Here is a 69,582-nt window from a genome sequence, read left to right as displayed (position 1 = left end):
GATCGCTGTTTCAAACGCCCCTATTCTGCAGACATCATTGCGAGACGACCCGTTTCAGGGTGAAATTCACCTCTATGCAGAGAGCCAGTGCAGCCCTTAGCCACCAGAGCTCTTGTGCTGGCTCTTTACACAGAGTAAATTTCATTCTCAGTGCATGATGTGTAAGGGGGACTTTGACTTAGCTCTGAAGCACAAGCCGGGAGTCTGGACTGGATGTGCCAATGATGTGCTAAGGCTGTGTCTACACTAAACACCTGACAGTGGTATGGCTGCACCACGGCAGTTGCACTGCTGTAAGATTTCCCATCTAGCCGCTCTATGCTGATGGAAGAGAGCTCCCCCGTCGGCATAATATAAATCACCCCCCACGAGCAGCAGTAGCTGTGTCGGTGAGAGCCACTCTCCCGCCGACACAGTGCTGTTCACACGGGCGCTTCTGTGGGTAGAACTTATGTCGCTATGGGGTGAGTTTTTTCACACCCCGCCTGACAAAAGTTTTCCCAACAAAAGTGCCAGTTTAAACGTAGCCTTAGTGTGTTACATTCTTTTGTTCTTTGTGTCCCTGTTTCAGAGGAATAATAATTAGTAGGAATAATCAATGGTAATAATTAAAGTGATTTATAGTTCAACTTTGCTGAAATTTACTGGAGGGTTCTTTTTTTTTTTTAACTTCAGTTCTGGCTTGAGTTGCTATTTAGGTAAGAAATGAAGTGAGTTCAGACTTAGTTCTAAGCTGCAATTCTGCAGCGCGTGCACAAGACTTTGCGGGTTGGTGACCATATTCATGGGACTTCAGCATGAGGGTCAGTGCTCTGCTGAATCAGGACCTTATTTCAGAATCCAATTGGGAAATTCCTGCCTTTGTTTTACAGCTCTCCAGAGCACTGTCTGTCTTTCTCTATCCGCCTCCCTGCTCCTTTCCGCTTCCTGAGCACCGATCTTTTCTGTCCTTTCAACGGAGCAGGTGGTGCAAGAGCCTTCTCCCATGCAGCTGATGCCTTCTCAAATAGCTTCCTGCTATCTCTCCCCCTCATTCACCCTCCACACTAATTTCCAAGTATCCATCCATAAAGGTTCCTTCCCCTGGCTTCTCCTCCCTCCCCCCTTTACTGGTAACAATTACTTAATTCCATCGTGCAGGGGGAGGAAAGAGCAGGCATGAATGATGGGCTGCAAAATAAAGCTTCCCGGCAGTGGATTGTGTTCATTCATGATACAGTGGTAGTGCTCTGAAGAGAGGCTCGTGGGTTGGTCTGTGCACTCCCCTTTCACTCCAGAGATGTTCCCTCCTGCTGAGGGAAGTCTGCACAGCCACTGCCCATTTGTTAAGCGAAATTCATCCTTGTGCAGAGACCCTGTGCAAGGGCTAAGTGCCATTTGAGTCCCACTGAAGTCTATGGGGGACTTGAGTGATGCTATACATTATTCTGGCCCTCTGCATGGGGTGAATTTCCCCCCTGGTGAACGCTGCCTTGGGAAGGATGTCACCTATTAATTGTACAGCACCTAGCACAATGGGATCCAGATCAACGACTAGGGCCCCTACAGCTATGGTAGTAATAATAACGCTGATATCCCCAGGGAGGAGAGTGCACTCCCGGAGAAGATTCAGTAAATAAAACGGTAATGGGAGAGTTGGGTAGAAGGGATGGAAACAAGACAGACTGTCCGTGAAAATGGAGTGATCCTGCCGGGAAAGGAGAGGGCACTCTTTGCTCAGTCATCATGTATCTCACTAGTGAGTCTCCATGTGAGGTATAAGGAGTTCTCAGTAAACAGGGGCATGGCTCCCATTTGTCTAACTTGTCCCCAGTGTTGCAGCCATTCCGGCTTTACAAAGCAGGAGAAACTTCGGTGCCTGGGTCATGCTGCTTGTAAGACACCGGTGGGGGAGAGACACCAGTATCAGTGCCTTGGTAGGGTAACCTGAGAGGCACAATTCTGGGACTTTTCAGGTTGGAAAAGAGACGACTAAGAGGGGATATGATAGAGGTCTATAAAACCTTGATGGGTGTGGAGAAAGTGACTAGGAAAGTGTTATTTATTCTTTCACATAACACAAGAACCAGGGATCACCCAATGAAATCAATAGGCAGCAGGTTTAAAGCAAACCAAAGGAAGTACTTCTTCACACAATGCACAGTCAACCTGTGGAACTCATTGCCAGGGGATGTTGTGAAGGCCAAGACCATAAAAGGTTAAAAAAAGAACTAGATAAGTTCATGGAGAATAGGTCCATGAAAGGCTATTAGCCAGGATGGGCAAGGATGCAACCCTGTGCTCTGTGTCCCTACCCTGTATTTACCAGAAGATGGGAGTGGAAGACAGGGGATGGATCACTCAATGATTGCATGTTCCCTCTGCAGTACCTGGCACTGGCCCCTGTCTGAAGACCAGACACTGGGCTAGATGGACCATTGTTTGACCTACTATGGCCGTTCTCATGTTCACAAGAGGCTGAGACAGCAACAGGATTTATGTCCTCTGTGTCAGGTGATGCTGTTCAGAAGATCATTTCTGAGAAGAGTCGGTCAGGAATTTTTCGACAGTTTTTTCACCCCCAAAATGCTGATTTGTTGAAATTGAAACTGTTCACAAAATGGGATTGGTTTTTCTCAAATCTCCCACCTCGAACAATGCTGGGAAAAAATATATTTGAAATGCTCAAAACATCCTGTTTTGCCATTATTGCACCAGAAAGTCTGGGTTTGTTGAATCAAAAGAAATTTTGGTTTCGAAATTATAATAAATTTAGACTTAAAGAAAAGAAATCAAAATGAAATGTTTTGAAATGATGGATGCAAAACATTGTGACTGACACAAAGCAAAAACACTTTCAGATTTTTGGTACGTGACATTTTTTGGGATTTTTACATTCTCTCTTGATTCAGGACCGCACAGTTTTTTGATACCTTGAAAAATTTCACAAGCTAGGAAAACCATTTCCTGTCCACTTCTCCTTATGAACTTACAAAACGTGATCATTTAAGGCAGTGTTCCTAAAACTATGACAAGCTGAGCCCTCGTCAGGAAAATAAAACCAAACTTGCCCAGCTGCAAAAAAAGGCAACATTTCTTAATTTGTATATGTCTTCTGCGCTCCACGCTCCCAGCTAGGGAAATACTGATCTTCATAACCAATTGGGAGTTAAAATAGCATCACTGCCCTCTGAGTATAGTACCCATTGAAAGCAGGAGGGTAGTTCACACGTCGGAGCTATTGTTTCAGGCGCTCTGCAAACTCAGGCAGATGTTGCTAAATCAATGACACTTGTGTCACATTTGGAAGGTTTTTAAGAGCTAGAGACTTATTTTTTTTTTTTACTGAAATGAAAACTGACGCTGGAAGACAATAGAGAGATGTGTCTGTACCCCACCCTTGGCAAGAGCTTCAGGTTGCTCCACACACTGTGGGAAATACTGATTTAAAATGAGAGAGATCCAACAGACCTCGTCTTCTGAGGCGTGCGGGTGAAATGCTCAGTTAAGGGGGCAGGTCGGTAAAATTGCACAGAAAAAAAGAATTATGTTCAGAAATGCACGTGCAGCACCTAGCGCAAGTGGCAGCTCTTTGCTTGTGCACTTTTATCTTCCTAGTTACGTGCAACAGCTCATGTAACATGTTTCCCTCTGAGCTATTTACATGCAAATCTCCTCATGTTACTTTGCAACAGTAATATATATCTAGCGCCTTTCATTTTATGATCTCACTACTGTTGATAAAGGGGGGTTATTATCCTCTGTTTTATAGCTGGACAAACTGCCGCATGCAGCATCCTGCCCAAGGTCACTAACAGTCAGGAATGGAACCCAGGCCTCTTGAACCCACACCCCAATGCCGTCCCAGCGCTAACCACTATGCCATGCTGCCACTCGCTAATAGACATGGGTGCATAATGGAGCTATTCTATACAGCAGCTCTGTCGTCTGTCTGGCGCTCGCTCTTTATGTACTTTGACATGTCTCCAGAACAACCTCCTCTGAGCTTAGCTGAGATTGTTCGATTGCTGCCCTTCACTGGAGCATATGAGTGCTTTCTGGGTAAAACCAATAGCCACTGGGAAGGCCTGAATGGATTTCATGGAGCGTCTGGGGTAGGCTGTTTGGTTTTATTAATTTCTCCTGCTTTTATAAAACCCTAAACCCTCTGCACGCACGTGTAGTCACCCACAGCCCCAGTCATCAGAGTGGAGGATGTTCTGCCTGGGTCTGCCCTTATTGCATTCTCCACCGAGTGCATTCCACTGGCTCCTCTTGCAAAATCTAGCCATTTAAATGACAGAGGTGACACTGTTACTGCCTCAGGTGCTTTATTAGCCTCGTCCCCCACCCCTCCGGCTGGAATTTCCCGGGCAACCCCAGTCGCTAGACTCCCGGGAGATTACAGCCCTTGAGAGAGTGGAGCAAGGGGCAGCAAAGATTGCATCAGGGTGGAAGATCACAGCGAAGGGGTAACGTCCTTGTGGTTGCACCACTGGAGACTCGGCATTCCCAAAGCTAAAACTGGGATCAATAGCGCAGGCAGGGTCATAATACAGACGTAAGGGATCCAGGAGCTGAGGGGGAGTTCAGGGAAAGGGGAGCATAAATGATGGAGGAAGGTGATGGACAGAGAGTGGGTTTTGCAGTCTACGAAGCCTGCAGATTCGGGGCTGGCTGCTTTGGGGACTGAACTGTGTCAAGGCTAAACTTGGCTTTCATTAAAACAAAAGTTCTTAGCCCTTTTTCTTGCAAAATACTACCTAATGGCTAGGTGCTTAGAGACCAAGGGGATGGTACCTACTTCTTCCTGCAAAACCATGCTCTGACATGTCCCTAGCCTCTGTTGCCAGAAGCTGGGAATGGGTGACGGGACGGATCACTTGATGATTGCCCGTTCTATTCATTCCCTCTGAAGCACCCGGCATTGGCCACTGTCGGAAGACAGGACACTGGGTGAGATGGACCATTGGTCTGACCCAGTCTGGCTGTTTTTATGTAACCTGAAGAGACGAGATGGCGAAAGCCTGTCCGTGAGCTTGCCTTTAGATCCCAGGTTGTTTGCAAGAGCCGGAATGAACAAGCCTCATTGGGAGGCTGGTGTGTTACGCTCACAGAGGTGATGGCTCACACTGAGTCAAGGTGAAGGCTCCAGGCCTTCTCAGGATCTTCTCATGCCACCTTAATCAGCTCTGTTTTCACAACATCATCATACTGAGCTCTTTTCAGCCGCAGATCTCAAAGGCCCCTTCCCAAGGCAGAGTAATTACTGAGCTCCCCATGATATAGCTGGAGAAACTGAGGCACAGGCACTAGCCCAAGGTCACACGGCTGGTTAGTAGCAGAGGCAGCTCTGGAACCCTTAGGGCTATAGCCGAGGGGCTATGTTGTCTTCTTTTTTAGATGCTTGCAAACAGGATAAATGCCACCCCAAAAACAGATTTTGTAGGCTCAGAAGAACAAGGTGAAGGTGTGTGTAAGGGACCCAGGCTACTGGCTGATTTGTGAGTTCTAGAAAGCATAGGCAGGCATTACACTTACTCACCGCAGGGTGTTTCGGTGCTTTCTCTTATGACACCTTAGTTAAATACATGCTCCTGTTACTCAAAGACAGCTTCTGCATGCCTACCAACATTATTTTTCAAAGCACAGTGGTATGCTCTTTCTGAGATGGATGATTAGCACCATGCTAATTTGTCCTTACCCTGCAGGAGTTGTTACACAAGAGAGACATGCCCTGGAACATTGTAAATTGACCGTGTCATATGGAATTTAACAACAAATTCCTCAGGAGCCAGATTATTGTTTTATAAGGTCATTCCACTGAATTCCTCTAAGAACATCATCACAGTCAGAGGCACTGAGAGTTCCTGAGGCTATGCTGGTGTTGGATTTTGTAAGACAGAGTAAGAACCCCCAAAGCTTTAAATGTAGGAGATGAAATTGTAATGATGCCATCAAAAAAGTCCACAGAGAAATCCATTATTTCAGACTCACAGGCGCTAGAGATTGATAGATAAGGTACAGCTAGTTTCTTACAGCACAAACATCATTATAGCATCTGAGAATATAACAGGGTGTCTCCATCCTGGGGAACAGCGACTCTGAAAAAGTCTTGGGGGCTCCTGGTAGTTAATCAATTGAACATGATCTCTGAATGCCACATGGTGGCTGAAAGGGCTAATGCAATCCTGGGATGTATAGACAGGGAAATAGCGAGTGGGAGTAAGAGGTTATTTGACTTCTGTGTTTGGCACTGGTGCTGGGGTGCTATGTCCAGGTGTCTGGCGTCCGCAATTCAAGGAGGATGTTGATCAATTGGGGAGAAGTCAGAGAAGAGCCACGAGAATGATGAAAGGATTAGAAAACCTGCCTTCTAGTGATAGACCGAAAGAGCTCAGTCTAGTGAGTTTAACAAGGAGAAGGAATTCAGGGAAGTCCTATGGCCTGTGTTATACAGTCGGTCAGACTAGACGATCACAATGCTCCCTTCTGGCTGTATAATCTGTGATTCCTGGGTTTACCTGATCTGTTTTTTATCACCTATTTGATAGACAGAGAGATTAGATCTGCCTAGAGTCCCCTACTGCGCCCATACTCGGTTAGCTGGAAGCCTCCCTAGGGATTATTCTATCCAGCTCTCAGAATCAGACTAGATCTGTCTCTCACACCCCCTCTGCCAGTGCAGCGCTGTTCATTACAATCCGTTTCCAGCGATTCACTCAGTCTACAGTCGCTTTTAAAGCTCTATGCGAAGAGGCTTCTTCCCTCTCCATTATGGCTGAATCTAAGAACGTTTGAAGCCCATAGAAATCTCCCAATGTCGTCAACGGGCTTTGGCTCAGGACTATCCGAGACAGACTTCTCCAGCACAGTTCATTACACCCAGTGCTTCATTTGGAATGAAACAGGTGCCAGGACTTAGCCCTGGCAAGCTTCGGCACAAATTAAGCACTGGCTGGGCGGCCGGAGAGCGCTGGCTGCTGGCCGGGGAGGTGCCAGGGCTATGAACTGCCAAGCCTAGCGGTGCCGGGGCTGCCCCCGTACAAATGAAGCACTGATTATATCCCACAGTCAGGGCATTTTTCACAATACTCTGCCTAAACCTTCTGTCCTCGCACATCACAGCAGTGGGCAAACTTCCAAACCAATCTGGACTGACTGATCGAATTCCAGTGTTTCTGTCGCTATTCCCTTCACCGCACTACAACAAGAATTCGACAAGTTCATGGAGGATAGGGTCCATCAGTGGCTACTAGCCAAGATGGTCAGGGACACAACCCCATACTCTGAGTGTCCCTAAACCTCCAACTGCCAGAAGCTGGGACTGGACACCAGGGGATGGATCACTCGAAATTACCCTGTTCTCTTCATTCCTTCTGAAGCCTCTGGCACCAGGCACTTCAGGAGACAGGATGCTGGGCTGGGTGGACCATTGGTCTGACCTAGTGTGGCCGTTCTTATGTTCACTAAATAATTTCAATCCTTCTTTGGCGTTCGCACCCTCAAACACCTGCCAGCGGTTATAAAGTAGTCACGTAAATAGCTCTTATCTTTCTGATCACGCCGTCATAAATGCTTTACCTCTTGGAACTGCCTCCAGTTTGTCAGTCTCTCTTTTGTTCTCATTGGTGTTATGGCAGCGCCCAGAGATCCTGTAGCAGATTCACAGTATCCTGTAACAGCCTGGAAAAACCTCCTGGCATTACAATCGAATTAAGTTAAACCTCAGTGAATTAGGAGTGCATTGTATTGCAAATGCAAATGTTTATGTATTGAGATTGGATGGCATTTCTTGGACAGAATGACAAGATCAATGCAATCTCTGGAGGTATGAGGTAGTTCAAAGGTCATTTTGGAATAATACCAGTGAAGTGGATTTCCTTGAGGTGCGGGGAAAGGAATTCTTCCTCTCCAAAACGAACCCTTTGAAGATATGGCCTAGGGAAAGTGGCCCATTGTGTACTAATTACCTGCTTCTGGGAACTGTAGATCAGAGACCCCTGATCTGCCTAGAAAGGAAACTGAACATACTATGCACGTGCTTGTTCTGAGCTGAAACTCGGATGAATTTGTGTCCATAAGGATGCCTCTAGGGTGGGGTATTAAAACACTGCCCCGGTCAACGTCCAAAGACAGGACACTGGGCTGGATGGACCATTGGTCCGACCCAGTCTGGCCATTCTTATGTTCTTATGTTATGTGAGTGTTGGGATGAACTCTGGTAAGCTTATTAGCAGGCCTGTAGGTTCTTCCATTGCTTTTTAACATCTTCTCTCTGTAATGTTTGGTACCTTAAGAATAAAGCAGGCTTGCTTAGAAAGAGCTGCGCGGTATCTTGTATCTGCAGCAATTACTCTGCTATTGGAATAGAAAGCAAGCAGGTATCCTAGGGTAACCTCTTTGTGCTGGGAATCACACAGTGAAAGCAAAGGAACTTGCAGCTTGGGAATACCCGGATCAGAAGGGAGAGGGACGCAGGTCTCCACCCAAGAAAGGGAACAGCTGAGGAGCTGGAAGCAGAGTGGGTGAACTTGCTGTAGCATTGAGGGGACATACAGGTGCAGTCATCCTGAACTATGACGGATCCCCACTGAAGTCAGGGCCCCAGTGTGCCAGGCGCTGTACAGACATGGAGTAAAAGCCAGTCCCCAAACGCTGGCAATTAAATCGACGAGACACACAAAGGGTGGGAGGGGAAATGACTTGCCCCAAATCAGGCGGCAGGCCAGCTGCAGAGACGGGGATAGACCCCTCGCTCCTGAGTCCCCAGTGAGTGCTCTCACCACTAGGCAAGACTGTTTCTCCTTAGGGTCAGACAGTGTAGAACCCAGCACTAAATGCAACATTGCAGGTTCCATAGTCACCCCAGAGCTGCACAGAATGAGCACCAGCGCCCTGCTCCAAGACAGGCGATCTCCGTGCGCGTGCTGCCCAAAGACACATTAATCCAACTCTTCGAAGGTATTTAGGCTCCGAGCTTGCACTGAAATCAGGATATGGGCCCCTGGGCCTTTTTTTGCTGCCTTCCTGCACCGAATATTCCTGTCTAAGATGCTGCCATGCCCTCCTCCCAGCTCTCTTTCAGCATCCCGGCTCCCCACCCCTCTCCCACTCAGGGAACGCGTGGGGTCATGTTCCACCAGACGTATTAGCTGGGTTCATCCAAGTTGAGTTTTTCTGGATGTTTTCTGCCTGCGTTTCTAAGCTCTGTAGATATCACAGGGCGGTCATGGTGGTGAAGGAATCATAGAACTACAGGGTTAGGGGGGCCTGCAAGGGTCATCTATTCTAACCCCCAGCCAAGATGCAGGATTTGTTGTGTCTAAACCATCCAAGACAGACGGCCATTCAACCTCCTTTTGAAAATCTACAGCGAAGGAGTTTTCATGACCTCCCGAGGCTAGGAGGTAGATACACCAATGCACTTGACTATTAACTTCAGAGACCTACATTGGTACGTTCTAGACTTATGAAAATATCTGGTGGTTTCAGTCTAGCTCTTGCGTTCACATCTCAAACCCATAGCTTGGGATTGAGCCCCTCTGCCCCCGAGATGATCTGGGTTCAAGTCCTAGTTCCCTGAAAGGCTTCTGCTCAGACACCAGGAAAGCCATTTAATCTCTCTGTGTCCTAGCTTCCCCCTGCATAAGTGGAGATGATAATGCTTCCTTAGTGTAGAAGGATGTTGTGAAGATACCTTTGCCAACGACTTTGAAGTGCTCGTATGATATAGTGACAGGGGACCCTATAAGTAGCTACAGCTGGAGTGTGTTTATTGTGATTGGTCAAGAGCTGACGGAGTGTACAACACCACACAAGACATGAAGACCGTCCCCATTTACATGAGGTACATAGAAAAGACAGAGGCCAGGTAGCGCAGGGTGGAAATCGCAAAGGGTAGCTGTGAGTTCAGAATCAGGAGCATCGGCAGAGCGGGGTGCAAAGGCGGCAGGACTGGAATAGTAGGGGGTGCTGCTGGATTGAGGGGCAATGGCTTGAGATGGGGGACAGGGGGCTGGGTATGCATAAAGTGAGGCAACTTCAAATTAGTGGCTACTGTAAGAATATAAGAACGGTCATACTGGGTCAGAGCAATGGTTCATCTAGCCCAGTGTCCTGTCTTCCAGCAGTGCCCCGTGCCAGATGCTTCAGAGGGAATGAACAGAGCAGGCAACCATTGAATGTTCCTTCCCCTCTTGTCCAGTCCCAGTTTCTGGCAGGCAGAGATTCAGGCACACCCAGAGCACGAGGCTGCATCTCTGACCATCTTGGCTAATAGCCATGGATGGATTTATACTCCCTAAATTTATCTAGTTCTTTTTTGAGCCCACATATAGTTTTGGCCTGCACGACACCCCCTAGCAATGAATGCCGCAGTCTGTTGCGGAGTCGGCTGGCTTCAGGAGCCAGGATTCAAACTTTCACGAAACACCCCTGCACTCACCACGATGTCTCCTCAGTGAATGGATCCAGAGTGTCTCTCCCCATTCTTTGTTCTACGGAAACAGTTTCATGTCTTTGTTCGTAGCCAGGCTGATCCTGTCTGGTTTTTGATGGTTTTTCATTGACTGTTCAGGTAGGGGGCAATGGTGTATAACTGAGCTGTACGTTACCTCACCGGCTAACCGGGGGGGGGGGGGGGTGCCTCCCACCTGCATGAATCGGCTGTCACCCTGCTGACTCCTTTTAATCTTAAAATCATACGGGCATAAACTTCAATATAATGACATTATTCCTTAAATATACCCAAATGCACCTCACACATACACACATCATGATTATGAACATTGGTAAGTGGCAAGCTTTCAACGGAGACCTTAAATGTTCCCCTTTATGGACAAATACCTGGTAAGCAATGCATTTGGTGTAGTGAGTGTGTCAGGCCTGAGTCGAGAGTTGTTTGCAATGAAAAGAGGACCCGTTGTCAAGGGGCCTATGAGTCACACCCAGCAAGTCTGACTGAGACGCATACATACTTATAGCCCTCTATAACTAATAAAGGGATTAGCAGAGCTACTGGGAGGTGCTCAGATACGATGGTGACGAGTGTGGTATAAGAACCTCTAGAGAACAGAGCCCGGAAAGGACTCCAGGGTCCTCACGCCCAGGCCTGTGCTCTAACCACTAGACTCAGCACTGTCATGCCGGACGGCCAAGCAGCATGAAGCTGAATGCTTGGTTACTATAGACCCTTCCCATCTCACCAATTAACGTCTCTCAGACACATCTAACACGCAGAACTCTGGGTGCTTTCCGGGCTCCTGCGTGTGAAGTAGACGTGGCTGCGCTATGCCTTGCGTGACTCAGGTTCCAAGGAAGAAGTGGCATGTCGCCAGATCCAAAAGCTTCCCCCCAGAGGAGCCGTTATGACATAACTCCCTATTGTCCTGGCTGCACCCAGGGAGACACCTTTTCTCCGATTTTCTGGGTGCTCAGGTTTCTGTTGGCACAGCCAAAAGATAAATGTCACCTTTCACAAACAAAGCCGGCTTCCTTCTCTGTTCCCAGAGCCCTGATCTGAAGCTGACAGATGACAGAAGCACGTCCATTTATTCCTCTCTCCCCCACCACCTGCCCCACCTGCTGTTCTACATGGCAGCAGAAATTTTGGTTAGTGACATTTCTAGGGTGACCAGGAATTCCTACCACGGCGACGCCTGCTGCGTAAACAACCTGATAGCAAAAAATCCATTTCATTCTCCCAAAACTGGCTGGGCTTGAGCTGGTAAAGAAATATCCTCCAGGACGAGGGGAGGTAACACAGGTGCACAGTGGGAGCTGATGGCAAAGTGACACCCCAAACGGGAAGAATAATGGATCTATTTATACAACCCCATCACCGTAGTTTCTGGCCACTTCACCATCAGGAATGGATTTCATCACACAACACTCCTGAGACTAGGGAAGAGCTGTTAACCCTCTTGTACCAATCAGGAGCAGAATGACCAAAGGCCACAAAGCGAGTGAGGAATTGAACCCCCCATCTTTTAAAGTCCAAGCTAGTGCATTAGCCATCAGCCCATCTGCCCTTATTAGGGGACTCAGCTTCTTGTGGACCTATTGACCAGGCATTCCCAGACAGGGGGGAACACATAACAGGACCGCACAGTAAGTGTCACATCCCCCTCTCAATGCTTATTTACATAGAGGATAACAATCTACTTCTTCCAAATGCTAGTGGAGCTGCCCCTTTAGCTCAGCAGTGAGGCTCCTGTGATGGTGAAGGCCCTGGGTTTTATCCCCATGGACAGCCTCAGTGCTTGCATTTGTATAGCCATGTCCTAACTAAGCTGCAAATTCCACCCTCTGCTGGAGTGAATGTGGTTCCTGTCCATTGTGGTTTGGACATAGAACTGACTCCCCCCAGATAATTCCGAGACGTGAGGGGATTCCCGTAGCATGAGCATTAAGGAGCAAAGGCTCCTGGTGTCTTCATAGCCACAGAAGTCTCACAGCAGGCAGCAGCAGTCTCACAGAGTGCCCCGAGGTGTTGCAGGGGGTGGCGGGTGAGAAAAGGCCAGCCAGGAAAATCCCACCACCACAAGCCTCGGTGGGCCAGGGTAGCAGAATGAGCGTGGTCAGTGACCTACAGGAAACTCCGTTACCGCAGGTTCTAGCGCATGCAATCGAACGGGGAGGCCGCAGGCCCTACCAGCTGGAAACTCAACGCCCGGACACAGCCCTGAAAGGGAAAGGAAACACTGACCCCTGTTTCATCCCAGGCCACTGCCATGTGATTCAGACGTCCTGCTAAAGCCTCCTGAGTGGAATCACTCCATGACTGAATTCTCGGCTCGCACAACTTACCTGGAGTCAGGGGTAACCCCAGCAGAGAATTTAACCTCCTTTCTTTGCAGCCTCCTTATTCTTGTCATGTATTATTTGCTGTACTTCCTCTGCAGGTCTGTCCGGTATGTCTACATTGCATAAAACACCCTGGGTGGCTGGGCTGGCAATAAAATTGCAGTGTAGACATCCAGGCTACGGCTGGAACCTGGGCACTGGGACCCTCCCCTTCCCCGGCATGTCAACACTGTGATTTTACAGCCCCGCAGCCAGTGACCTGCGAGCCTGCATCAGCCAACATAGGCCAGCCACAGGCGTTTTATTGCAGTGCAGACAAGCCCTCTGATTAAACAACAGGGGCCAGACCCTCAAGAAAGCTCCAGCAGTTTGCATCAGCAGAAGATCTGGGCCTCTCTGTTCAGGAACAGTCTCGTGTATGTGTAAATCCAGAGAGAATTTTTTATTTAAAAAGGCAAATCCAGGTGATAAGGTCCATCAATGCCGAGCGCCTGTGGGGCTGTATAACAGGGAGTTCACGGTCAGTGAGATGCCTTTAGGGATAAAATTATATCACCACAAGTGAAGGGTTATTCACCTGTAAACTGCAGCTCCCTCTGACACCTCACAGGGGCACTGAAAAGAATTTGGCTACAACACAAACACCAGTTTCTGATTCGCCAAAGAGGAAAAACAATAATGAACTGCATCGTGTGCATGCAACTGGTTTAACTCAACTTCGTCCAGGTTCGCAACCCTCTGCCCCAGCCCTAGACCAGGAGATCCTTGGCATTTAAATAGCAATGTGGCTACACTTGAAGATGGTTGGCTCGTAAAGGACAGGCACCATGGTCTTGGGATGAGAGGGAGCAGACAGAGAGTTAGTTCACTGACAGAATCTAGATATTTACCAGCTGCCATTTACTGCAGCATTTGAGTGCATCACAACTCCCTGTAAGGAAGCAATACAGAAAATGAGGGTTGGAAGGGATCTCAGCAGGTATCTAGTCCAACCCGTTGCTCAAAGCAGGATCAACCCCAACTAAATCATCCCAGGCAGGGCTTTGTCAAGCCGCAGCTTAAAAACCTCTAAGGATGGAGACTCCACCACCTCCCTAGGTAACCCATTGCAGTGCTTCACCACCCTCCTAGTGACAAAATTTTTCCTAATATCCAACCTAGACCTTCCCCACGGCAACTTGAGACCATTGCTCCTTGTTCTGTCATCTGCCACCACTGAGAACAGCCTAGCTCCATCCTCCCTGGAGTCCCTCTTCAGGTAGTTAAAGGCTGCTATCAAATCCCCCCTCACTCTTCTCTTCTGCAGGCTAAACAAGCCCAGTTCCCTCAGCCTCTCCTCATAAGTCAATATTATTACTGCCATTTTAGAAGTGAGGGACTAAGGCCCGGAGAGAGTCAGGCCGAAGCCAAAGCCTGTAGAAGATTTGAAGAATCTCCTCAGCAACTTTTCCGAGGGCCTCGAGGGAGCGGGTGGAGGAGCTGGGAACTGGCCCTTCCTTCCTCCCCTAAAAGTCAGAAGTAATTGCTAATTATGATCTGTAGCCAGTGGTTGCAAATGTCCCGTTTCTTGCTGTTTAGGAATCGTTTGTAAACCAATTCGAATTCTCTTTGAACTGATTTGTTATCTACGAGAATTAACCAAGTGGCTTGGGTGAACAATTTTCAGGGGAGGCAGCGGGGGCTAGGGGTGATGGGGAGGTGGGGGGAATACAAGTGCTGTTCCCCTGAAACAATGACAATGATATTTTATTGCATTTTTCCTAAAGGCCCTAACCCAGCAGACTACTTACACGTGCTAAAGTCCAAGCACTTGGGCAGTTCCCCTGGGACAACTCACATGTGTATAGTGGAGTAGATGCTTAAGAGTTTGCTGGATTGGGGCCTTAATGTCGGAATATATTATAATAAATAATAATAATTAAGAACTGGAAAGTCACATTATTCCGTTTTGCAATGTGAATAGCAAAAGTGGGTCGGTTGTGAAGCTTTGATACAAATTCAAGTTCCTAAACTTCGGATCCAAACCCAAGCCGCTTCATGGGAGCGCTGGGATCTGGAGTTCTGAACCGGCCCATCATAAAAATAAACCTGAGCTGTGACACTGAAATCTGGGCCTAGATCTGATCTTCCGCCTCTTTCTGAGCGGTTTGGATTCTGTGTCCTCGTTCTGGGTCCGTCTCTAGTTATTGGTAAAGAGAAAAGGGAATAGTAGGCAAGCTCAGAGACGTGACTCGAACGTCCCTGCTAACGGGGCTGGGCACAAGAGCCTGAGCATGGAAATCTGTTTTAATTTACTTTCCAAAAATTTGTTCAAACCACTACCCGTCTGCTATGAAATCTGGTTTTCCAGGTTTGCTAATGATGCCCCATATCGGATACTATAGATACCAGAAGAGTCAGAGGCCAGGAGAAACACCAGAGCCATTGCCTCCTTGCAAACCCAGCAGAGAGCGCAGATCCAGATGGAGAGGGAAAATCAGTTTATAAGGTTAAATTAGAACTGATTCCGGACATAATTAGTGGGTGCTGATATTATCATAAGAGCTCTAAAAGATCCTGTCAAAGGACTGGTTTGCAAATATCTCTGTGTGCTTCAGACTGATATAATACACCTGTGCACTTCACAGCTTCTTCATGGGTGTAGCTGTCTCTTTTAGAACAGCCTCCCTCTGCTATTACCTAGTATCGTAAAACATGACATCCAAAGCAGCTCTAGAAATCAAAACTCCTTTGACTCTTGAGTACCTGTCCCAAACCCCGTTGCATACCACCAGAACCTTTGCTTTGTCCCCATTATCAGAGGTTGTCAGTCGCCCCTGCTGCTGGACTCCAGAAAGCATGGATTCAACAGCGGCACTGGTTTTATGGCTCATTAAACAATTTGTAACACATCAATGCCTGCTACACTTAATGGTCCATTTCTAACCCCTTATGCAGAACCGTCTAAGCCATAACATTCCCTAGACCTGAAGAAATGCTCTGCGTAGCTCGAAAGCGTGTCTCTTTCACCAACAGAAGTGGGTCCACTAAAAGATATTACCTCACCAGCCCTGTCTCTCTTTAGATAATTCACTGTTATTGCACGGGTCACCCGATAGCTACGCTAACACAGCCACAGGAAGGACTGTCTGGTCATTAACGCGGGCAGGAGAACTGTGTTCTCGCCTTAGTTCAGCCTCTAAGATGCTTGGCAGGTCATGTGACCACTCTGTGCCTCTGTTTCTCTATCTGTAAAATGGGGGAAAAATCACTGACCTGCTTTGCCAGTGTAGGTTACCAGGCTAACTCAGTCAGTGTCTATAAAATGCTTTGGGATCTTCAGGGGAAAGTTGCTACAGAGGTGCAAAGTGTTGTTATTAAAAACCACATCTAGGATGATAAGTAATTATTTGCACCTCCACAGTGACTTTCCTCCAGGCAGCTGAAATAGCTTAGCTGCCGTTTGTGAATTTAGCTTCACCGCCCGCCCCGGGAGGCAGGGAAGTGCTATAATCCTCATTTTATAGAGGGGGAAACTGAGGCACAAAGCGGTTTAAATAACTTGCCCAAGAGCATACGGAAAATCTGCAGCGTAGCGCCCACCTCTCTCGAGTCCAAAGCTTTTCGGGTACATCTACACAGCTTTTCGGAGCTACTGGGAGCGAGTCCCCCAGCCCAGAGTCGACAGACTTGGGTGAGGGGGGCTCTCGCCAATGCTCTAAAAATGGCTGTGTAGACAGTGCTCTGTAATTGCGGCTGGGGCTGGAGTTCAAGCTCTGAAGCCTAGGGACAGGGTGGGCTTCAGAATCTGAGCTGCAACTTCCAATCCCTTTTTGGTTGCTTACTAGAGACGGGCTCTGGCAGGCCTTGAATTGCAATGAAGGAGGTTCCCTCTGGCTGCTAACCCAGCCTTCTTTACAGGCAGTGGCAGGAGTTTACACATATCCCTTCACCTAAGAGGTTAGAAAAACCAAATCCTTCTCTGTGCTAAAACTACCCCCATTGCTCTGGGGAGATGCAGACAGAAACCAGCATCTTGTTATGCAGTTCTAATACAAGCAAACCCCCACATAATCACAATCTACAGTTCAGCCAATTGATATACAAACCATTGTCCACACTTAATTCCTGAACTACATTTCCCAGGAGTCTTTTCACCTAAGGGGGTGTCATTTCCCCTCCCCAGATATAAGAGCCCAGTCTGGGCCTCTTTCAATACAGAGAGCTGCAAACTTCTGGGAAGAGATCTATGGAGTGGAGATCGAAGGGGAAGGAGCTCTTTGTCGCCATCGACTGGTGAACTGGAGGAAGAGACAGCATGAGCCAGGCCTTATTTGCATGGCGGACAGCCACCATGCCTGGTGAACATTTTGGTTAATATTCATTTAAGTTTAGGACGTAGGGGTCATAATATTGCTATAATAATAATAATTAACTACTAAGAATGTTCTTATGCTTATTATGTGACTAAAGGCAACAGAACTGCACTTAATATTCCCTGAGTGATGGTTCACCATAAACGATACCTCAGTCGTATTCTGCTGAGTAGTGGGACTCGGCCATGAGCCAAACAGAGAAAGTGAAGAAATATCTTGTAGGGAGGTGGGAATCCCGGGTAGTAAGAACTGAACTCAAAGGGCCTATGTGCTATTGAACCTTTTCTATGGGGTAATGATACAGCTGGATGAACTGTGCTAGGGATTGGGATTCGGCACCTACCCAATGCTACTAAAGCTGAAGAGAGAGCACCATGACTAGAAACATTGCCCCTAGAAGGGGCAGCAGGGGGAGGGATGATGCAGAGCAGGCATTTTCCTCTGCCCAAGTGCGCTTCTTGGCTCTGGGACAACAAAACCATGGGTGAGGAGCACCAGAGGGGAAGGAGGGAGAGGGAGATATTAAAGGGACATTTGACCATCAGATGTTCATGCTGGCAAGTGGGGAAACTGAGGCAAAGGACCACTGCCCAAGACACTGTGGAGGTGGGTGTTTTACTTCCTATTTGCATAAACCTCTGGTTGATTTATTGTTGTGTTTTCCCAAATTAATGCAGTGTTCCTTTCCCCCTTACTAAAGTGTTCTTCATTCTATACTCAGTCTCTGCTTGTGAATGGGGAAGTATTGCTGTTAAGGGCACCTCTGGGTGGTATTTAGCTTTTCACGTGTTTCTGGGTGGGGATTTAAGCCAGGATATATGTTAATTTTAAGAAGACTCCCTTGACATTTAACCTAGCCCTTTTCAATGCAAATAACCCTGTGCAAAAGGGTTGTACAAGCATCGCTGGCCCCCACAACAAGCTCCACACCTTGGTATACAGCTGGCACCCTTTCAGTGGCTCATTAGTATCAGATTTCTCTACTCACCCTCATTTGAAAAAAATAAAAAATCGCATCCTCTTCTCAGCTTTGTGTAACTACCAGGCTTTTCAAAACAAGGCTTCCCTTTTCCCCAGCTCGCCCCAGATCGTTCACAGCACAGGAGGGCAGCTCATGCAAAGCACAAAAGGAAAAAGGATCAGATGGCCATGCAATAAATAGGAAACAACAACACGCACACACCCAGACCGACCCACAGTTGCAGTGACCTGAGTTCCATCTCCATGCCACCACACCTGATGCAGACAGATATTAGCTCATCTACACAACTAGCCCTAATACCACTCCAAAAAACCACAGTCCGGTGCCTCACGTGGTTCTGGCCAGGACGCGGCGCCCCTTTCTGCCAGAGGCTGGTCCCTCCCAAATATCCACGTCTCGGTGACATCGCACCAGGAGTGCAGTAATAGGGGACTGATTGGGGACGCCACCCGGAAGCTCCAGCTAGTCCAGATTGCAGCTCCCTGCTTCTCGGCTGGGGTGGGCTGTAACAAAGTCATGGCCACATAGCCATTGGGTGCTGGGCACCATCTGCAAAGGCCGGATAAATGGCTTGGGGCCAGGCTATTATGAGGGATACCCTCCATCTCCTGCCTCATGCACAGCAGCAGGATTGCCAGCCTCAGAAGATCAAAAATCGTGAATTCAAGTCCCAGAAAAATCACTATTTTTTTTTAAAAAAGGACTATCTTGTGGGGTTTTTTTTGGTGTCTTTCGACCGTGGAACCCCCCTGCCCTTCCCCAGTGTGTGCGGGTGACAAAGGTTGCCCAATCTCCAGGGGGATTCTGGCCTGTGCTGCAGGAGCACTCACCTCCACATCTGCCCTCCCCTGCCCTAGCAATTAATTCTGCCCCCAGCCCACAAATCAATCCTGACCCCCAGGCTCCCATCTGCCCAGCAGTTCAGCTCACCCCATCTCACCTCTGCTCCTCCTGGGGTTCCTCTCTCCCCACTCCCAGCCTTTGGGAGCTGCCGCTGGCCCCCCCTGCTCCCCCCAGGTGGGAGGAGGGGAGGAAGCATCCTGGCCCTGTTGCTCACAGGAGGGGAGGAGGAAGAGGGAGCGGAGCCCCACTGAGCTGCTGGGCTCTTCAGATCCCTGCTTCCCCCTCCACCCTCATGGGAACGGCTTTGGGGTACTGGGGCGAGCAGGGGAGAAAGCTTTTCTTGCAGCAGCTCTGATTGATTGCTCAGCCCCAAGAGGCTGTGAGGAGCCGCCAGGGAGGGGGAGGCGGAGACTGGGACTGGAGAGGGACCCGGCTGAGAGAGACGGGCTGAGATGATGGGATGGGAAATGAGGGAGCTCAAGGGGGGGGAGGGGGGTAATGGGCAGGAGGGGCTGAACAGGTGAGGCTGCTCCAGGTTCCCCCCAAAGCTGCTGGTTCCCATAGCCCCCAGTTCCCCCGCACACCCATCCTGGGTGCCGTGACTCCATCCAATGCTCCACTTCCCCCTGCCTCACCTGTCACTCAGTCTGCTTGCCTGAGTGGCCAAGGGGACCGTCTCCGGCTCCATGGCAAGACTGTTACAGTGCTTCAGGCGTTCACACTTGTTACTGGGCTGGTGAAATCTAATTATGGAACGTGCACCCGTCGAAGGGTCTGCCCGGCTTTTCCACAGTCTGCCTGAGGTTGGCACTCTCGGCCGTGAACTGGAAAGCGGTTACCGCCGCTTAAATAGAGGCACCCGAGTCCAATTAAGGGTTTGCAGTGAGCTTTAACGCCCCCCTCCCCTGTGAGGGAATGGGCTGAGGGAGAAGAAATAAGTTGTAGCAATGAGAAAAGGCTTCTCCTAGGGAGGGCAGTTCCCCCTTCCCTAGCGGGGAAACACTGAGTTTACTTCTGTTTGGGGGAGGGCTGGCAAGGAGCAGCCAGCGTAATAAGCCCTCGTGTTCGTGGGCCCAAGGACATGTATTTCTTTTGCACGGTGGGTTTCCTTGCGTAAGAGAACTACTCAGGACCGCCTTGTCCATACTGTAAATAAACCAAAGATCAGAGCTAAAAACCTCCTAGGACTGATGTATTCCAGCCTCCTCTGCTCCCGACAGCAGGAGGAAGGTGGAGGTCGACGTGGTGAAAGAGGTGCCGTGTCACACATGAGGGAGAGCTCTTTTGTTCCGAGTATCACCCGGTTCAGACACGACTGGCATTTCTGATCCCACATGTATTGGTGTAGGGAGGCGCGTGACTTTACGAATGACACCTGTGTGACAGAACGGACTTTCCAGGTAGTGATTAATAATAAGGGATGGGTGGAAATTCCCTCTGTCTGTGACAATGGGTCACAGAGTCAGACTAGGTGGATTAAAGGGACAGCTGGTTAAACATTTAAATGCAGTGGTGGCAAGTCGTGAGAGTTTACTCCAAGCCTTGCAATATTGGGTCTTTGGCTGAGAGGCCCCGTTCCTTGGGTCAGCTCGGTACATGTAAATCTCAGATTTCATTAAAAGAAGAAGACAGTTTCTCGCCCTTATGATTGTAAAGAAAAGCCTGAAAACGTGAACCAAGTGCAGCCTTAAGATCCAGAAACCCGCAGGTAGTTTTAAAGCACCTAAAAGGTCTTTTGTTGCAAATCTCGTGATTTTAATGCCACCCTCGTTCCTTTCTGGGACCTGACTCGTGATTCTGCATGCTTGAGGTGTCTTTAGCTCTGCTGCTAACTGGGTCTACCGCAGAGTTTGGTTCCAGTGACAGGCCCAGGGCAGAGCGATGGGAAAGGCAGAGACACATTCTCAAGTTGGGCCCCATCTGAGGTAGGGAGCTGGCGTTCTCTGCTCTTTCTGCCTCTCAGAGTATTCAGTGGGATCACTCGTGCTTCAGCCCCCTGCTTTGTGTGCAGGGGGCTGGATTCAATAGCCTATTAAGGTCCCTTCCAGTCCTACTCTTCTATGATTCTCTCTCTCCCCACCTCTGACAGTGTCTGTTTAATGTTTATACCCCAAAGCCTTGTTCTAGCAAAGTAGTTAAGCATATGCTTAACTTTAGGGACACTGAGCAGCCTCCACCGAGGTAAAGCAAAGCATCTGACAGTGTCTGACAGTTTTGCTAGATTGCAGTGCAAATGGGATCCACTGGTTTTTTTAAAGGAATAAAAGTTCTTTTCAGGATTTCATCTCATTTAGGAACCTTTAATATCTCCAAGACAACGTAAGAGACGTGGCTAAGCAGTTCCACTAAGTAGTTGCTGCAGGTCAAGAAAACCATTCGAAGAGGCAACCAATGTATGTTGAGAGGCGGTTCACAGCTATCCCATCGTGTGGTTCAGACCATCAGAGGAAGCGTTGGTGTTTAGAATACGTGCACAAATTCACAGGTTAGCCACACTTCAAAACATAGACATTAAATACAGTCCTGTACAAAGTACTCATCAGAGGACAATTTTAGCATAATATACAGAAATTTTCCATTTACAAAACAGAGTGAATAACTAGAACTGTTCCAAATATAAATACAATCCAAAATCCAACAATCAGAAAGGAAGTTGCTCTGTTTGGTCAAAGGAGACATAAGTTCCCCGAGTCCTGCTCTAAAACAGATTGCAACTCCTGGGTCAGGTCTACACTGGGGTCACTTGTATGTGTTTTTCCTGCAGCTCCAATGGTGTGTACCAATTAAAGGAGGTTGTACTATTGAATGGGCACCAGTGTTTTCACCCCCACGTCCTCTAACCGTGCTCTGAATCCTGTTCACACTACATTACCAATGGAGAGTTACTTCCCAAGTGAACATACTCTCAGCCTTTGTCTAGACGAGGATTTCAAGGTGTTCTGCTAGCTAAGACATTCTGACACGTTCTAATAATCTAGTGTAGACTTACCATGTGCCAATCCCATATGCATTGCTTTGTCTACACTACTACCTTTCAGAATGCATTAGGAAAGCTCTTAGCTAACACCCTGAACCAGCACTCCTTGAAATCCAGACCAAGACAAAGTCCTAGAGGACGCACAACCCATTAACAGCTACAGAGATGAGAAAAGCAGGGGCAGGGAATACTTTAGCACATGCACAGTGCTTTTCCTTCAGAGCACTTTAGAAACGTCAGTGAATTATTTATACGTACAGCGGCGCAGCTGGTGAAGACACTCTGTCTATGCCGACGGGAGAGCTCAAACCACCCCTACGAGCAGGGTAAGCTATGTCGCTGGGAGAAGCACATCGCACTGTGCACACTAGTCCTTATGTTGGTGTAACTTATGTCACTCAGGTGAATGGAACATGCCCCCCCCCGAGCAACGTAAGTATTGCCGACACAGGCGGTAGTGTAGACACGGCCTTAGTTCTCACACCCACCCCTGTGAGGCAGGTAGGCATGATTCCCATTTCGTAGAGGAGTAAATCAGGATGCAGAGAGATGCAGTGTTTGACCAAGGCCACGCAGTAACTGAGTGGTACGGCGATGCTCAGAACACAGGGGGCTCCTGGTCCTAACCTACTTCTCTCAGACCTGCTCGGGATAACCCTGGTGCCCACATTCATCCTGGCTAAAGATGGAGACAACATATGTATGTGGTGAAGCCTTATTTACTAGTAAACACCGAGTTAGCCTCCCCACCACGACACTGACCTATTTCCCTCCCGACAAGTCCTAGGCAAGGGTTCTTTTAATAGTGCTAGCGGACATGCAGGCGTAAGCCCAGCACGCCATGGGGTCCCGTCATCTTTTGCAACACGCCAGCAGGATTTTTGTTCACGGAGCCTTTTATTGAGTAGCTCCTGTCTGCTGGCAGTGCTCGTGACTGGAAGTGTGTGGAGGCAGGGCAACTGCAAAGGATTACGGGTACCGTGGAGGTCTTGGCACATCAGCTGGTAGGTGCAAATACCTGTAGTGAGGTTGCTGGTTGCGCTAACACCCCAGGTCCCCTGCGGATTGGGATTCACCAGTTTTATTTTCCTGATGTTGGCAGTCTCTGGAAATAACAACATTTAGTGAAAGCAAACTCCCTTCTCAAGACCCAAAGGTGCCACTCTCTACTCTGCTGGGGTCCGAGGTGCTACCCAGCCGCCACACAGCCCTGAGACTAACTGGTCAGAGAAGGCTTTAACCTACCCCACAGCAATCTCCACTCCACTTCCTGTTTCCTGCGGTCCTTTCCTAGCCACCCGTTTGGCGTTTTTGTCTGGCGAGCGGATGGCAATTTGGATCTGTCTCTTAACTGAAGCAGCAGGAAAGCTGATGAGAAAGAGCATCTCCATAGGTACGGTGCATGGGTCTGTTTGGAGCACAGGGCTATTCCAGTCTGGACAAGGACGGGCGGGGAAAAACAACGTCTCGTTACTGATCTTTGGTATTGACGCCCAGGCCGCTTTCGGCTCTTAGCTTCTGGCTGCTGGCTTCGTTGTAGCTGATCCAATGCTGAACCTCTTCCGGAAGTACTGGGGAGTCCACCTGAGGAAACAGAGGCAGGGTAAGGCTGGATTCAGTGTCCAGGTTTCCCGGATTCCCTGCCAGCGTCGCATACAACACAACTCAGTTTATCCAAAACTCAGTCTCAACTCAGCAACATGCACCACCCTCCTTCCTGTCCATTACCTTGTTTCCCCAACTTTATGGATATCGAGACCGCTCTGATTAAACCATAGTACACATCATCAGACTGAAAGAAATTCAGTAAAAGGAACACTTCAGATGGAAGAATCCCATGCACTGCTACAGACTGGGGACCGACGAGCTAGGCAGCAGTTCTGCAGAAAAAGGACCTGGGGGTTACAGTGGACAAGAAACTGAATATGAGTCAGCAGTGTGCTCTTATTGCCAGAAAAGCTAGTGGCATATTGGGCTGCATTAGTAGGAGCATTGCCAGCAGATGGAGGGAAGTGATTATTCCCCTCTATTCAGCACTGGTGAGGCCTCATTTGGATTATTGTGTCCAGTTTTGAGCCCCCCACTACAGAAAGGGTGTGGACAAATTGGAGAGTCCAGCGGAAGGCAACAAAAATGATGAGGGGGCTGGAGTACATGTCTTATGAGGAGAGGCTGAGGGAACTTGTTTAGTTTGCAGAAGAGAAGGATGAGGGAAGATTTGATAGCAGCCTTCAACTGCCTGAAAGGGGGTTCCAGGGAGGATGGAGCTGGGCTGTTCTCAGTGGTGGCAGGTGAAAGAAAAAAGAGCAATGGTCTCAAGTTGCAGTGGGGGAGGTCTAGGTTGGATATTAGGAAAATCTTTGTCACTAGAAGGGTGGTGAAGCACTGGAACGGGTTACCTAGGGAGGTGGTGGAATCTCCATCCTTAGAGGTTTTTAAGGCCCAGCTTGACAAAACCCTGGCTGGGATGATTTAGTTGGGGTTGGTCCTGCTTTGAGCAGGCGGCTGGACTAGATACCTGCTGAGGTCCTTTTCAACTCTAACCTTCTATGATTCTGTGACTGACCCACAGACTGACTGTACAGGGGAATAGAGGGAAATAATAATTTCCCTCGATCTGCTTCTTGTCCACTGTAACCCACAGGTCTTTTTCTGCAGAACTGCAGTCTCTTGGCTGTTTGCATAGGTCTTTCATTCAGCAACACTGGAGAAACTTCTGGACTAAGCCCCCACCACAGTGAAGAACACACAGGTCCCAACAGATCACTGCGTTTCTTCACTTTTCCATCACTGAGTGAATAAGTCAGCCCCATAGTGTGCATTTATAGACAGCACAATTCTCACTTAACTAATAAGAGAAATGTATAGCCTAGGTATTTATCTGGCCCTGTAATGGGGTTTACAAACCCCATACTGAGCATAGGGAGAAGGCCAAGGAGAGTTTTCCCCGCTTCCAAACCATCAGGTTGAGCGCACGCCTGCCCAGCAGCCATGTAGCCTGATTTGATGGTTATTAATTTATTGAATAGGGTAATAGGTTTGCCAATTGCTCTAATTAAAGGATTATGAGGTTTGTATCCTTAATCAGGCTTCAGGTGAGTTTTATAAGGACACCGGGTACAACACAGGAAGAATTTCAGTGATAACCAATATTTTTATAATTTTATAAATTTATTAAAATAACACAAAATAATAAACAAATGACTGATATAGAGAAAATAAAATGAATAATCAAATTGATAATGGATTAATACAATCTTAAAGGTAAAGACTTATTTGATAGATATATCTACGATATGCTTTAAACTAGTATACTCACACCCTTCCTGGACTTGGTTGAAAGAGATGTCTAATTTTTTAAGTTGGAGTTGAGTGGAATAAGAGCTGCTTCAAAGCTAAGAGCTATAAGCTAAGACTAACATTACAACTTTAAGAATATAAAATAAAGAATGAATCTTAACACTAAATAAAACTTCAAGCAGGGATAGCTGACAGTCGACTGCCCCGATGAGCTGGATTTGATCGTACTTATACCCCCAAGAATATGGGTCCTTCATCCGGGCCCATACTTGGCCTTTCCACCTCCAAACTTTTGGGGTACATATAGTCTATTGGCTACTAGGTTCGTACGTATTATTGACGTATCCACATCCTTTTCCAGGTGGTCTTTTATCTCACCTTTGTTATTTCTAGCTTATTGTGGGTTCTGTGGTGTTCTTGTAAAGTTTCTTGGTACCAGGACAGCCCCTTCCCCTTTTAATGTCCCTTAACTTGTCTAGGGTAAAGGTTATGACCATATATGTCCTATCCTGTTCTACATTTATCTAAGCCAACGGTTGAATATATATATATTAACGGTAGCTGTCATCCAGGATGTGGCCTGGAAGGTACCTTGCATTACAGCTGAATAAAATATCTAATTTTATTATTGAATCACACAATCATATCAAAATATCTCTAATAATAATAATGCAAGCAAGCAGGCTAGTTCTATAGGCTACAGCCAGAACCCGCACCAGTGAGCACTAAAGAAAACCAGCCCAGCTCTAAAGCAGGGAGAACAGAGAGGAAAAGGGAGGCAGAAAGGCCCGGGACAGCAGAGGGGTACCAGCCAGCCCCAATCCAGGCTGCTGCTAAGAAACTGACAAGGAGACAAAAGAAGACCGCAAGTGCTGGAGTTTAAGGGCTGATAAACTCTTAGACTCAATTTAGGTTATGGACTAGTCTAATTGTAAGGGACCAGTCAGGAGAGACTGCACCAACAGCAGTTGACAGGCCCCCATTAACATAGCATCTGAGCTTCTCACAATCGCTAATGTATTTCTCCTCCCCGCACGGCTGGGAAGCAGGGCAACGCTATTATCCGCATTGTACAGATGGGGAAACTGAGGCACCGATAGTGATACAAAGTCCATGCGCAAGCAATGAACTGAACCCAGGTTTGCTTAGTCCCAGGTAAGCCTCCTAACCCCTGGGCATGCCTTCCTCCACACTTGCACAGCTAGTCGATTGGCTGTCATGGCTGCTGTACTACTTGTTCAGTGCCCAGATGTTTCCTACCTGTCTTCTTTTCACAGGTTAGCCCTATGACCATATGGACACTGCTGGCTTTCAGGACCCATCGGAGGTCCCTGCCTTTACCTTCTCTTGCAGAGAAGTGCCGGGGTGCTGCGAATCACGTGGTGTCAGCAGGGAGCAAGACACAGACAGAGCCATGGCAGGTGCTGACGAAACACTGCTCCAGGAAGAAGATGTGGGCGTCCCAGCCCAGCAGGCGGGGGCATACGGCAAAGCGCTCAAGGAGACACACGGGGTGGGGGTGACGGGACCAGGGGGCGTCCAGTGTGGGCTGGGAACACCCTGCAGCGGGACGTGTAGGTGCAGTGGGTTTTGCCGGCCTCTTGCACTGTTTCCATCCGTCGTTTTAAGCACCCCCATGCACTGTTCACGTGCAGTACAGTATCCATGCTGCAAGTCAGCACTAGGCCTTGGGAAAGCTGACGCCAGCAAGTCCCGCTCTGGCTTCTGCAGCCACTGGGCGTGCAAGATGTGCAATATCATCTGCAGGTGGTAAGAAGCATCCAACAAGCAGAAGAAAGCGGTAACACTTCCAAGGACTAGCAGCAGCCGCTGGGCAGGGCAGGGCAGGGCAGTCCACGGGGTGAACAGCAGCACCGTGCACGGCAGGAAAGGGACCCATCTCACCAGCCAGCAGACTCCACCTCTGGGCGGCCTCCCCTTCCACTCTGCCTACCTCAGCCGTTTTCACTTTTGCCTCCCGTGACAAACACCCGGCCAACTCCACCTCCCCTGGGGGGTTGGGAGCCTGGTGTCCTTTGCTGACCCATCCCTCTATTGCACCATGCGGGGTCCCCCATGCCCTGGCTCGGTTCAATCCAGATTCCTGCCTGGCCTGACCAGCTGTTCATGAGCGAATAAGGCAGGAAAAACTCGGGGTGGCATCGGAGCCCAGCGATGGACAGGGCCTTGTACAGACAGTCTCCATAGGATCTAGGCAGGGTTATTCCCTACCAGACGCTGCCTGACCTCATAAATGGAGAGCCGGCCCGGGATGGAGCGTCACAGCGTATCTGGGGTTTCATTCCCTGCATCCACTTGCCATTCTGGGGATGTCTGTGCTGCAGCTCGGGGTGTGATTCCCAGCTCAGGGAGACCGTCCCCGTGCAAGCTTTGACTGAGGCAGGGCATGTAAAATAGTTGACGCGGTGGGACAGGCTCACCGCCTGTGTCCGAGGTCCTAGGTACCTGCCTGGGCGGGGGCTCGCTGCTCCTGCGGCTGCAGCTAGGCGGCTGTTTTTAGCACACTTGCTCAGCGCTAGCATGGGCCCGTCTCCTTCAGCTGGAAACTAATGTAGACGCGCCCCATGACCCCATTTCTGGACACGCCGGAAAGCAGCTCCATAGCACAAGGCCGTCTCTCTCCTTTCCCCCCACCCCTGGGTCAGGCAGGGCCTGGCCTCGCCGCTTTCCACGGTGACACCTCTCTCCCGGTAAGCGGAGCCGTTCCAATCTCTCATGGGCCACACGAGCGCTTGTTCCTCTCATGGGGCCCCCAGGAGATGGAGGCATGGGGACCGTCCTCTGAGTGCACAGGCAGCCATTCCCACGCAGGGGAAAGGGAGAGGCAGACACGGGCGTGGAAGGGGTCGCGCCCCAGGGGAGGTGGCGACGGACATCAGCCCACTCCAGCCCCCAAAGGAAGGTTATGACTCCCGAAGCGACCACCGCTGTTTGGGCTGAGCATTGTGGGAGCCTTTGGGAGAGGAGGACGAGGGTCCCGGGCGGAAGGCAAGGTAGAGTCAACACCACAGCTCCACTGGCGCCGTCCCCAGCACACAGGTAGAGACCTCAGGTTCCAGCACAGATGACCATGGGCTTCCAGCAGTTTTCCAGCCCCCCAGCCCCTCAGTGGGAAGACGAGCCCCCCGTTGCGAGCCTCAAGCTGGGGTGTCTGAGGCACAAGAAAACCTCCTGGACTTTTCTCGCTACCCTGACCCCTCTCTGGTGGGTGGGTCTGGGCCTGGACCCTGCACTGTGTGTTCTGCTCCTCCAAGCTTTCTCCTCCTCTCTGGGCTCTGAGCCTGTATTTGGTAAGCTTCTGCTTCAGCGCTGAATCATCCCCAGGGCCCAGGTGTGGGATTAGAGTGACGGCTCTTCACACGGGGCAACAAGACAAACACTGGGAGGGGAACCCCCGTCCCCTTGGAAGCGGAGAGTGCAAGAAGACTGGTGCAGAAAATCAGCCAATTTCCCCCCTAGGCACAGAACAACGTCTCCCATTGCCTTTGTAAAAACGTTCAGCTGTTCAAGAGCTACGGAAATCCATGGGGGCGCTTAAAACGACGGCTGGAAACAGGCCCAGGCCCGCCAGAGCAGAGAAATGTCCAGGGGATGTTTAAGGCCTTCGCTGGGAGCTAGATGGTTTCACACAACACATAATCGGCCTGTGGAACTCAATGCCACAGGAGAGCATTAGCATGATTCAAAAGAGTTACCCAATAAATATTTTTAAAATCCTAGCCGTTCTTTCGTGGGGATATCAGCCAACCTCTGGCTACCGTTGATTAGGAGAGGGCTTTCCTAGGGATAGGTTGTTCCGTAGCTGCCTGCTGCAGGGTTACCTGCACCTCCCTCTAAAGCACTGGTCCTGGGCATTGGCAGAGGCTAGATAGGAAATGACACACGGGGTCAGACCAATGATCCCACATCATCCTGGAAGAAGAGGTGTTCTTGCTCTGATGCCCACAGGCCAAACTACATGCTGATCTCGTGCCAAAACCCTGACTCCCAGACGTACTGCCAATGGAACAGCTTCGGTTCACAGCTACAATGGATAAATCTGGAATAAGTGGGCTGGGAGCCTTCCTCACCCCGTGTAGCTGTGCAGATGCACACCCCTAATGTCGACATTGCTGGACGCAAGTCACCATTTACACTGTGGAACGTGTCTATGCTAGGAGCTTGCACCGACGCGTGGCCTGGTTCACCACGGCCGTGCACGAAGCGGAGTTGTCATTTATTCCTGTGCAAAGCAAGCGTAAAGATGCCACCAATCGGTTCGTAAGCGTGCAAGGAACTAAGTTAGTCTCAAAATAATGGTATTTACGCCCGTCTGACTGGAGAGCAGATGGAGCCCCCTGGAGCATGGACTGAGTCTGTAAAGCACTGAGAACATCTACAAGGCTGTAATCAATCTCAGATAACAACTAATCCTAGCGCAGAATCATAAAACCCCAGGGAAGTGGCTGCGACTGATTAACTCGGCGGTGCTAGGGATTGGCGGGCAACAACCCGCAGAAGCAAAGCGCACAAGGGTTACAAGTCACGAGCATTATATCTACAAGAGAGGATTAGTTTTTAACAGCCTTTTTCAAACGAACGGGCCAGGAGTGGATTGCAGGCTCGCTGTGGCAGGGGCTGTCTTTTTGTTCTCTGTTTGTACAGCACCTAGCGCCGGGGGGGTCTTGGTCCACAGCTAGGAGTCTTGGCTGCTACTGCAGTGCAAATAATAAATAATGCAACCCCCCCTTGGGGTTTAGAGAGCACGGCCCCTTTAAAACCTCATTGTTTCAAGGGCCTGTGGGAGGGCTGATTGTTTCAGGGGCTGGGTGTCTGGAGTACCAGACAAGGCTGCAGCCAGCACTTAGGCTATGTCTACACTGACGGTAGCACTGACTTATCTGGATCGACTGAGCAGTCAGTGAGGACCTGCTCAGTCGATCCAGAGGTCGACGTTATTAATCCATCCCCCGCGAGTGGTGCGGTGCAGTGCTATGCAGTGAAGGCAGCGTGCAGAAGAGAAGCACAGCAGAGGACGGGAGTCAGGCAAGTTCTTTGCCTACTTTGCATAACTCCGGTCGACGACCACCGAATCGCGGAGGTACGTGTAGACCAGGCCTTAGTGAAGCAGTGAACAACCTGCCCGAAGCCTGGGAGGGACAGAGCGGCCGCCCCGGCCTACTCCAGGACAAGAGAAGCACTGCGCCAATTACCCAAGAAGGACCCAGTAGTTGCCCAGAGCTGTGTGGGGCCCTGAGGACCGGGGCATATGACCCTGCCTTGGGAAGGAGGCGGGAGGCTGGAGCTGGCGGGTTTGCAGAGGGCATGGGTGGGCTTTGCACCGGCCCCGGAGATGAGCCAGGAGTCGCCAAGGCCGGCCGCCGGACTGGAGTGTCACCCGGCACCCCGGAGCGCTGGGCACCGGCCCATTGCTGGGGGTCTGCCCTTGTCCAGACTGGCACCGCTGTTCCCAGGGGGGGAAGAAATCGTGCTGAGGGTTCCCCTGTTGCACCCCCGCCCCTTTCTCCCCATCCATCCATCCCTGGCAGAAGAAATCACTTCCCTTCCCCCTAGGGACGGGGCGGTCCCGCCGGGCGCCAGTTTTCACCCCCGCGCCCGCCCGGCCTTACCTCCCTCCCGTAGAGCTCCCGCACCACGCGGCCGGGCCCGCTGCCCAGCACGTGCAGGCGGCAGAGCAGCAGGGCGCAGACGAAGCCGTCGCGGGCGCTGACGAAGCGCTGCTCCAGGTAGAAGGCGCGGGCGTCCCAGCCCAGCAGGCGGCTGCGGACGGCGAAGCGCTCGAAGGGGCGCAGGGCGCGGCGGTGGCGGGCGCAGGAGGCGGCCAGCACCGTGCCGGCCCCTAGCCCCCGCAGGGCGGCCAGCAGCCCGCAGCGGGCCAGGTGGGCGCAGCGGGCCAGGTCGGCCTCGCGCAGGTAGCGGGCGTTGTTCATGTGCAGCAGGCAGTCCAGGTCGGAGGGCAGCACCAGGCCCGGCCAGCTCTGCTCCTGCAGCACGTCCCGCAGCCGGGGCTGCAGCCAGCCGGCCCGCAGCACGGCCAGCGCCAGGCGCAGTAGGTACCAGGCGTCCAGCAGGCAGAAGAGCCCGGCCGCCGCCCCCAGCAGCAGCAGCAGCAGCATCGCTGCAGGGCGGGGGGGGAGAGGGGGGTGCCTAGGGCCTGCACCGGCTCCTGCAGCCGGGCAGCGTCCCCGGAAGGGGGAGGGACTCCATGCAATGACTCAGGAGGCCGCCGCCTCCTCCGCCTGCCCTTTGTTCCTGCTCCCAGCAGCTGTTTCCTCCCCTTCCTGCTCTGCAATGCCGGGTCACGGTGCAGCAACCAGCCCCATAGCACAGCGCGCTCTGCCGCACCAGCTGCACCCTGGAGAGTCCCCCAGAGCCATCACCGCCTTCCCCCCCCCCCCCCCCCAATATGTGCATGCACCGGAGCCGGCATCTCCTCCCCCCCGCCGCCTCCAGCACCGCTGTAGCCCCAGTGTCTCCATCCGCAGGATATGTCAAGCCCTGGTGTCGCCTCCCTGGCTAGCGTATTTATTGCAACCCTGCGGTTTTCCTGCACCCCGCAGCGTATATCACAGCCTTGGCCATCTATACGCCCTCCTTCTATCCGGCCATTGCAACTCTGCCTCCCTCCCGCATCCTCTCCCAGCATTGCTGAGAAGCTGCCTGGCCTGGGAGTTCTGCAGAAGCCGTTTGTCTCTCTCCCTCTGTTCATCCCGGCTGGTCTCAGACTGTGCTGACAATCTCCAGAGCCAGCTGGCTGGCTAGAGCCAACCCCGCTGGGTGCATTCAGTCGGGACCCCTCCTTCTCATGCCGGCTATGCCACTGACTCACTCGGTGACCCCGTTCAAGTATTGGCTTAATTGCTCTGTGCCTCAGTTTCCCCCCCCGCTGTAACATGGAGACAGCTTCACTGACATGCCTTTGTAAAATGCTTTGAGAGCGAGGGGTGGAAAACACTGACCATTCCTGATTATTACCAGCAGAGGGGGGCACACCGCCACAGGCAAAGCAAGGCTTTGTACTGGGGTTACTGGTGTCCCTTCATTTCATACTGGTGAGCCTCCTCCTTCCCAATACCTAAGAGAGAATGAATTCTAGATGCCAGAGCAAATCAACCCCACAATTATCCTTTTAAAAAGAAGGTCCCAACTCCCCTTTCCCGTTATACACTTTAAAGACTGAGGTTCGAAATAAAGGTGTGCTGAGAAAATGGGAAGCGGAAATGAACATCCCCAGTGAAGAAGGAATCACTAAATCAGCTGTTTTATGGTACAGAAAAATGGGTGACTGCCGTTCTTGGGAGCTGTTAAGAGGAAATCAAACGCGGCATGGCTGGGTTAAATGCTGGATCCCCTGCACAGGTGAACAGGCTTTAGGTGAGACTTGGCTCCCCTCTCCCTTGAATTTTCCCCTGTTGAAATGACGCCAGCCTTGCTTGGCCCTAAATGGAGGGATTGGCTGGTGAGTTTGTGTAGTTCTTCAACCTGCCGGCCATAGCCCTGTCCTGCCCCTGCCCCCACCCCCCAGTCCCTCCCTCGCCTGACCCTTCCTGCTATAAAAACAGCCCTGTCTCCTCCACTTCCCCAGCCCCGGAGGGGTGAAGCAGCGGGATGTGGTCAACGCTGAAGAATCGTTTCCTGTGGATGAGCAGCCGGAAGCAGAGTGCTGCAGGGGTTATCTGGGTGGGTTTGATCTCCAATGGGGTCCATTAAATTCATGGCGTTGATTGAAGAAGCCACATAACAGAAGAAATCTCTTCCTCAAGGGGCTAAAAGTTCCACACGTTGGGCAGCTTGGCCAGAAGGGCTCCCGTCCGAGACCCCGCTGTGTTACAGCGAGACCCTAAGGAGGATCCAGAGGGTGGCAGCTGTGATTCCCACGGTGCTATAGCCGGCTTTCAGTTCTGGCCCTCTGCCAGTATTGCACAGGTCGGTGTAACAGCAGGAGTTGGGGTGGCTCTCCCCTATTCCATCGGGGTCAGAGGGCACACACGTTTTAACACAGGAATTAGTGACGGTGATTTTCCCGAAAAAGGGGTAACCTAGAACGGACGGATTAGGAAAAAAGGGGAGAGAGAAACGGTGAAGGGAGGTTTGTTGATTTAAGGCCCGGTTTTCCTTTATGCTAAGATCACTTTACACTGTATTGGAAGTACAAAGGGGCCTTAAAGGGTAAGCAAATTATATTCAAAGGAACCTTAGGGAAAGGGAGAAAAAGGCGCATTGTCTTTAGAATAATAGAAAATGAGGGTTGGAAAGGACCTCAGGAGGTCATCTAGTCCAACCCCCCTCTGAAAGCTTTAATAGTATCTGTAGGCCAGCGGTATCCACAATGCGCCTGGTGCCGTGTACGTGCATATGCAGACACAGCCATTGAGCCAAAGTTGCATGGAATTCAGACCAAGGCACCAGCTGGTATTTCCGTCCTCTCTGGGGGCCTGGTTCTGATCTGGTGCCCGTGTAAATGAAGGGTAAAGTCACTGCACATCATTACTGGGGGCCCCGCCGGGTGAGCAGTGCAGTAGCTTCTGCGATAGAGGCCCAGTCCCCACTGTCAGTTCAGTGTGTGCAGGAGACACTGCTGGAAAGTTAGCACATTATTCTCCTTTGTAAATGATCAGCGCCAGCCAAAGCTTCTGGGAAGCAAAGCGAACAAAGGGAGTCCAGATCCCCACTTTATTTATATATGTATCTAGGGGCTAAGATTCCACAGCAATGGGCACAGGACTAGGAAGACCAGACAGCAAGTGTGAAAAATCAGGACTGGGGCGGGGAGTGACAGGCACCTATATAAGAAAAAAGCCCCAAATATCCGGACTGTCCCTATAAAATTGGGACATCTGGACAGAGAGGTAAGATAGCCCGATACATAAATGAGGCAGAGGAAGCAGAGAGAGCCCTGATCCTGGTGGTTTACCTGGTGGTTTACCACCAGGATGGAGTTAAAAAGACTTTGCTCCTTCCATAAAATTGGATTTGGATTTCTCTATCTGGGTTCCTCTACGAAAGGGTAGGGCACAATCCCACACTGGCTGGGGAGGCAGGGTAGGAGGAAAAGAGGGAAGACAGTGCATCAGACATTATCTTCGCATTACAGTGTCTGGGATGCCATGTCCTTTGCCACGTTTATTTGCAAGGGTTGGATGAGACTCACCCGAGTCTACGGACAGCACGGTTGTCATGCAGGCAGTGTCTGTCTCGGAGCAGTTGCTGACAGTGGTGCATTCGGAGATGTCTGTTGGTTCTTCGCAGGTGTAGCATCGCAAGGACTGGGCTGTCGAGAGGAACAAAACGGTATGCTTCCGAATTGATCTTAGCAGGTGCTGAGGGTGGCTCTGCTTTTTAGTCAGCTTTGGAGAACCTTTAATGGGGCTAGATGGCCGTGTAGAACGCCAGATCTCCCCCGACCATCTGGTGTGTGTGATTGTAAGGCAGAGGTTCAAACACCTTGATAATCAACCACGTGCCGTGGCGTTGGAGCCCAGGTCTTCAGAGCTAAAATCCTGAACCTCTACCACTTGAGCTAAAAGACTAAGATGGACCTGGCTCATTATTTTGTTTTTGGAAGGAACTAAGACCCAGAGTCTCCTCGTTTGGGTTCTGCAACTTGAAAAGTGCGGGGGTCTAGTATGAATCATCTGCCTGACACTCATTTTTATTTCCTTGTAGGGTTCCCACCTCTGAGGTTATATCAGGTGCAGTGGCGTACCATGGGTCTTCGGCGTCCGGAGGCCGTACTTCCATCAGCGCCTCCCTCCCCTCCCCTACCCTATCAGTGGCAGCACCCTATGGGGGTGGGGGTGGTCTGCGGGCCCATGTCCCGCTCTCTCCCACTTCTCCCCCCTTGGTGGCTGTGCCCCGCTGTGGGGCCCGAGGGGCTGGGTGTAGGCCCTGTCTGCCTGTGACAGGGGGCGGCTCCTCCGAGGGCCTGGCTGGGACCCACCCACTAGGCCGACTCCCAGGGGCACGGCCCCTCCCGCCCTCCCCTCCGTACATCACTGATCAGGTGCCTGCTTGGTCAGCGTTTTTTGCAAAGCAGCACAGACACTTGTTCCTGTAATACCTGTTCATGTACATGATAGCCGGTGCCGGGAGCTGCTCTGCGTCCATACGCAAAGAGCAAACGTGTTCCGCCCGCCTGAAAGGACTTTGGCTTTAGATTAAGAAAAGGAACGAAGAACAAAATAAATGTTTCCCCATGAGCATGTGTGTGCGCCCGTGTGTGTGTGTGTGTGTGTGCGCCCGTGTGTGTGTGTATTCCAAACCAAACTGGAGCAGCACCGAGGGCAAAGTGGTTGCTGTCATTTTAAGGTGCTGTTCCCAAGAAAGAAAAGAGGTCCCACTTTCACAGCAATATACCCCCACCATAGCAACCACTACCATTAAGTGTCAGCTTCCATTCCACGGCTCCCTTTCACTTGCTCCTGGGGTTTGCAAAACAAATCCCTGTTTGGATGGATTTTTCTGTGCGCGTTCTCAGCTCAGAGGAGAATTTTGTTTAGTTAGTTATTTTTTTACAGTTTGAGACAAACTTGGCTCAGCTACCATCTGAGACATGTGAACACACGCACGTGTGTGTGTGTGTGTGCATGTCAGTTGCACTGTTGTAACTAAGATCAGAATATGGGCCAGTGAATTTCAGATTTACACCAGAGTTACTGAGGACAGAGTTTGACACCAAAACTGTAAATGCACACATTACGCTTTGCTATTGCTATATAAAACCGCTGCTGGTGTTACAATTGTTTTATAATATGCTGAGAGCAGCTACTTGCACAGTCATGACCTTGGACATGCAACCAGATTTTTTCTTTCCTATGAGTCCTTTTCATAAACATTATCAGTCTAAAAATGCAACAAATGTTCCTACTGCCACCTCCCGGTGAAGATGTAGAAAGAAATGATTTTTGTTTCTAATGTATTACCTGGAACCAGGCAGTCTGTATGGACAATTTCTCCATAATCTCCTATCGAAATTAGTTATTTTGGCTGGAATTTTCAAAGGAGCTTAAGGCAATTAGCTACCCAGTGCCTATTCAATTTCCACATCCACCGTTAAATTAAAAGACTTGTTTAATCTACTACATGGTCGTCTGCCCTCACAGCGCCCGTTGTGGATAAGTTTACTGGGTTACAGGATTTACAGCAGGGGATGTGTGGTGAGCTTCATGGTCCACAGAGAAAGTGACAGATAATTATGGAGCCTTCTGAACCGGTTTCATACCGGACCTGGAATTTGGGCTGCAGAGGAATTTTGGTGGCATTTTAGAGATAATCCACTATGTTGATGCGGGTAGCCACAAACCATGACACGTATTGCTGAGGATGGCAAATGACTCAACCTCCCGGAGTCCTTGCACGCCATCGGTAAGAACACGGTGGCTTGGCTTGACCAGATTGCATTCGCCAAAACCGTATTGAATTTCACGTATAGCATCTAGCTCCAGCAGTTCCTTTGAAAACGCCAGCCCCAAAGTGTGCAGAAGGAGTGCAAAGTGTAAATCGCTCCCATTTGGAGTTGCAAACACTTTCCATCGATTTTGCCCAGGTCTGAATGACTTTATAAGGTGGAAGGCGGTGGTAAATTAGGTTCAGTGGGCAGATTCTCACTTCCCAGGGTCCTAGAGCCAGAGTGCATACACTGCAATCAAACAGCCCCTTCGCCCAAACCCCGGGAGCCAGAATCCGTTGGCATGGGCCAGGCACGGGTTTTTAATTGCGTGTAGCTATCCCCTCAGAGCCTGAGTCAACTGATTCAGGCTTGTGCTAGGGGCTAAAAGCAGCAGTGTAGATGTTCTCACTTGAGTTGGATCTCAGGCTCTGAGACCCACCCCCGCCTCTGGGTTTCGCTGTCTGAGAGCCAGCCCAAATGGGGAACATCTACACCACTAATTTTAACCCTCTTGTGCGGGCTGAGTCAGCTGATCCGGGCTCTGAGACTTGCCGATGAGGCTTTTTTTCAGTTTGCAGTGTAGACGTGCCAAAAGTGACCTGCAAGGATTGCTTTGCATAACAACAAGTGGCGGAAAAGGAAGAGTTCTCCATCGCAATTTTTTTTTGCATAAAGATGGTTGTAAGTATGTGGGGCCAGATCCTCAGTGAGTGTAAATCGGCGTGGCTGGCATGGTCTGGCTGGCGATTTTTGGCTGAGCCAGATTCTGATCTCACACCAGTTTTCCACTTGGTTAATTTTATCGACTTCAGTGGAGTTTCCTCCGATTTACACCAGGTTAAAGGAGAATAGAACCAGGCCCCCCATGTTCCTTGGTAAATGAATCCTTCCCAGAGGAACAAAAGGGCCTTATTGCTTTGGAGAGGGGGCAGTGGAGGGAAAGAAAGAAGCACTGAGAAAGGTTACAAAACCCAGGAACAATCCAGCTGTGAGGAGAGAGTCCATGGTGAAGCAGAACAGGGGCATTCAAAGGGCTGTGATTCAAGACATCATGGTTCTGTGTCCCGCCGTTCCCTATCTCACTGCAGGATCTTGGGCAGGTCTCTTCCTCTCTATGTGCCTCAACCTTTACATCTGTAAAATGCGGGACAATGATACCGACCTATTTGTGGGTGGAACCTGGCGTTTTAACACTTAGCAATACTATGACACCCCAGGCAGCCCCATTGAATTCAGGGCAGGATTTTACCCAGAGGGAAATAACTAAGTGTGTGGAATGAGTTTCCTGGCAGGGGACTGAACCAAGAATGTGGGGCAGGAGCTTTAGCTGGTGCAATTCGGTGTAGCTCTGGTGCAGTAACTGGAGCTCTGGGTTTGCTTCAGCAGCTGGAGAGGATCACGGGGTAGGGAGGAAAAGCAGGACAGCGCAAAGCAGGGAAACCCCACAGCGGTTAAACTCTTTAAAGGCTCCCGGAGTACGATTAAAGTCTCAGCAGAGATGTCGAGAGAAAGCTCGCCGCAGGCTGAGTCCCATCACCGCTTTCAGTGCCCGGGATACCCATTGTGAGGATATACACCAGGAACACCAGACTGGATCACACCCCAGGTCCACCAGGGCCCGTATCTGTCTCTGAGAGTAGCCAGCACCAGATGCTTCAGGGGAAGATGCAGGAAACACCATAGGAAGCAGAAGTGGGATCATCTCCCCCAGGAAGGTCCCATTCTAACCCCCAATAGGGAGAGATTGGGTTAAATGCTGAGTACTCTTTCCAAAACTTGTGTTCGCATTAACTGCCACAGTTCTGGATACATCCCTCCCCGTCGTCTGGCCAACCCTGATTTACGGACTGCCACCAGAGGCACATTGCAGATGGCGTGTAACCCATCTGGCGTCTAAAGGAACAAGCTGGCTGGCTAGCTGGAGCCCGCGTGCCAGGTCTGATTCCTGCCTGCAAGTCCACCGCTTCCTTCCCAGCCTGTCCCAGTCCTTTCCCCCTCTCCGTGGATCGTGGTTCTGGGGCAGGGAGGAGAATCTCTTGGTTCCCATTCTCCTTTGCCCTGCCCCTTGCTAGTTATGTACACCGGTGCAGAGGGGCTGTGAGGTGTGCAGCAGCGTTTGCCAGCTGCTCAGCCCAGGTGTGAACAACTGCACCGAATGCAATGCAGGGCAGGAGAGCCTCTCTCTCTAAGCAGTCAGTGACACCCCAGCAGGGAACGCATCCCCTTCCCCAAAATATTCCTCTCATTTTGCCTTATCATTTGTCTCTCCCCTGGGGCTGTCCAGTTATTTGTCCAGAGCAGCTGCATGCTGGGAATGGCACAGATAAATACCTGCAGTAAGGGTAACCCAGGTGCAGCCCCGGCAGTCTTACCTAGCTCCATGCACGCAACGCCAACCAGCAGAACAGCCAGAAGCTCCTTCATCCTGAGCAGAACCTCCCCGCCTGGACGCGCAAGAAAGGGAAAAGCTGTTCCCAGGTAGCTTTATTCTCTTCCCCTCTGCAGGTGATTTCCCGTCCTCGGCTGGTTCTGATCAGAGCCTCACCCAGCCTGGTAGCAGAACAAGTTCCTGGAGTGCAAAGGGGATGATATCACTGCTGCTGGGCCCGCCTCCTTTCTCCCCCGCTCCTCCCTTTCTGTCCAGATATAGGACGTCCGGAGGCTCTCCGTGACCGAAACCAGTTTGCAATAGAGAGAGAGAGGCTCACCGCTGGATCTTGGGATTGATTTGGGATGTGGGGGGGGGAGGGGCGGGCGAATTGTACTTGTCAGACAAGAGCAGGGGATTCAGGCAGCTCGTCCCCAGTCACCGGAGTGATTCTTCGTGCCAGCTCCCTGTGGGTGGCGTGTGCCACTGATGCCCCTCGCTTGACCCTCTTCGCTTTCGTGGGCCGCGAGGGGCACCTGGAGGAAACCGTCTTTAGACGCTCTGCGCAGCTGGGAGTTAAGCGGTGCCAGGTTTGAAGCAAGCCAGTCCGAGAGCATGGACGGTCCCACAGTCAGGCTGCTAGGCTGGGACTTGGGTGACCCACGCCCTGCCACAGACTTCCTGCGTAGCCTTGGGTGGGTCACTTAGCCTCTCTGTGCCTCAGTTCCCCCGCTGTACAAAGGGGGTGAGGGTGCTGCTACTCCTTTTCACCTGTCCTGTCTTTCTTATTCAGACTGTGAGCTCTCCAAGGCCGGGCTGCCTGCCCCTCTGTGTTCGTGCCACGCAGGGCCCTGGAATGAAAGTTACGATACTCTTTGTTCTCTCTTTCCCTGCTTGCTCCCCCATTTACACAGGCCTCCATTACTCTGATCTGAGCAGTGACAAGATGGCAACTCCTCTTCCCCTGAACAGCCTCCAGGCCTGGAGGACTTTCTTTGCCCGTTCTGCCCTTCTCCAGACTCCGCTGCTCTCAGACTAGGCCAGCCTTCACTCCCTGGATGTCTAGGTCCTTAGGTGGTTCCCTCCTCACTGTGGGGTCCAAGTACCTCGTGGTCATTAATGGGTTTATCCTGCCAACCCCTCCCTCCCCTCCCCACGAGCTGGGGCAGTGCCCTCATCGTGCTACAGAAGGGGAACCAAGACAGACAACAAAGGGACTTGTCTGAGGGTTAAGCTCATGTCACCTGATTCCCAGTCCTGTGCCTTGCCGACAAGACCGTCCTTCCTCCCTGGAGGAAACCAACGCCTTCCCCCTTCTGTCTTTGCATGATGGGAACCCTAATGGGGTAGGGCACAGCTGACTCATGCTGCTCTGAGCAAGCCTAGATGATAATAATAGCGGTCACGGTGGGGAGGAAATGACGGGGCCAGTCTACACTAGCTCTCCGACTATTGCTACCCCCTGATAGAGTTGCATCAGTGCAACAGCCAAAGTGGAGGGGAAGCTGCTTGGGATCCATGCAGGGACGGTCTTCTGGGATCTGCTGGGATTCTGGCCTCATTTCACAGATGCAGTACTGACGGGGAGCAGTGCCAGGACCCAGAATCTTCCTGGCTATTCAAAATCTACAGGAACAAGAGAGTTTTTAAGACGACGATATTGATAGCCATCGTCGTGACAGACGAGGGTCGTGGAATGAATTGATGGGGTCTCAGCCCTGTATCTTAGTAGCCAACAGTTTAGGAACTCCCAGCCCTGTACATAATTAGCCTTGTTCAGTGAATCTGTTGCACTTTTAATAATAAGGAAAGCAGGGTTAAAAACCTGCTCTCCGGGGATTAGTTGTAGCGAACAAGGAGTTGTAGGAGCAAAGCCGGGGTTCCCTGGGGGCCAGAGCCTCAGAACATCACGGGTGTGTTGCGTTCAGATGCAATGTGCTCCACCCTCCCTTCCTGCTCAGTGAAGACCTTCGCACATGAGTGAACAAAGACAGGGCTGGCGTGTGGGACACATAGCTCAGCTGGGTGGGAGGCCTTCGTCATCACAATATGCTGTGCCCTCCCTGCCCCTCTGGCTAATGGACCCGATGGGAGGGCAGGCCAGTTTTAATTAGAATTGGGCGCTATTGTCCAGTGACATCCAGGGATTAATAAGGCTGGGACTTTTCATAGAAAAGAGAGGACTAAGGGGGGATATGAGAGAGGTCTGTAAAACCTTGACTGGTGTGGAGAAAGTGTGAGCAGAGCCACATGGGTCCCAGGACAAGGAGAGCCGGCAGCGTTGCAGTTCAGGACGGGTCACATAGACAGACTTGTGTAGTTGCTCATGCTGCGGTGTGTTGGGGAAGGAGGAGAGGGAATGGCTGCAGGTCAAGAGACAGATACTTTTCTCGATCTTTGCGGGGGCTCAGAACTGGAATAGCAGCCGGTACTGCCGGTCGGGACCGAGACACATTGGCAGAACTAGGGGCATGTTGCATAGTCCATGCACAATTGATGTGTCTGCCATTTCCACATGAATTCAGCTTTGCCATATCCACCTTCATTTATAAAATGCAATGTCAATGGACACCGAATGAACGCAATCGTGCCCTCCAAAGGGACTATGGATATTTTTCGCTTTGGAAATGCTATTAATACTGCCTTTCTATTCTGTGTTTGTACAGCACCTAGCACAATGGGGCCCTGGTCCTGACTGGTCTCTCGGGGTACTACCACCGTACAGATCATAGATTACAAGGCCAGAAGGGACCACTGTGATCATCTGGTCTGACCTCATGTATAATACAGGCCATGGAACTGCCCCAAAACCATTCCTAGAGCAGAGCTTTCAGAAAAACATCCAATCTTGATTTAAAAATTGCCACTGATGGACAATCCACCATGATCATGGGTAAATTGTTCCAATGGTTAATTACTCTCTGTCAAAACTATACGCCTTATTTCCCGTCTGAATTTGTCTAGCTTCAATGTCCAGCCACTGAAAAATGTCAGTCCTTTCTCTGCTAGATTAAAGAGCCCATTATTAAATATTTATTTCCCATATAGATACTTATAGACTGTAATCAAGTAATTCCTGAACCTTTTCTTTAGGTATGTCTTCATTGACGGTGGCAAATTTGCCGCCGTCAGATCGATTTATCCAGATCGCTTAAGCGGAAGTGAAGACCCGCTGAATCGAGCTGGAAGTCGATTCAGAAAACCACCTCCAAAAAAAGTGCAGCACTGTGTCGACGGGTACGCATGTTCCATCGGCAAAGCATAGTGGAGAGAGCGCACAGAAGAGGATTTAGGAAGTCGATGTAAGTTACGCAAGCTACATAGAGTACATAGAGTACTCCTGTCGACTGCCACCGAATTTCCCCGGAAGTATAGACCAGGCCTGAGTTATGTGAAGTCGATTGAACTCTTTGAGTCTATCAATATAAGACATATTTTCTAATCCTTTGATCATTCTCGTGGCTCTTCTTTGAACCTCTCCAATTTATCAACATCCTTCTTAGTTTGTGGGCATCAGAGCTGGGCTCCCGTACTCCAGTATTCCAGTACTCCAGTATTCCAGTGGTTGCACCACTGCCAAATACAGAGTTAAAATAACCTCTCTACGCCTATTTGAGATTCTCCCGTTTTTCATGTTCAGCTGATTATCTACCATGACACCCCAATCTTTTTCAGAGTTCCTGCTTCCCAGGATAGAGTCCCCCCATCCAGTAAATATGGCTGACATTCTTTGTTCCTCGATATATGCAATTACATTTAGCCATATGAAAACTCATAATAAATAAGATTTCTGCAAGCCACTCTCATCCCATTATAGCTCCATGAAACTCACCGAACAGGCTTGTTGGGCCATTGTAGGAGAAATACTAGCATAACCAAGGTGATAATTCCTGCAGCCAAGGTACCACTTAAGTCATGTTCAAAGTCCTGATCAGTTGCACACAGAACTTTATTCATGCCTGCACAGGGGTGATTTACCGTAAGTGCCTCAGTCGCATACAGCTCATAGTTAAAGGTGTTTGTATTCCAGAATGGCTTGTTGTTCATAGTGTGGATGGGATAACACAGCTACAGAAACATGTTAGGGAATCCTGTCCCATGTTCAATCTGCACTGCCAGCTAGAGTTATAACAGGGAGGGTCCTGATAGCGAGGGTCCTGCTCTAGTTTTGCATACTGTCTAGGACAGGTGTTTTCAATCTGTGGTCCTCAGACTCCTGGGGGTCCGCAGGCTATATCTAAGACTTCCAAAGGGATCTGCATCTCCATTTGAAATATTTTAGGGGTCTGCAAATGAAAAAACGGTTGAAAACCCCTGGTCTAGGACATCAGAACTAGCAGAGCTCTCTGTGCTGGATCCTGTGCTGTTTCAGCAATTACTTTAACAGAAACTGCTGCTGACTGCAGCTTTTTCCCTAGCGTTTAAGGCCAGCTGGGACCATACTAGGCTGAGCTCCTGTATAACACAGACCAGACTGTTTCTCCCCGTGATTCCTGCTGGGGAAGAGATTATTCCTTCCTAAGTGACGCTGTGAGCTGGTCATTGACCTGGAGGGTGTGTTTGAGAAGGACCCCCAGCCTCAGCTATCAGCGCTGGTTATAGCATTTTGGGTGTTTAAAACACTGGCAGACGCTTGTGGCGGGTGGGTGGCAACAATAGGACATTTTGAGGAAAACAAGCCCTCCTGGGCCTTAGCCGGATGGACCTGAGTGCAGTGAATGGAGACTGAACCCATGGGTCCCCTGGAGCCTGATGCCTTTGGGGAAGTGTATGGAGCTAGCCCAGCTCAGTGAGCGCCCTCAGGCCATCTCTCCTTGCCCTCCTTTTCTTTCGTAACCGGCCTGGATTTCGCAATGACAGCCTGAGGCTGCCCAGCTGAGACAAGGGTTTCAGGGACTGGGCGTATGAAAGGATCGCTCAGCTGTGATGTTAACGGCTCTTTTCGGGCTGATTTCCAGCCAGACCTTTGCGTTCCATTCCAGTGCGACGCAGAACACGTGGGCCTACTGGTTCTCCCTGCTGGGTAGGTTGACTGGCCAAGTGCAATGGCCCGGGTGCTTTCACCTCAATACACCTTTAAAAGGAGAGGTGGAGGATGCAGCCTGAGGCCAGACAAAACACAGGTTCCTATTGTGATTCACAGGCTAGGTGGGACCATTGCGGTCACTCAGCTTGATCTCCTGCATAGCACAGACTCGAGAAATTCACCCATCCCATCCCTACATCGAGTCCAACAACATGCGGCGGGATTAGACAAGTGAAGCTTCACCCTGGCTTAGAAAAGGGGCTCCCACAAAACCGGAATGGAGAGAGATAAATAGCGGGATCCCCCAGGAATCTGGGCTGGGACCAGGGCAGTTCAACATATTCATAAATGAGCTGGAAAAAGGGGTACAGAGTGAGATGGCAAAATTTGCAGATGATACAAAATTACTCCAGATAGTTAAGTCCAAGGCAGATTGTGAAGAGTTACAAAGGGATCGCACAAGACGGTTGACTGGGCAAGAAAACAGCAGAAGAAATTCAGTGTTGGTAAATGCAAAGTAATGCACATTGGAAAACATAATCCCAACTATATGTATAAAACGATGGGGAATAAACTAGCTGTTACCACTCACGAAAGAGATCTTGGAGTCATGCATAATTCTCTGAAAATATCCATTCAATGTGCAGTGGCCGTCAAAAAAGCTAACAGAATGTTTGAAATCATTAGGAAAGGAATAGATAATAAGACAGAAAATATCATATTGCGTCTTTATACATCCCTGGTAGGCTCACACCTGGAATACTGCGTGCAGTTCTGGTCGCCCCATCTCAAAAAGATATATTGGAAATCGAAAAAGTTCAGAGATGGGCAACAAAAATGAGGGGTATGGAACAGCTTCTGTGTGAATAGAGATTAAAAAGACTGGGGCTGTTCAACTTGGAAAGAGATGACTGAGGGGGGATATGATAGAGATACATAAACTCCAGATTGTGGAGAAAGTGACTAAGGAAGTGTTATTTACCCCTTCACATAACATAAGAACCAGGGGTCACCAATTAAATTAATAGGCAGCAGGTTAAAAACAAACGGAAGGAGCTACTACTTCACATAATGCACAATCAACCTGTGGAACTCATTGCCAGGGGATGTTGTGAAGGCCAAAAGTATAGCTGGGTTCAGAAAAGAACTAGATAAGTTCATGGAGGATAGGTTCATCAATGGCTATTAGCCAGGATGATCAGGGATGCAACCGCATGCTCAGATGTCTCTAAGGTTCCAACTGCCAGAAACTGGGAATGGATGATGAAGATGGATCACTTGATAATTGCCTTGTTCTGTTCATTCTGCCTGGAGCATCTGCCATTGGCCATTGTGGGAAGACAGGGTACTGGCTGGATGGACCATTGGGCTGACACGGGGATGGCCGTTCTTCTGTTCTTATAAGTTGTTTTTTGGGGACCCCAGTGGCTCACAAGATCCCTCCCCCCAAATATTTGGGGACAGGTCCTTCCTACTTTTTTGGAGCAGCCAGCAGGCTTGCGCCCCACACCAGCCACCTCTAGGGGGCATCTACAAAGGCCCTCTGCCCCCTACATCCTGGAATATCTTCAGGGGAGTGGGTGACCCATTTCCTTCCCACCTCCCTTCAGCATCAGTGGAGCAACACTAGGTATGTCTACACCACATGCAGCAGCTGGCCGCGGCACATCTCAGCGCCCGAGTCGAGAGACATGGGCTGGTGCTACGGCACTAAAGATAGCTATGCGGGCCTTCGGGCTCAGGCCAGAACTTGGGCTCTGAAGTCTACGGAGGTGGGTGGATTTCAGTGTCTGAGCTCCAGCTTGAACGTCCACACAGCTGCTTTTAGCGCCCTAGCGTGAGCCCCGCAAGCCCGCTGACCCAGGCTGTGCAACTCTCTGCTGTGGGCAGCCTAGATGTACCTGCTGAGGGCTCCCTCCACCCAGGCCCTAGAGTGCAGCTACGAGGGACGCACAAGGACAGCGGGGAAAGCACCCTCTGGGGAGGGTAGCGAAACCTGTCTCTCTCATCTGAAGTGCGTGGAAGCAGACGCCAGGTAAAGTGAGCTTGGACATTATCCAAGATTTGGGGGTGAGTGAGCTGGAGTTTTGACGCAGCTCGTTGCAGAGGTAAGGGCCCGGCTCGCCCAGCATTTGGGGAGACTGTTATAGCATTGGGGGTGGGTTTAGCCATTGTCCCTGCGTGAAACACACTAAGCAGAGGGGAATGTGTAAGATGCAACTTTCCCAGGCCCTGAACTGAAGTGACTCACAAGCTGCTTGGCTGAAAACACCCAGGTTGAAAACACCCAGTTTGAGAAATGCCACTAGCCACCTCTCCTGGAAAACGCTAAGATCAACAACGGAGAGCCATTAATTGCGCATGACTTAGAAAGGGCAGGGAAATGTCCCTGGGTCTGTGAATTTCCATGAGCCGCTCTGCCATTTCACCACCGGTGTTGAGGCAAATGATCTCAGTCCAAAGGTGGCAGAGTATGCGTGTGTTGTAAGGCTTGGCACAGGATTTCTTTCTAATTGGTGGTCTGCTTTTTTTTCTTCCCTTTTTTTCTTCTTTCCCGTCTCTGAAGAAGGTCGGGGTGTGTTTGTGTTTTAGCGTTTGTTTTCACCGCTTGCATTTAAATTTAGGAATTCCATGTTTCTTTTCCCCTGTTTTTGCCAGCAGCTCCTGTGTGGGTGTAGATGAACAAAGAGGGGTCAATTATGCTTGAATTCACCCAACTTAACTGAAGGGTTTGAGTTGACTCTTTAACCAAGCCTTCTTTTCTCCAAAATGTGCATTAGGCATTGGAGTTAAATGTGAGTCAACAAACGTAAACAGATTCAAACCGAGGGGCCTTGTCTTCATTACAACGTGTTATGGCTCAAGGTCATGTCACATCTACCCAAGGTGCCCAGAAAGGACAGACAAGTTCTCTCATAATACACTGCAAAAGCATGCATAGAGCGGTGAAGCATATTAGACGCATAGACTTTAAGGTCCGAAGGGACCATCACCATGATCCAATCTGATCTCCTGCACAACGGCAGGCCACAGAACTTCACCCACCCAATCCTGTAACAGACCCCTAACCTCTGACTGAGTTATTGGAAGTCCTTGAATAATGGTTTAAAGACTTCAAGCTACAGAGAGTCCACCAGAGAATCCACCAGCAAGTGACCCGTGCCCCACGCTGTAGAGGAAGGCGAAAAACACACAGCTACAAGCCATGTCACATGCCTCAGAAATCTGCATAACACACCAGGCGGTACAATGCCAGTGTGGACCGTGGGCATTATGTCTGTTATTCTGTAGCCTGGCCACAACCCCTCCTGACAGGCTATGAGGCGGAAGTAACTCCAGGTAGATCACTCAAATTAACGCTGTAGTGAAGTTGCACTAAAAAAACTCTGGTCCTCTCTTAATTGTTCCACCGTCATTCTCCTGACTTTTGTGACATCCTCATACCACAAGTTCTCCATGGAGTCTTCCAGGGCAGACAAGATTTTAACTTCTAATAAAAAGATTCAGCACATGGGGAAAAATGAAACTTTGTTGGGGGGGACAAAATCTATTCCAGCCTTCTTTATTGACCATAATGAACCAAAAATGGGAAGAAATCCATTAAAAAAAATACTATTGCCAGACACCTTTAAATCAACTGCTGATTTGATAACCCTGAAAAAAAAAGACAAAAGGCAGGTATCTGGTGATCATGGAGAACTGAAAAAAAGCTCCTTTTATTTTGGAATAAGTGTGTCCACATGGGGAATTACAAAGGCTTGGCAGCATTCAACTTTTTTATAAATAATTTTGATGGATAATTTCAATGTTTATTTTTAAGCATTTTTGTCTCTGACTCTGATCCATTTCAGTTTTCACAGTGGTGGGAAATTAGGCAGGAGGTCAGATAATCATTATTTAGTGGCAGTAAACACGAAGATTAAAAAAGTTAAAGCTTTATAACTGTGAACGCACAAGTTGTCAACGTCACATGTCAAAATATACAAAGTAAATAGCCTTAAGATCAAAAACTCTAAGAAGTTCTCCAGGAGTATTTTCTTACTTTGCCTATCTGTAAGTTTCAGTGGAAATATTTTGATGATTGGTGTGTGTGTGTGTGTGTGTGTGTGTGTGTGGTGAAATCGACATTTTACTGATAATCTAATCCTTCCAAGCCCAACTATAGTGGTTAAACTATGGTAGTTTACTAAACCACTATGGTTATACTGGTATAACTCTCCCATGGGGTACACAGAATAAGTGTAGCTTTTTTTCATCTGCTTAATCCCTTTCCAAAGGATCTATTTGTGAGGCCGTGGAAGGGAAATTCCTGCTTGGTGTATTGACTCCTGGAATGGTCCATCCAGCATGACATCTGCATGAGGGCTTTAATGTATTTATGTAGTTTTAAAGGAGAGCCCAACTGGCAGAAGGACGTGGGGAGTTACACTTTAGCAGAGCTGTGAGGCGGTAGCCCAGGACGGGAACAGTTGGGTGCAGCCGGATCAGGGTGGGGGGATCCTAGGCAGAGCTGTAGGGGGATGATCAGAAATGGTATTAATGGGGGGGAAGGGTTGCAGTTTGGGACCTAAGAGCATTGGCAGAGCTGAGGGCCGGGGCTCAGGATGGGAATAGCAAGGAGTTCTGTGAGTTGTCGGCAGAGATAGTACGGCTGCTGCGTCTTGCTCAGCTTCCCTCCAGCCAACGTTATCTCCCTCTCATTTCACAAACATGAATTCACACATAATTCATAAAGGAGAGGCTAAAAGCGCACAGCCAGAGCCGGCTTAGCTCCACCCTCCTCCCTTCCCCACGGTTACTCGGGGCAGGTGCCTGGCGCAGTTACGGTCTCGTTAATTCTCACAGTGCTTGCAGAGCCAACAGGCAGGCCCCCGCTTTTGTTGCTGTGTCTGTGCAATGACTTGAAAAGCTTTCTGCAAAGTAGAGGGACCTTCCCCTGTCTGTTCAGATGATGAAAGGGCAGATTCCTCGCTAGAGCCCACGGGCTAAGAAGCAGCATGCATGTCCCCTTGCAAGTCCTGTTGGTCAGGGTGCACGACAGGGGGATTCTGATTCTGTTAGAGAAGTCTTACTTCCCTTCTAGTGGATCCTTAGCAAGGAGAGCTTAGCTACTGAGATAGGCCCCAATACGGCAGTATCCAAGCACCGCCCCATGGTGTTTTTGTTTCATAACACCCCAGGCAGGTAGGGAAACGCCACTATTTTACTAAGGGGAAACTGAGTCACAGAGCAGCTAAGAATACGTCTACACTACAGCCGTGGGGTGTGTAAACGTACCCTTAGCGACTTGACCAAGGTGGCACAGGAAGGCGGTGGCAGAGCAAGGAATCAAACCTGGGGCTTGCTGGGCCCAGGCAAGTCTCTCACTCCTGGGCCAGCCTTCCTCTCAGTACCACCCCTTCTCCCCGTTTGGTAAAATGTTTTTAAATGCCAACTGCAAATGCCACTAAGTTCAAGGTCCCTTGGAAGGATCCAGAAACGAAGTGGAAATTCCATTTCCGAGCAACCTTTAGGTGTGTTTATTCGGGGACATGCACGCTCCTCTTCGCATTCGGTTGCTGCAAGGCGGGTGGGAAGTGCTTTCTAATTCAAGAAGCAGTTCAGACAACGCGCAGCTGCTAAGGGAGGCTGTGGATCCACCGTCAGTGGAGCTAATGGAGGCTAGCGTAGTGCTATTGATGAGGAACTGCTGCCTTCTGTTAGGGCCCAAATCCAGCGCAGACTTAGTGACTAACATTGTTCCTTAAAGTTTCCCCCCTTTATTCTGCAGAGCTGGGGAGTCACCACTCCGGGAGTCAGTTACTGAGACACTTTGGGCCAGTCTCTCCCTGCCTCCATTTCCCCACCTGCAAAATGGTGAGCTACCTACCTCAGCCCGGGAGGCGTGAAGCTCAGCTCGGTAGGTTTTGTAACATGCCTTCAGCTCCTCTGAGGACAGAGGCTACGTGATGCACGCATCTATTTATTATTTAAATCAGTCGCAATTAGATCCTCCAGGACGGCTGCCTGAGACAGACTGATGTCTTCAAAGCACCTATCCCTGACTTCTGGCACTTTGACACACCTGGAAAATATGCAAGAAGAAAGTATCCCACATAAAATGCAAGAAAACCTATACAGCCAGCTGCCCCTCCAAACAAACCAGTGCTGGCTTAAAATGAGAATAACAACACATTCCCCACTGAAGAAATAATATCCCTTGCATCTGATCAAGGCTACATTCCTAAACCACCCCCTCAGCAACAGCTTCAGAAGAGAGATGACCCCTGCAGTGTGTTGTGAAGGTCGACAGAGCCAGCTGGGTGTGGACCCAGTGGGGAGTGAGTCTGACAGCTCCTTTAACCTGCCTGCAGCAGCGCCCACCTTGTGACCAAGGGATGGTCGCCTGAGAGGCGCTACTGGTCATGACTACGGGTTGAAAAGGCCCCAGAGGAGGCCGTCGGCTTCCGGCATAGAGATTCCCCCCCCCCCTTCTCCTGAGGCCCTTTGTAGGTGCTGTGGAGAAGAATGAAAGGCTGTCCTCCTCTGGGGCTGGACGGGTGAGGTCTGAGAGGCGTGAGGAGGGCTTCAACGCCTCTGTAGTACCCCTGAGGCTGTGAGGTCACGTGGCTCCTGTCTCTAATCAAGGCTCACTTTCACCCAGGCACACAGCCACGGCTCTCAGAGGCCACACTGCCAGGGAGACGCCATCTAGGCTCAACCACTGACTTGGATTAGCCGCCCAGCGGGGCCTGGTCCTTACACACCAATACGTGCCCGGGAGGGGCTCGTGGCCAAAGGGCTTGTTTCTCAAAGAGGAAGGATCCCGCCACCCGCTGAAAGGTGACTCTGGAGAAACACTGATAAGGGCAAACAAAACCCCGTCAGCTTCAGAGCTCTGTGCTGGATGCCCAGAGAGAAGGCGGGCTGGGAGCGGCCGCTCCGTACGCCGAGGCCTTGTCTACACTACAGAGGTTTGCCGACGCAGGTTATTTCACCGCTGGTGCACGTCCTCACTACGCTGCTCGTGTCAGCGGAATGCATTCACGCCCCCACACAAGCAGTTGTGCACTGCACGCAGGGCGCTTTGGGGCAGGGTTGGCAACGCCTCCCGGGGCGGGCCCGGCGTCACACGATGGAGGTTCCTGGATCCCAGCGTTCCATGGGCATCCGACAGCCGCTTTCCAGCTGCCCCGTCAGCCAAACGGACATTGCTGAAGACAAACGCAGGAAGCCCACAGAAGTGGGGGGCGGCGGGGGGGAGGGACAGTGTGAGCGTGAGAGAGAGAAAGAGACGGTGATAGAGTGTGTGCTGGGGAACAGTGAGCGTGCCTGCACGCCGTCTCTTTAAGTTCAGACAGCATCTGGAAGCAACCCATCCTGGGTAGAAGCTGGTGCCCCGACAGCCGGTGTCCCCCTGTCTCCCAACCCCAGTGGCAGCGGGAGGGGGACACCCTAACATCAGCCCCCGCCTCCCTCCCCGGCTCTGCACACCACATCGGGAGGCTCTCCCTCCTCCGCCCCCCCAGCAGCAGCCCCCGCTGCTTGCAGGCCCGCATAGGAGAGCAGGACTGATTCCCTCCGCGTTTTCCCACAGCCTCCACCCCCTCCCCTGTAGTCCAGGCAGGCGGGGAGCCCGTTTGCAGCTGGGAGCTGCGTGCTCGGTGGGCAGTAGCTGTATGAGCTCCACGCTGAGTGACTTCAAATCTTCCCCGGGCTCTGAAAGGGGCGTGCAGCTGGAGTGCGGGGCGGTGCAGCAGAGTTCCCACCCGTGAGCAGCGTGGGCCCTGTGGGCTAGCTCCGGGAGCCCAGTTACCACACAGGGCATCTACCCTGACGCTGCGTCACTCTCATTTTGCCGCCTGAAGCTCTGCGTCTCTTGTCAAGGCGGTTTTATTTTGTCGCCAAAGCAAGGCCGACTTGTCGGCAGGGGGAGAGCGCTGGAGCGTGTCCCCCGCCGCTGTTTTGTTGCCAAAAGCTGGCTTGTGGCGACAAAACTCTGCAGGGTAGACCAGCCCTGACCCGCTCCAGTCCTACCACCTCAGCCGTGGCCGGCTAGGACTGGGACAGCAGAACGTCTGGGAGCTACAGGAGGCCGTGAGCAGCCAAGGGACAAGAATGCAAATACATGACTGAGTCCAACTGAACCACCTGCTGATAAACCACCTCTGTATCCTGGGTGTCTCCTTCTCTCTCTCGACTGCTGGACTCTGCCTCTTATTTACCAGCACCTTGGCCCATCCACACCCTAGGCGCTGTATTGCCGTAAGCAGACAGTCACCTGTGTGAAAGAGCGGAGGCTGAAGGGTAAAGCGGCCTGACGCTGCCTGAGGAGAGAGGCAGGTGAACCAAGCGGCCTCGGGATGTTGCCCTGGGGCATTGAACAACCAAGTTTGTTCTTTCACTGTAAGTTCTTAAACAGGGCCGCCTCCCGTGTCCCGCCTGGCTACAGGAGGGCCAGGTGGCTGCAGATGAGTGGCATGATCAATAGGCTTTTGTGCACTTACATTACTGTCGTGGGTGTGGCAGGGGCCCAGGGGAGGGAAGTGTAAATGCGGCACAGCCTCGGTTTGCAGGCTCCTGATAAGTCCGAGGTGAATCATCCCCTTTATTTTATTTGAGCAGCCGGTAGAGACTGAGGAAAGGAGCAGCAGGGTCTGACAGAGACAGTCGTGTCTTTGTGTGCTGCGGGATCTCCGCAGAGGGGAAGGGTGGTCTGATGGCAGACGCACAGGCCTGGCACGCAGGAGATGGGTGTCCTAGGCCCAGCTCTGTCACTGACCTGTTTTATGACCTGGATTAATTCAGCGTCTGCTGTGTTAATAATATTCGTTAGTGTTGGCACTCATCATTCCTGAGTGTGTGAGTACCCATTGCTTGGACCCTGTGCTGAGCTTGCATGTCCATCCAGTCCAGTATCCTGCCTCCCCGCAGCGGCTGGTACTAGCTGCTTCAGAGGCAAGTATAAAAGGGATAATGATGGAAGACCGTTTATATACCTCTGTCACGGCTTCTCTTATTAGCTTCCTCTCCATACTAAACACTTCTAATCTTCCCAGTGTCTCATACAGAAATTTCTCCGGGCTTTTAATCCTGGTCATAGCTTGTGTCTGAATCTCATCTAAATCTTCAGGGTCTATTTTGGAGACATTCTGATCAGATTTCAGGCCAGGATTGCAGCTGGAGACACACGACTGCATGACATTATAATGTTTCCCAGCCCATTCTTCAGCCCTCCAACATTAGGTTTGGTTTTTGAATGTTGCTGGCAAGAGGTTTTCATGGAGTTGTTCACAGTTGGTGAAATCCTGGCCCCAGAGAGACGAGCAGTTTTGTCAGTGATTTCAGCAGGGCCCTGACACCCGGGGTGATTGTCTGAGTGCTTAGAATTAGGTTTTTACAACTCAGCAATGTCTGCTTCCAATGAGACATAAAAATGCCCATACTGGGCCAGACCAATGCTCCATCGGGCCCAGTATCCTGTCTGCTCACAGTGGCCGGTGCCAGGTGCTTCAGAGGAATGAACAGAGCAGGGCAATTATCGAGTGATCCATCCCCTGTCGTCCAGTCCCAGCTTCTTGCACTCTGACATTTAAGGACACCCAGAGCATGGGGTTGCATTCCTGACCTTCTTGGCTAGTAGCCATTGATGGACCTATCCTCCATGAATTTATCTAATTCTTTTTTGAACCCTTTTATACTTTTGGCCTTCACAACATCCTCTGGCAATGAGTTCCACAAGTTGACTGAGTGTTGTGTGAAAGAGTACTTCCTTCTGTTGGTCTAAACCTGCTGCCTATTCATTTCATTGGGTGACCCCTGGGTCTTGTGTTAAGTGAAGTGGTAAATAACCTCCTTAATCACTTTCTCCACACTCTTTACGATCGTATAGACCTCTAGCATATCCCCCCCTTAGTTGTCTCTTTTCTAAGATGAACTATATCTATATTGAGATGGGGCAACCAAAACTATGGCACATAGTATTCAAGGTGTGGGTGTACCATGGATTTTTAAAGAGGCAATACGATATTTTCTGTCTTATTATCTATCCCTTGCCTAATGGTTCCTAACTTTCTGTTAGCTTTTTTGGCGGTTGCTGCACATTGAGTGGATGTTTTCAGAGAACTCTCCACAGTGGCTCCAAGATCTCTTTCTTGAGTGGTAACAGCTAATTTAGACCCCATCCTTTTGTACGAATAGTTGGGATTACGTTTTCCAACGTGCATTACTTTGCATCTGAATTTCATCTGCCATTTTGCTGCCCAGTATCTACGGTAAGAATTTACATGGAGTGCAAATATTTGTTAACAGGCCCTTCAACCTATCAGAGAAAGGTCTAAGACAGGATTTATGAGGAGAGGCTGAGGGAACTGGGCTTGTTTAGTCTGCAAAAGAGAAGAATGAGGGGGTATTTGATAGCGGCCTTTAACTACCTGAAAGGGGGTTCCAGGGAGGATGGGGCTAGGCTGTTCTTGGTGGTGGCAGATGACAGAACAAGGAGCAATGGTCTCAAGTTGCAGTGGGGGAGGTCTAGGTTGGACATTAGAAAAAAGTTTGTCACTAGGAGGGTGGTGAAGCACTGGAATGGGTTACCTAGAGAGGTGGTGGAATTTCCATCTTTAGAGGTTTTTAAGCTGAGGCTTGACAAAGCCCTGGCTGGGATGATTTAGCTGAGGTTAGTCCTGCTTTGAGCAGGGTGTTGGACTAGATACCTCCTGAGGTCCCTTCCAACTCTAATATTCTATGATTCTATGATCCAGTGGCTGGAAGTTGAAGCTAGCAGTTTTGTGAGCCCACTTTGCTATCTGCTTTGGACTTAACAACCTTGAGTATTCTGATATCGTCTGCACACTTGGCCACCTCACTGTTTACCCCTTTCCCCAGATCATTTATGGACATGTTGAACAGCACTGGTCCCAGTACAGATCCTTGGGGGAAGCTGAAATGCTGTTCCTTGCATATACCAATTTGCTACTCAATTGTCTGCCTTAACCAGGTCTTCTAATACAAGCCGATGAGTAGCTGGGACCTCCTCACCACACCTCTGTACCTAGGCCAGGCAGTCCTTCTGTCTTGGTCCAATGCCCTGCATCATATGCAAAACAGCTGCAATCCTCTGGAAGAGCTGCTGTGTACTTTGTTAGGTCTAGGCAGGCAAACAGATTGTGTCAGTAAGGACGGACTCCTGTGTCAGAGATCCCCCTGAGCCACTCCCCATGGAGGAAGTCGCCACTTATACTCAGAGGGACCTCAGATGGTAGAGAACCTCAAACATGTGAGGGAAGGAGAGAGCCAGCCCGGCTTGAATGGAGGTTCCAAGACAGCAAAGAGGTGGCATGGATGTGCTTGGGAGGTGGGGGAAATTCCTGTGATCCCACGGAAAGAAGGAAGAAGCTAGGTGTGTTCCCCCATGGGCTATTTTGCATAGGCCCCAGAAATCCCAAGGCCAGTCCTGAGAGACGGGGAAATGTGATGATCCTCTCTCTGCTCCTGACGGGTATTGAGAACATCTCACTGAGGAAGAGTCAGTCCAGAGAAGTTTCTTTATCTTCCCTTCTCTGGGTTCTGTTGGAGATTTTCTAACGCTTGCTTCTCCCCCCGTAGCTCTCCAATGATAGTGGGTGTGTGTGTGCATGCCTGTCTCAGAAATCAAGCAGCTGAGATGAAAAGTACACCCTTGAATGTTTATTTTCTACACTCTTCCTTGTACAGTGCATAACCCCGTAGCTGCTCCAAGGGAAACACCTCATCAGCCACGCAGCAGGGCTTGTTCTGGTCTCTGGCATGAGGCATGTATCAGGAAGAAGCCTGGAGGATACACAGCAAGAGAACCAAAGTCCTGAAGGGAGGGTGGCTTCATAGGGCGCTACAACCACTCAGAACAGCCGCAGCAGACGAGGGGAACACCTGCAGAGGATCCTAGTGCTGGGGTGACTCTAAGGTGAAAACGTCTCCAGGGGCACGGACCGGGTTGGGGAAGGAGAGCAGCATGGAAAGAGTTAACAATAAATCAAGGCAGGCAGGGTCCTGAGAAGCTCAGCTCTGTAATTCCCTTACGGGAGAGCTGACAAGCTGGTTAGACGCTGTGTGCCGGGTACCGGCTCTCCAAAACATGCCAAGGCTATGATTATTTCTTATTTGTACAGCAGCAGGACCTCGCGGCCCGCGTCATGGGGTCAGGGCCCCAAATGTTCTACACGTAGAATTCACGCCCTTTGCTTTGCTATGTCCTGGTAAAGGGCATCTCACTAAACACACACACACCCCTCTCGACAACAGTCACAAAGCAGGCGTGCCTGCCAGGATCTGTGTCTCCGGCACACGGCACACAGACACAGATGTCGTGTGCATGCACACTCGACGGAGTGACGACTGCGTCAGCCGAGTGGTGCATCTTAGTGGCACAGCACACACACACACACACACACACACACCACACACACACACACACACACAGAGTTTCTTATTCTTAATTTACAGCAGGAATGAAGCTCTTGACCGGTAAGCATCTGCAGGCAGCTAAAAAAAGAGCAGAGCGTGAAGCTGGGTCTATGGCTCGCATCCTAGCCCCCCGCAGAGAAGCGCCAGGGTGGGGCGAGGCTGAAGGACTCCTCCCCACGCCTCACAGCCCGTTCACCAGATGGGCGCAGAGCAGGCTGGCCGAAAGGCCGACGGCCATCGTCGCGTAGCCGCTGGCCGCGCTGCCGGCCCCGTTGACGTTGCAGAGGTTGGTGCTGCAGCAGGAGACGTTCCGCCTGCCCACGGTGAAGTCTTGATACGACGGCGTGCACGAGGCAGTGCACTCCTTGTTGATGATACTGAAAAGGCCCACCACATCTGGACAGGAGACAAAATGGTTTCACTGAGGGGGGAGGGGTCGCGGAAAGAGTCTAGGGGGGGGGCTTTTTGCTGTCCCCCCCCCCCTACATCGCCAACCCTGACCTGGACATCCACCTCGCCAGAGCCACCAAGAAGCCCGGGGGGGGGGGGGGGGGGGGGGGGGAAGGGGAGGGCAATTTGCTTTGGGCTGTGTAGCTGAGAGGGCCCCCCCCCCCCCCCCCCCCCCGAGTGGCCTTGAGACCAGACACTGGGCCAAATCTGAGGGAGTGGCCCTGCAAACCGGTGCATGGGGCCGCAGCACCGCTCAGGTCCGGGGGTCCATGACGGGGGCGGCTGGGCCAAACCCGATTGGTGCGGCAACCCTGAATTGCACCAGGCTGCAACGCCTGTGTGTGGGGCGGGATCCCTTTCCCTTCACTCTCCTGGCCCTGCAGGAGGGGTAGGGCTGGGATAGCGGAGTACGGGACGTGGCGCCTGACCCGGGAGGGGAGCTGGGCTGGAAGCAGGGGTGCTCGTCTCACCTCACTGGAGGGACGACTGGGATTGTGGGACCCTTTGCTGGGAGGGGGATCTGTGATGGGTGCTGCTCAGTGAGCCCCCCCTCCAGCAGGGTGACCAGGTAGCAAGTATGAAAAATCAGGTGGAGGCACTAGGCAACTGTATGCGACTAAGCCCCGAATAGCAGGACTGCCCCTATAAAATCAGGACATCTGGTCACCCTGCCCTCCAGGGACATGAAAGGATCTTTAAAAGGTGATTTGTCTCCCAGGACAGAGACGGGCTGTTCTGCATTTCCTAGCCTGTCTTCCCCTCTCACTTAAAGGACTGAGGGCCTCTAACTTCAGGCACAAGACAGGGCAGGGTCGGGAGACAGAGAGCTGGGGGGAGCCGAGCGAGGAGGGGGGATTTGTAATGGATTGATCTAGGGAGAGGAAGGGAAGAGGGAACAGGGCCGGGGGCTGGGGAGGGATGCTAGCACTGTGCAAAGCATGCGGTTTTGTGTGTCTTTCTCTTCTTCTTCCATGTTTGGATTAAACAAAAAAATAAAACCTAGTAAAGAGTTTACACACACACACACAGTGTAACGATGGGTGTCCCCCCAAAAGACAACATGCAATGGGGTGGGTGACCTGAGTCAAACGTTTGGGAATCACTGCACGTGAGCGGGGGATTCTAAGGCACCACCGCAGCCACGTCTCCCTGAATTGAATCAGTCCGGGCAATTCATAATTGCGACCACTAGACGGAGTCTAGGCAAAGGAGTGACACAGGGAAGGGAAAGTTGCATTTTGTGGGTGAATTGGCTTGTAAAAAAAACCCCGTTTAATTGCGTGTGCTTGTTTAGATCATAGCATGGAAATCCTTTGCCTTTCTATAGCGCCTTTAGCCATGGATTTCAAAGCATTATCGTTATAAATTATAACTCCAGAGACGCCACGCAGGGATTGGGACACCAGTGTGGTAAGCACTGTACAGTCTCAGGGTATGAGACAGTCCCGGCTCCTCCGTTGTAAACAGGTTTAGCCAGACAGCACCCTTCTGAGCTAATGGAGTATTGTTATCCCCATTTTACAGATGAGGAGTGGAGTAATACGGGGCTAAGCAATTTGCCAGAGACACACAGGGGATCAGATTCAAAGCTGAACAATATAAATTGGTGTAACTTAAACTTTTTCTTGGGCCCTTAGTGTGTAAGTCACAACCGTTCAGGCATCCATACACATAGGTACGTCAGTGAAAGTAGGGCTAAGTATAGATCAGCCCTAAGAGCCTGTCTACGTCTGAAACACGCAACTGAAGGGCCGCAGTTTCAGTGTAGATATTATCAGCGCCAACGGGAGGGGTTCACCTCTCACTGTAGTTAATCCACATCCCCGAGAGGAGGTAGCTAGGTTGATGGAAGAGTTTTTCCACTGACCTAGCACTGTCTACACCAGGGGGAGGGGTAGGTGAGTATAGCTACATCTCTCAGAGGTGAGGAGTTTTCACATTCCTGTGAGAGGTAGCTAGGCTGACGTAAATTCCCAGTGTAGACCAGCTCTATGTTAAGTCCTCTTCTGGGACCAGGTCTACGCTACAGAGTATGTCACTCCGGGGTGTGAAAAATCCACACCTCGGGGCGATGGAGTTGTACTGACCTAAGCTCCCATGTAGACAGAGTAATGTTGGCAGGAGAGCTTCTCCCATCGGCATAGCTCCCAGCTCTTGCAGAGGTAGATTAGCTCTTCTTCTTGTCAGTGCAGGACCATCGTCACTTAAGCGCTACTGCGCCGATGCAGTGTATTTACTGTAGACCTGCCCCCTGTCTGGCCAGGTGAGTTAATGAAAGAACCAACAACACAGAACTCTTGAGTCCTGACTCCTGGTGTCCTTGTTCTAACCATTAAACCATACAGCCTTCCTGTCTAACCTGGGGAAGTTGTGTGTGAAAGAAAGACTTAACCGATGATATGAATGTTCCTCCAACAGGTAATTTCTCAAGCTAGATCTGCTTTCAGTGTCCCCAGGCTTCCTCCACACCGAAGTCAATGGCGCAGTGCTGATTTATACTCGCTAAGGATCTGTCCCAGAGACTCCCAGAAACAGACAGGCAGAGAGGCCTGGGTTGGGCTTTACAATACAAATATAACCCCCCCTTCTTCTTCTGGGCACTGGGGAAGGACTGGTTTCTGCAGAGCGGCTCAGTGAGCACTAAGCAGCATTGTTAGCGTCCTGCCTTTCCTGCTTAAACTGGAAGTCGAGCTGAAGGCCTTTCACCCTCACCAATTCCCAGTCAGCCTTTCTCCTCCTGTAGCGCGCGTGCCTTTAAGTGACCTGGCAGTGATACCCCGACAGGAATCTCTGAAAGGCTGCAATGGAAGGGTGTGTGTGTGTGTGGGGGGGTCTGTTTGCACATCCTAGGGGATGTCTCTGTGTTAGCCCCTTTGGTGTCTGATGCCAAACCAGGACTTTGCCTCCCCAAAGCCTCCGCTTACTGATCACATCCGTCTTGCACGCCGTCGAGGAGCTGGCACAGGTCGTATTTGTCAGACATTTGGAGTTGCTGAGCTGCGTCTGGCACGTGTAACATTGCAAAGAACCACCTGCGGGAGAGGGAGCTGTGTTAGAAGGGAATGCAATGCGGAGAACCTCACGCACACTAACAAGCAGATGGGGCGAAAACAGTGGAAACCGTGGCTTAAAAGAACCCCCCCCCCACACACACACCTCTTTATCATGGATCACACCCCAGAGAGTCGTGCGTAGGGAGAAGAGTTGAGGCATATTCCCTCTAAATATTTTCAAGAATAAGGACTACCAAGGAGAGAACAGTTTATTAAAGATGAGTGTTATTGGGATGTGAGAGCCTGGACCATTTCTTCCTAAGTTTGATAACACCTAGCACCCCGGCCTTCGTTCCGATCCTGACTGCAGCCCCCAGGAGCTCTGGAAATAACAATCAGACATCAATGTTGAACTTAACCGGGATGGATGGAGGAAGCCCCAAAAGGCATGGATTGATCTGATGTTCGTGTGTCAGTGTCATAACTTGTGACACCTGCTCTCTGGCAACCTTTTGGAGCACAGAGTCCATACAGCCCCTTCATTTTAAGGCCCGGCTTGACAAAGCCCTGGCTGGGATGATTTAGTTGGACTTGGTTCTGCTTTGAGCAGGGGGTTGGATTAGGTGACCTCCTGAGGTCCCGTCCAACCTTCATCTTCTATGAGTCTATGATCTCCCTCTGGAAATGAATCCCGGAGGGTGGAATGGTCCTGAGTGAATTTAAAGAGTTCATACGCCTGGGAGTGTAGGACATCCCCAGGAGAGCCGGACACAACACCACATGTTTCCACAGCACCGTTAATGGCGTTGAACAGAGGCCATGGCGCAAGTGCAGACAACCACAGTCTAACGCCCAGCTCCTCAATGGCATTTTGATGCCTACCAATGGGAGTTAGGCACCTAAAAAACTCGTAAAAGGAAGAATATTCTGTGAAGGGTGCAACTGCCGGTCTATGTTACCCAGCTGCATCCTACGCACTGCATAAACCTCACAACATGGGGGGAGGGGGAGAGGGGGGGAATATGATTTTTAACCCATTCCTCGCCAGGCCCGCACTGACCCTGCAGGAAGCTAGAAGGGCTGGAGCTTCCACCGTAGGTCCGTCTGCACCAACTCTGGTGAGTTCATCGCCCCATCTCGATCTCACGCAGGCACTTATCTGGCCTTCGCTCAGCACCATCTCTGAGCGCCTCGGCTTTAATGCTCGTGCCCTGGCAACGCCCCCTTATCTCCCTTTCGCCGACGGGGAGCGGAGGCACACAGAAGCCACGTGACGTGCCCCAGGATGCGCAGGAAGCCTGTGGCAGAGCAAGGAGTGGAACCCGGGCCTATCACCCTTACCCCGGGACCGTCCTTCCTCTCCGAGCGCAGAATCTCAGGGAATTTCTGTTGTGTGGCTGCCCTGCCCACCCTTGGCTTTGACTCACCAGCAGAACAGCCCAGGGAGGAGAATCCCAGTGGCACAAAGTTCTTCCTGCTCCCAGGCTGGAGAGCAGGGGCATGCCCCAGGGGCCTGGGGAGACACACTGATTCAGCCACCTCCTTTGGCGGGACTCCTATTAAAGCTGCCCTCCTCGCTGAAGCCCCACAGGAGGATGGTGATGGTATTGTTAGGTGGTCTTCCCTTAGGGGGGTCCCTACCCCCTTGGGTGTAGCTCTCCCCATGGGATCTGAGCTGGGAATTCACCCCCCCTCACCTGTGCACAGTGCGTTTCTTGAGCCCCATAACCTGCAATGGCTTTTCTGTGTGTTTATGGAGGGGTTGATTATTCCCAGGATCGAAGGCAATGACCCCCAGGATTATCATGAATCCCGGAAGCTGATTTAACCACACGCTGACTTTGCAATGGTCCCCTTGGTTCGCAGGCTTGGCTCAATGGGAGCGGAGCTCACGGATCTGGGGCAACATCCTGGCCTGACGTTGCACGGTGCAGGGTGGCTGCCTTTGGCGGTGTTCGTGGGATGATGATGCGTAATAACAACGTGGCTGCAGTGCCGACTGGCTGCAGTCAGGCTCAGAGGGCCAGTCTGCTAGCAGCGGTATACACGAATGAACCAAAGACTGCCCCAGAGAGCTCAGCCCCTCATGTGTCTCTCAGCAGTGACTGGATGTAGTGCAGAGCTGTAGAAGTGCGCGTGCCCTGTTCGATTGGCCAGTCAAGGCAGTATGGCTGCTATTGAACATTTTCTATCCAAAATACTGATAAAAGTCCCAAACAATCTGCCTACCGCCCATTCCCTTGAGAGGCTGTCCCAGGACCCAAGAGATCTGGCAGGTTGCTTTCCCAGCTATTCAGCCTACATTTTCCCTGTCTTATTCCGTCTCATTACGGTTTGCCATCTTAAACCGTTCCACTCCCGCAGATCTCTGTAGGCATTTCACGTGCTCCCTTTGGTCTGACTTAGACACGCTAGACAGTCTTGTCTTTCCTCCCGATTCATTCTGTTGCTTGTCTCTAATCTCTCTCTGTTAATAAACCCCAGAGGCATCTGACGGCTTTTCAAAGAGATTCCGCCCCAAGCAGTAAGAAAAGCAGCCCGTAAACTGAAATCTCCTGTAGTATGCAGCAGGGGAAATGCAAAGGAAAGATTAGAGTAGTGGGGCATTCAGATCAACTGGAAATGAGGGTAGTGTAGATGGAGAGATAGTTTCTAGACATGAGCGGTCATTTTACATCCCAACCACATTAACTCCCATCAGGAAAGCAGAAGATCATCTTTATCCTTATATGAACCACTCTGCTGTCCTGGAGAACGCCAATACACCAGGGAGGATGGTGCTAGGCTGTTCACACTGGTGGCAAGTGACAGAACAAGGAGCAATGGTCTCAAGTTGCAGTGGGGAAGGTCTAGGCTGGGTATTAGGAAAAATGTTTTCACTAGGTGGGTGGTGGAATCTACATAGATCACAGAATATTAGAGTTGGAAGGGACCTCAGGAGGTATATAGTCCAACCCCCTGCTCAGAGCAGGACTAACCTCAGCTAAATCATCCCAGCCAGGGCTTTGTCAAAACGCAGCTTAAAAACCTCTAAGGATGGAGATTCCACCACCTCCCTAGGTAACCCATTCCAGTGCTTCACCACCCTCCTAGTGACAAAGTTATTCCTAATATCCAACCTAGACCTCCCCCACTGCAACTTGAGACCATTGCTCCTTGTTCTGTCATCTGCCACCACTGAGAACAGCCTAGCTCCAGCCTCCCTGGAACCCCCTTTCAGGTAGTTAAAGGCTGCTATCAAATCCCCCCTCATTCTTCTCTTTTGCAGACATCCTTGAAGGTTTTTAAGGACTCACTTAATGAAGCCCTGGCTGGGATGATTTATTTGGGTTGGTCCTGCTTTGAGCAGGGATTTGGACTAGATGACCTCATGAGGTCCCTTCCAACCCTCATCTGCTATGATTCTACGTGGAGCTGGAACCAGTGACTTCGGTATTTCTTTCCTTGATGCACACTCCCTAGTCATGTCTCCATCCACCTCTCTAGCGGTTTATCTTGGCAATACATTTATGGGTTGGGGTACTGAGAAATCTCCTGGGTGTCTTACCTGGCTCTGTGCACAGGACGGCAGCAAGCAGGATGACCAGAAAAGTCTTCATCTTTGGAGGACGAGTCAAGCCCACAGAATTCAGGAAACCTTGTCCTGCAGTGCTTTTATATCCCGGTTCAGTTATCTCATCAACCACAAGGGGCTGGGTGGTTTCACTGGTTAATCGCTCCCTTCAGGACCAACTGGTTCTTTGTCACGGCACGGATATTTATGATCCACGCCCCACCTCTGTATACCTGTCCCTGTCTTTGTCCCACCAGACGCTCAGATACTTCCCTCCCCCTCACTGCTCATTTCCTCATTGTCCAGCAAGCTAGGGCGAATCGTTCGCATCTCAGTGGAGAAAAATAAAGCACCCAGGAGCCAGGATGGCTTTCTTTTGATGACACTCCCTGGGTGGGTGAGATTTTTGCCGCTCATGCATGACTAATCCTCCACGAAAGCTGCACCCTCCCTGCCATCATAACCAAGGGCATGGACTTTAAACTAAACACAGGTTCATTCTTTAACAAATTCTCCAGGTGTCTCTCCAGTACGTCAGGCCTTTCTAAACCCACCTGCAGCACGTGAGAAATCGCTTGGGCTCTTTGCAGAACGTGGGAGACGAATGAAATTTCATTCACGTTTCCTAGGGGAAAATCCCCAAATTCTCTGGTTTATCCAAAAGTGGCTGCTGCCCAGTCTACGCCCTCAGAGAATAAGCAAGCTCCCTCTTGGATGGCAAGCTGGGAAGAAAGACAGGAGAACTTTTAGGCCTTTGTATACTAAATGGGGGGCTCCACTGAGTGGAGGGTACAGTGCTCAGGACACTCAGCCAATTACATGGGATGGGAAAGTCCCCACCATCACCGGCAGCCACCAAGAAGGAAGGATAAAAACCCTGCTGCTGAACGACAGGAAAGGGATGGTAAAGACCCCGTCTGAGCAGCCAGAAGGGGAAAGACCTGAAGAACGGAGAGCTGTTCTGAAGTCACAATAGCAGACATGGTTCTGACTCTCCGAACACAGTCATTCAGTGCTTGCTCCATCTGTGTCCCGGGAAAGTCGCTGAGAGTCCGGGTGCTTTGCCTGTCAGTGGGGACTGAGATCTTTGTGTGTTAACGCCAAGATCAGTCCACACCTGAAGGAAGTGAGACACGTTGTGACGGTGTCTGGATTCGGGGTGACCATTTGTAATATTACTGATATCAATATTGCAAAATGATAACAAATCTCACAAAAACATGCCATGTATGATAGCCTTGGAAAAACGATGATTTACTGAATATGGTAAACTTATCTATACATGTGTGTCATCTGTGTGTTGTACACTACAAATACGTCTGATATTCTTACCTAAAACTTGTGCTGTTCTACTCAGTTACACCCCCAGGCAGATTAGTGTCATCACTGAAGATTCATTGAGGGCCATACAATGAATCCGGGGAGAAAAGCCATGGGCCGCGCCTCTGATTCATCAGCACATGTAGGGACATGCCTGTGATCATGAGAACTGCAAGAGCTTTTCCCTACCCATGTGCTGTGAGCGAGTGTTTGGAACAAGCCAAAAGCTGTTGGGAGTGGACGGGAACCCTTCTCGCTTTGTACTCGGAACAGGCTTGATTTGCCCTCCTTGCATTATGTAAGCAGGGGATAGTTCCCGCTGTCGTGGGGCACTTTCCTGGCTTATACACCACCCCGTGGAATTGGTCAGCGAAAAGGTCTGGGTCCTCGCTCCCATTCTCTTTACCCAGAGGCCTGCCTGATCGCGAGGGCTCCCCTCCCGCTCTGGTGGAGTCCTTGCAACCCCGACAAGTCCGGGCCCAGGAGTCCTGGGGGCTTGACCCCCGGTCTTGTCACGGCCACGTAGGGCCTTTTTGGCTTGAGGGCCACAGATATCATTTTTACACCCCTGAAGGGCCCCCAGTCTATCGACTCATAACAAACGTATTGACGACTAAGGACGGCAAATCACCACGTATTTAAAGTGAACCGTTTGATGCCACTGTGCTCATTTTTGCATTCACTATTTTACACCGACAAATGACTCTCAGTGTGTCACACACTCACCGACAAAGCACTGGTGTCGATGAGTGACTGTCTCTACACACTGACACACAGGGCCTGGCAGCTAAGTCACGGTGGGTGATAAACCGGAAGGCCCTGATTTTTAGAGTCCTGCCCCTCTTCAAGCCTGGTGGGTCCTGGCTGTTCCACTGGCTGCCCCCCGCTCCCACTGCAGCCAGATGGAGGGAGTTCAGTGAGGAGGCTGCCTCCTCGCTGATCTCCCGGTCTCGTCCCCCTGGCTGCAGCAGGGAAACCGCAGGCGTCCTGTAGCCCCGTGCGCTCCACCTGGGTCCCTGAGCAATTACTCCTTTCTGCAGCCAGGGAGACTGGAGATCAGTGCTGCCCTCCCTCTGTCACCAGCAGGGACCCCAGCACCTCGGGACCCAGGCAGAGCGCTTTGCCGTGCCCCTTGCTACAGCCAGGGGAGTGGAGCGCTGATCTGCCGTCCCCTTGGGTGCAGCCAGGAGCCTGCACCCGTCTTGTAGCCCCGCGGCAACGTGCTCTGCCTGGGTCCATGGGCAGCGTCTCCCTTCTGCAGCCAGCGGGAGGGGAGCAGCGGGCCACTTTGAAAGACCCCACTGGCCACTTTTGGCCCCCGGGCCAGAGGTTGGGAACCACTGCGCTAGGCCATGAGAGAGGATGCCTTTATTTAACACTAGAAATGAGCGACTCTATTAGGAATAAATGGAAGTGAACTCCTGTGTAAATCTGTGGCTGTATTCCCTGAAAGCACAGGCTTTCTTAATGCAGCCAAGGACTTTTCTGGCCATCGGAATTTGGCAATTTAGGACCCTCTCAATCTCCTGACAGAACATCCCGTTCCAGGACGCAGGTGAAAACCGGAGCGAGTCCGTTTCCCAGGCCCGTGAAAAAGTGCATGGAGAAGGGGAGTGCAAGATCACAGAACCAACGCATGAAGGAGGCCGCCTGGGTGTGTGGAGCCCGGTTTTGCTGGGTCTGATGCAGCTGATGAGCGGTCAGGATTGCGAGACTCTTATCAGCAGAGGGGGGAGGTGGAACCAGTTTTCTTTCAGGAGTTTCTCTGCCGGGTCACCCCTGATCTGAGTGGGATGGAGGCTGATGGTTTCAGGCCAAAGCTGCTTACCCAGTCCAGGCTGTGATGGCGTAAGGGGCGTCTCCAGCATGAGAGACAATCACTTTTTGACTGGCACTTTCCGAACAGTCACTTTCTCTCTTGTGGCACCTCTGGTGTAATGTAAGGTGCTGCTTTTGGCTGATCTCCCACAGGCAGTGCATAGGTAGGAAGGAGGATCTAGCAGACAAGACACCAAGAGTTGGGTTCAATTAATGGATCTGCCACAGGCCATGTGTTTGACCTGGGGGCAAATTGCTCTCTCCACCCTCTGCTTCTGTTCATCATCTGTGGAGGTGGGGTGACGGGGAGGTGCTCTGGCACCATGGGAAGGAAGGCCACATAAGTACCTCTGTACTCACTAGATGGGTCGCTTGCTTGTCTGTTTCCTCCGGTGCTGGGTGAGGCTTGATTGCTGAGTGACGTGCTCGATGCATTCAGAGCAGAGCTAGGCTTTCTACCCACAGGCATCCCGTGGCTGGTACCTGCCTAGTGGGTAGAGACAGTCCTCACAGCTGCCATCACAACAGGACCTTACGTAATTCAGGGTCACTAAAAAAACGCTTTCCCCCATCCTAGGTGAAGGTTAGTTTAGCTGGATTCCAACCTGCAGGCTGCATGTTTGCTTTAGTGAGCTGATCAGACAAGTTTTTCCATTCCTTGCACCATTCGCAGGCTTCTTAATTTAGATCAGTGTGAAAAGAACCAGGCTTCTTTCCAAATTCAATTTCCTACAGTTTCCTGCTTTCTTTAGGGCTAATTTCTCTATCTGGGAAACACAGCTCTTTTCCAATATAGGCTTGTGTGTGTCTGTGTGTGGGTGGGTGGGGGAGGGGGGCGTGGGCTATTCTTTTTGGGTTTTGCTTTCAGGAGGCGATGAGCTTTTTCTAATTCAATAAAGGGGGTGTCGGAGCTTGTACAGAATTTAGCATGTGCTCAGTAATTTCTGGATTGATAGTACAAAGTCAGCTGGTACAGCCCTTTGAAGTCAAAGGAAAAGCATCCTCACAGCCACCTTCTGCATGACAGCAGGCTGAAGGGGAGCGTATGCTCTGTGAAAAGCAGCTCCCTTTGGGAAAGTGTTTTGAGATCTTTAGATGGTCGGTGCTAGAGAAGTGACATGGGATGATAATGACAAATGACATGTTCCTTCCACAAGAGGACAGCAACAAACACACACACACCAGCCCATTACCAGCTCTCATGGCAGCATCTGTGTGTATCATAGAATCATGGAAGATGAGGGCTGGAAGGGACCTCAGGAGGTATCTAGTCCAACCCCCTGCTCAAAGCAGGGCCAACCCCAAATGAATCATCCCAGCCAGGGCTTTGTCAAGCTGCAGCTTAAAAACCTCTAAGGATGGAGATTCCACCACCTCCCTAGGTAACCCATCCCAGTGCTTCACCACCCTCCTAGTGAAAAACATTTTCCTAATATTCAACCTAGACCTCCCCCACTGCAACTTGAGACCATTGCTCCTTGTTCTGTCATCTGCCACCACTGAGAACAGCCTACCCCCATCCTCCCTGGAACCCCCTTTCAGGTAGGTAAAGGCTGCTATCAAATCTCCCCTCATTCTTCTCCTCTGCAGACTAAACAAGCCTAGTTCCCTCAGCCTCTCCTCATAAGTCCTGTGCTCCAGCCCCCTCATCATTTTTGTTGCCCTCTGCTGGACTCTCTCCAATTTGTCCACATCCTTCTTGCAGTGGGGGGCCCAAAACTGGACACAATACTTCAGATGAGGCCTCACCAGTGCCAAATAGAGGGAATAATCACTTCCCTCCATCTGCTGGCAATGTTCTGTCTAATGCAGTCCAATATGCTATTAGCCTTCTTGACAACCAGGGCACACTGCTGACTCATATCCAGCTTCTTATCCACTGTAACCCCCAGGTCCTTTTCTGCAGAACTGCTGCCTAGCTCGTCGGTCCCCAGTCTGCAGCTGTGCATGGGATTCTTCCATCCAAAGTGTAGGACCCTCCATTTGTCCTTGTTGAATCTCATCAGATTTTTTTTTGGCCCAATCCTCCAATTTGCCTAGGTCACTCTGTATCCTATCCCTGCCCTCCAGCATATCTACCACTCCCCCCAGCAAACTTGCTGAGGGTGCAATCTACCCCATCCTCCAGATCATTAATGAAGATGTTGAACAAAAACGGCCCCAGCACTGACCCCTGAGACACTCCGCTTGTGCCCGGCTGCCAGCTAGACATGGAGCCATTGATCACTACTCATTGAGCCCTATGCTCTAATCAGCTGTCTATCCACTTTATAGTCCATTCATCCAACCCATACTTCTGTAACTTGCTGATAAGAATACTGTGGGAGACTGTATCAAAAGCTTTGCTAAAGACAAGGTATATCACCTCCACCGCTTTCCCCACATTCACAGAGTCAGTCATCTCATCATAGAAGGCGATCAGGTTGGTCAGGCATGATTTGCCCTTGATGAATCCATGCTGACTGTTTCTGATCACCTTCCTCTCTTCTAAGTGCCTCAAAATGGATTCCTTGAGGACCTGCTCCATGATTTTTTCAGGAACTGAGGTGAGGCTGACCGGTCTGTGGTTCTCCGGATCCTCCTTCTTCCCTTTCTTGAAGATGGGCACTAGATTTGCTTTTTCCCAATCATCAGGGACCTCCCCCAATCCCCACAAGCTTTCAGAGATAATGGCCAATGGCTCTGCAATCACATCAGCCAACTCCCTCAGCACCCTCGGGTGCATTGCATCCGGCCCCATGGACTTTTTCATGTCCAGCCTTTCTAAATAGTCCTGACCCTGTTCTGTCAGCCCTGAGGGCTGCTCACCTCCTTCCCATTCTGTGCTGCCCAGTGCAGTAGTCTGGGACCTGACCCTCTTTGTGAAGAAAGAGGCAAAAAAGGCATTGAGTACCTCAGCTTTTTCCACATCATCTATCACTAAGTTGCCTCCCTCATTCTGTAAGGGGCCCACACTTTCCCTGACCTTCTTCTTGTTACTA

At 50.6% G+C, this 69,582-nt stretch overlaps 3 protein-coding genes and 1 long non-coding RNA gene across 4 annotated transcripts; 1 reads left to right on the top strand and 3 right to left on the bottom strand.

Annotated features, from left to right (window-relative positions):
- Positions 1-21,245: 21,245 nt before the first annotated feature.
- Positions 21,246-31,628, bottom strand: THEM6 (thioesterase superfamily member 6). Its single transcript, XM_067530041.1, has 2 exons — positions 30,874-31,628; positions 21,246-23,527 (listed from the first exon to the last, which is right to left on the bottom strand). Exons 1-2 carry the CDS (start codon positions 31,378-31,380, stop codon positions 23,414-23,416), a joined length of 621 nt encoding a protein of 206 aa, XP_067386142.1. The 5' UTR covers positions 31,381-31,628; the 3' UTR covers positions 21,246-23,413.
- A 1,182-nt stretch (positions 31,629-32,810) lies between these two features.
- On the bottom strand, positions 32,811-39,148 carry LOC137141209 (secreted Ly-6/uPAR-related protein 1-like). Its single transcript, XM_067530055.1, has 3 exons — positions 39,026-39,148; positions 34,416-34,535; positions 32,811-33,303 (listed from the first exon to the last, which is right to left on the bottom strand). Exons 1-3 carry the CDS (start codon positions 39,075-39,077, stop codon positions 33,092-33,094), a joined length of 384 nt encoding a protein of 127 aa, XP_067386156.1. The 5' UTR covers positions 39,078-39,148; the 3' UTR covers positions 32,811-33,091.
- Positions 32,855-35,323, top strand: LOC137141212 (uncharacterized). Its single transcript, XR_010916573.1, has 3 exons — positions 32,855-33,190; positions 34,359-34,555; positions 34,931-35,323. It is a non-coding gene; the product is annotated as an uncharacterized lncRNA (long non-coding RNA).
- Positions 39,149-56,648: 17,500 nt separating the features above from the next.
- LOC137141169 (prostate stem cell antigen-like) lies at positions 56,649-63,509 on the bottom strand. The gene is made up of 3 exons (XM_067530000.1): positions 63,458-63,509; positions 59,842-59,949; positions 56,649-56,863 (listed from the first exon to the last, which is right to left on the bottom strand). The coding sequence occupies exons 1-3, from the start codon at positions 63,507-63,509 to the stop codon at positions 56,649-56,651; spliced, it is 375 nt and encodes a 124-aa protein (XP_067386101.1).
- Positions 63,510-69,582: the final 6,073 nt, after the last annotated feature.

The sequence above is a fragment of the Emydura macquarii genome, unplaced genomic scaffold (assembly GCF_026122565.2).
Source record: "Emydura macquarii macquarii isolate MOO-44397 ecotype Brisbane River unplaced genomic scaffold, CSIRO-AGI_Emac_v2 contig_366, whole genome shotgun sequence".
Taxonomy (NCBI): domain Eukaryota; kingdom Metazoa; phylum Chordata; order Testudines; family Chelidae; genus Emydura; species Emydura macquarii.
The sequence above is the reverse complement of the archived record's forward strand: the minus strand, read 5'-3'. Positions and strand labels throughout refer to the sequence as shown.

Coding starts and splice junctions, on each gene's coding strand:
- THEM6 (XM_067530041.1), bottom strand. CDS start 31,380: ATGCTGCTGCTGCTGCTGCTGGGGGCGGCGGCCGGGCTCTTCTGCCTG. Junction 23,528..30,873: donor GGGAGCTCTACGGGAGGGAG/GTAAGGCCGGGC, acceptor CTGTTTCCTCAG/GTGGACTCCCCAGTACTTCC.
- LOC137141169 (XM_067530000.1), bottom strand. CDS start 63,509: ATGAAGACTTTTCTGGTCATCCTGCTTGCTGCCGTCCTGTGCACAGAG. Junction 59,950..63,457: donor CGTCCTGTGCACAGAGCCAG/GTAAGACACCCA, acceptor CCTCTCCCGCAG/GTGGTTCTTTGCAATGTTAC. Junction 56,864..59,841: donor GTGCAAGACGGATGTGATCA/GTAAGCGGAGGC, acceptor TCTCCTGTCCAG/ATGTGGTGGGCCTTTTCAGT.
- LOC137141209 (XM_067530055.1), bottom strand. CDS start 39,077: ATGAAGGAGCTTCTGGCTGTTCTGCTGGTTGGCGTTGCGTGCATGGAG. Junction 34,536..39,025: donor CGTTGCGTGCATGGAGCTAG/GTAAGACTGCCG, acceptor TCCTCTCGACAG/CCCAGTCCTTGCGATGCTAC. Junction 33,304..34,415: donor CGTGCTGTCCGTAGACTCGG/GTGAGTCTCATC, acceptor CGTCCGTTCTAG/GTTACCCCTTTTTCGGGAAA.